The 72,089-nt window shown below is 39.7% G+C and overlaps 1 protein-coding gene across 2 annotated transcripts; it reads left to right on the top strand.

Annotated features, from left to right (window-relative positions):
* Positions 1-45,361: 45,361 nt before the first annotated feature.
* C2H21orf91 (chromosome 2 C21orf91 homolog) lies at positions 45,362-65,119 on the top strand. 2 transcript variants are annotated; one of them, XM_030477260.1, is made up of 5 exons: positions 45,362-45,635; positions 45,984-46,113; positions 59,528-60,061; positions 63,407-63,469; positions 64,089-65,119. In XM_030477260.1, the coding sequence occupies exons 2-5, from the start codon at positions 45,990-45,992 to the stop codon at positions 64,247-64,249; spliced, it is 882 nt and encodes a 293-aa protein (XP_030333120.1). In that variant the 5' UTR covers positions 45,362-45,635; positions 45,984-45,989; the 3' UTR covers positions 64,250-65,119. The 2 variants fall into 2 exon arrangements, with proteins under 2 accessions (XP_030333120.1, XP_030333121.1); XM_030477261.1 differs by having other exon boundaries at positions 45,504-45,626.
* Positions 65,120-72,089: the final 6,970 nt, after the last annotated feature.

The following is a 72,089-nucleotide window of genomic DNA, read 5'->3' as shown; positions in this document are numbered from 1 at the left end:
CCTAATGGCTGTGGGGCACCCATACCTTTTGTTATAGCTCTGATCAAATTTTAATGCTTGTCATCTCCACTTTCAAAAATTTGTTATACTACATTTTTTTCTCATGAAAAGTTTCCTTTCAATGCATGTAGACAGAACTAAAGAAATGTACTAGGACTGATCAAAAATCCTTTTGAATGGGGAATCCTTTCCCAAGTGCATTATGTGAAACTATGAATAGTAAAGCAATCCTTCTATTGGTTCCGTTTCTGATGTGGAGTTATAAAGCTAGGCAGCAAATTCGGTCACTCCTTACAAATGTTTCTGGAACTTGAAACTTCTACTTTGTATGTTATAAGGAATTATTATAAAGGAAGAATAGTATACCTGGAAATTATCTTTTGCTTAGAAATGACTGCAAAAAGTAAGAGTATGAGAAAAAAAATAATCTTTACAAAGAGTTGGAAGTTAAAAATTGTAATTACTTGAGAACATGGTCATCATATCAAAGCACAGTTTTCCATATATGATATTCTTCTTATGTTCAGAATATTTTACTGAAATAACTAATACATTTTCATACCACACGAAAATCAACTTTGCATTGTCAATAAAACATCTCCAGAAAAATAAATAGGGCAACTTCTCAGATTGTATCGATGCAGTACAGCTAAGAAAAAAGAATGGGGGTGAGGGGAGTGTCAATATTGTAAGAAACATTTTGTTTTCAGCCAAATGGAAATTCTACCTCGGTCAAAATTTTCAAGTGATTCTTAGAGTTATTTGAAGACCATTTCCAATACTTCAAGTTGTCAATCAGCAGGGTATAGCAAAGAGCTCATACTAAACTGGACTTCACCAACAGCAAAGGAACATCCAAAGCAAATATCCTTGGAAAGCAAACCTTGGCAATGAGGTCTAATTAAAAAAATGTATATTTGCAACCAATTTCAGGCTCTTTTCCTCTTTTTTTTATGAAGTTTCAACTATGATTCAGCAGTTACCGAATATGGCATTTTGACTTCATGAATCATGTGCCTCTTCTAAATGATATCTATTTAAATAGTTGCTTACGTCACACCAAAAGGTGTTTTCTTTACATTTTTTAACCTAAAAGGCAAAGATTTGAGGCTACAGTTATACAATTAAATATTAAAACCACACCAATTTAAATGTATAAATCTTCACCTTCTTAATTCCAAAATATTGCACTGCTGTTTCAAGCTGTAGTTGCCTGTGTAGTAGTCATATGTGTATCTAGTTTCACTATGCTACTTCTTAAACGTAACCTTCTCAATAGGTTTTCATCCATTTTGTGCTGTAGTCAGGGGTCCTGCCATTCCTCTCAGGTGAAATGGCATTATCTAATGGCCATCAGAAAGAAATGTTTCAAGAAATCAAGAATGATGAGAGGAAATGTCTGCCCTCTGTCCACTGACAGCTGAGGTCATCTATCATTGCCAGTAAAGCATTTTTGTTTTTATTTCCTGGCCCAAATCCAGACTGTGCCACGTCTAGGAGTTTAGTTTTGATTAGATGATGTTACAGTTGGCCTTCTGTTATCTTCTCTTCTTGCTCTTCTTGCTCCGTTATCTTGATCCTTAGCAATCAAAAATCAAAAATCAGGTCACAAAAACATAAGATTGTTTTTTTAAAAAGCCTTATTTTTGAAAAGGTTTACTGTGGAATGTCTTTATTTGGCTACTGCTACTTACATTTTTGAGGTTCACTTCAGTCAAGCTGTTCTCAAGAATCCTTAAGCTTACATTCAAAAAAAGACAAAAATAAATTGGAAAACTCATCTAGTCACATGCAGAATCTCTTCTGTAAGAAGAAAATTAACTGTAATTAGACATCCTTCAACATTGGTCTTACAGTATGCATCTTACACTGCTCTAGCCTCTGAAATACTGCTTAAAGAATCGCTTGCAAATAGAAGCCTTGATATACTTGAAGAAAGGTAGTTGTAGCATCTCTGGTTTGCTTGTAGAGAATTAAAAAAAAAGTAACAAAAATGATTTTATTGCTATCAGATATCCAAATAAAATAAACTGGAGAAATCCACAAAATAATGGGTGTCTTGTTCCTCTCATGGAAGTACATCCTTCTATAAATGTAGTTTGACATTAATCAACTTTGTTTTTTCTACCTTTTGCACAATCTTTATGACTCAAATCTTCAGATTAGACAGAAAATAAAATACAAAAAACTTTAAAGGGTACCATAGATGGTGAATGTTTGAATAAACAGATAAGTCTTCTGGAACTAAATCTCTCCAGTGAAATACAAGCATGTTTCTTTTAGATATGAAAGCTTGGTTTTTTTCACATAAACAGTGGATGTGTCTGCCTGGGTGCTTTTTCCTTCTGGGTGGATCAACAAAGGTGAGAGAATTAATATACATAAATAGCCTGTGAGCAATAATAGACATCAATAGGCACCGTTTCACCTCACTTAATGTACAATTAACAAACAACAGCTAAAATAGCAATGATTTTCAAGACATTTTCAATGTTAGCATTTTTCTGTCATTTTTAGAAAGGCTGAGGTGTTTAAGAGAAAATCCACTGTAGATGGAACCACAGTGTGCAGTTGCAGTGTCTACACGCCTGACTAAGGCCATGTGTACATCCAGAATGCACACGATAGGAAGGGATGGGAAACTGTAGGCTGCGGTTCCCCCAAAGCATTTGGATAACAGGATTTTCTGCCGCCACCTACTGTGATTAGTAGAATACAGCTTGGTGGTGCGGCGAGGTGAAATGGAAACAGCTATGGCTGTGAAGCTGCATCCTGTAGCAGTCAGTTGGTCAGACCATAGATGTTTCATGGTGTCGGCGAGGTGAAATGGAAACAGCTATGGCTGTGAAGCTGCATCCTGTAGCAGTCAGTTGGTCAGACCATAGATGTTTCATGGTGTCACTTTTATTTCAAATAAGAGCACTGAAAATCTCTTCAAGCAACTTTCAATTGACAAAAACTGGTATGAAGAGATTGTAAATAGATCATAATGGTAAGAAATCTCTGCGGGGAAATGCACAGTGGGAACACATTGTTGTGAAGGACACTTCTCCCCATGATCTTTGGTTTAAACACATACACAGAATGAGAGGATTTCACACTTAAAAAGCAAGCATTCAGACAGCATATATTTATGCTTCTCTCTTCTTTGCTCCAGCTGCAGCAGTCAGGATTGCATTGCAGTCAGGTCGCTGAAGACCACACAGAGGACAAGGTTCGAGGAGGGGGTGCAAATGGCACATGAGTTCCCCTCTCCAGGTGTTAGCAAATGGTCTGAGTGTAGCTTGGTCTGTCAACGTGCAGATGAATGGCTTTGCCTCACACTCATGCTCTGTTGTCCTTCCTTAAATATTGGAGTAATTTGTTCTTTCCGATTTAGCAATTCCAGATACATTTGAGCTTCAGATGAATGATTAAATTATTAAGGTCATAAAATACTGCAATTTCAAAGAGGCTTGCTCAGATTGTTTGCTGGCAACACAAGGCAGGCTGTAAACTGGTGTTGGCTGCTCAAGAGAAGATTCACTCACCAGAAGAATAGGTCCCTTTGTTGCAACCAGTGTAGAGGTGAAGGAACCTGACGATGTAAGAACTGATGTCATGAAATCCAGAGGCTGGATGATTGCATCATACAGTGAAGAAAAAGGAGAAGATATGTGTCAGCAGACATTCGAGCTGGTACAATAGCATTGTTACAGATACTAACAGCCCACTTTTTAAGTTTTATGAAAAAAAATTCAAGACTAAAGGAAAATACTCAGAGAAAATACGCTGGGTCAAACAGCTGGGGGAGGGTGGGGTGTTCCCCTCAAAAGACACATTTTCCAAATGATGATTAGCTAACCTTGATAAAACACCATTTTCCAAAATGAAAACATTATTTCAAAAAATGTCAACTGGCTGTTTCACCCAAATGTCACAAGCAACTAATGTCTTTCACAGAAATTCAGTCACAATCCTCTCTGTAAGCTGGTGAAGAAACAGAGGTTTTGATTCTGTTCCAGTGACAAAACCATCACCTTCTGTATCATTCTGCTGGACTACGTGTTTGACAGCAGAATGCTGTACAAGTCTAACCTCTCCCAAATCATGCTTGACACCACAGAAGAATGCAGCAGATCTTTCCAACTTCATAGGTATAGTAAATATTGGTTTGTTGCATAAATAATATTGGTTCAAAATGATATGAGCTTCCATGTAGTCTGGGCTCGAGAATTCTCTGGAAAGGTAGAGGGATTTTTTATTATTATTTATTTATTTATTTATTGAAAGGAAATGCACCAAAACTTGCAGCATGCTAAAATAATTGTAAAGGTTTGGAACAGAAAACAGATATCTGGAAGTCAAGGGAGACTACATATGTGTACTGGTCATTCATTTTCACTATTTCTCTTACCTTGTCTTTATCATGCCTCTCTTTACAGCCATTGTGGTCAACCTGCAAACCATCCTCAAGAGAGAGTCAGTACCTGAGAAGAAAACAGTGAGTCAAGCATGTGGTTTCAGCCTTAATTCCACATTTCCTGCCTCTGGTGAACTGTAGCCAATCATATCCTTTACCTAATTTCAACACATTTTGTGCACAGGAATATAGCTTTACATTCTGCTTGGCAGTTCAGCATGGAATAGTAGAATAAAAGTACTTTAAAGGATTGTGAGTGGTGAATAAATGGGGCTGGAAAACACAGAGATTTTTCTTCTCATTTCAATGATCACAAAGATTTCACAACATTAACCCCACTGTGCATTACGAACATTGCTTAGATGAATCATTTTGATTCTGAGGCTGTGTTTATTTCTGGCTCGTCAGCGTTTGATCCCAGAAAACCTGAGACTGGAGGTGCTTAACAGCTTCCTGCAGACCTCAGTGTCCTTGCAAAAGACAAACCTTGGTGAACTTCACATTTTCTTATTACCTCCGGGTTTCACAAAGAGGTAGTCTGTGTAATTTCGTATCATCACTGTGCTTTTCTTAAGTCAATTTGGCAGAGATTCATCTCACTAACTTTAGATATGTAAAGGTGCACTGAAAATGAGAGAACACTAGTTGTCTAAGTTCCCTTGAGAGCCTGTGGAAAGTCAGGAACCTCTGAGCAGCACTTCATCACATCTGTATCACATACTTACTCTGGCAAGGGATGCATCACCTGCTGGAGGTGCATGTACCTCTTGACAATGATTCATTTTAGCTCTGAATAGGCTGAAAAACTATCTTAAACCAGATGTTTAACTCTTGGACAAGCTAGAGTGAGTTTGATGGTTCCCATCTGAAAGCCTTAAGTAGTCTTTACTGATTATTTTCCTGTTATTTCAAGTCAGAGGGGAAAGAGAATTTATTCAGTAAGACCTAGTTTGGCCATTGTCCCTGGTGACTTCATTTGATGTTTGTGTTATATTCTTACCCACTGATATGAATGGTACCGGTATAAGGAAGATGATTCAGTGGCCCAGAGGACATACATATTGTACCTTTATACTGAAAGCAATCTGAGACACAGCTTCTTAATTTCCTGTGATGGTAGTCCCATTCAGCTAGATGTTGTATGCCATATCATCACATAAATGTAGCTGAAATATAGTATGATAGTCAAATTAGCTTAGAACTGGTTGGTTTTCTTTCTCTGTATTTCATGGCTTTGATGTCAGTTCTACCACCTTATAACACCAGACAAAAGAATTTTATTACACATAAAAATAGAATTTTTGGTAGCTAAGATGTGCATACTAACAGCAGATATCAGCAAAAAAGTGCATATAATTCAATTATACCCAAAAGACAAGGAACAAACTTTACAGATAACAATACAATAATTCCCCTTTTTTCTTGGTCTTAAATTAATATGGATGGAGGTAAAGTAAAACTCAGAGCAAATGAACACTTGAAGGACATACAAAACCAAGGGCCATTTGTTGAAAGGATCATAGAATCATAGAATGGTCTGTGCTGGAAGGGACCTTAAAGATCATTTGGTTCCAACTCCCTTGCCACTCAACAAGGTTGCTCTAAGCCGCATCCAACCTGGCCTTGACCACTTCCTGGGATGGGGCAGCCACAGCTTCTCTGGGAAACTTGTTCCAGTGCCTCACCACCCTCATAGTGAAGAAATTTTTCCTAATGTCTAATCTTGATGCTATCTTGCAGGCAGTAAGTGTCTTCAGTGTGAAAAAGTTCTGCACCTATATGGTCTGGTACTGACAGCAAATTAATACACTTTCAGCACAGAGCCATTGAAAGCCTAGCTTAGCCTTCAGAATAGAAGCTCTTAAAGGCTTTGCAGATAAGCTTTTCAGTGCTTTGCAGATAACCAAAAGGTGAGGATAAAAATAAAATAAAAGGAATTAAGAATGGCATGTATTTTAAAGTCTTAGGTCCTCATCTCTATAACCATAATGAGTTAACAGGTTAATTACTTTAAAGGGAGTGAAAATTAGTTTGTGATGACAATTTCATACATTCAGCACTAATGTGGACCATTTCTTACATTTTATGAACGCCCTTTTTAGGCTTCTTTTCCCTTCCTTTCTGCAATGAGAATTACTGCAGACATTTCTGTTTGCTCTTAATAGTATTCAGAAAAATTGGTTCTTGCAACTTGCACACTATTTATTGTCACTTCTATTCCCATAAAATTGAAGTGAGATGGCTGAGACAGAACAAGGTAGTTTCATGTAATCATCAGCGTGAAAATCATTCAGAACATTCTCTCAGAATACCCAGAACTATTTTGTTTCAAACACACCTCTCATAATGCTTTCTCAGATTACTCCCTCACCCTATCTCCCAAGAAAAGAAGTAGCATCAGAGTTCTCAGGTTGCTAACAAATTGTCACAGGTCAGACTGAATATAGAAGTGATGGTTCCTGCCATGCACACATGCATGTGCCCAATAGCCACATGGCAAGAAAAGAAAGTCAGGATGGGGGTTCAAGGACCTGCTTGGGATCAGACAATGTGAGGATTTAGAGACTCAAGGCTAGTAGAGCCATTTGCATTAGCAAATCCCCCCTCAGTCACAATACAACAGATATTCAGTCCACAAGAGCAACTACTGCATGCATATCTCAAATCATATTTTGCAGCATCCTTGAGGATGTAAACTAAAACATAATAGAACAAAACAGCAAAATCTATGAACAACTGAATACACAGGAGGAGATCTGAAGTCACCTGAGATATCATTTACATTTCTTCAATAGCACGGCATTTCTTAAAGTCATCTGGTCTCCTTCACCTAGCAAATGAAACACACCAGAGAGACTTATTTTGAGCTAATCAGGCCCTTAGGCTATGTCTGTACTAGTAAATAAAGGCACAGGCTCAGGTTGAAGCTCTGGCCTGTGATTACCCAGACTGCTTACTGTTTGTGTGCTCTCAGCAGAGCTTTTGCCTTCATCAGCTAAATCAGTCCCAGACAGTGGGGAGGTATGCTTGAGGAAATATGCCAAAGGCTATTTCCAATACAAAGTATAAAGAGGGCTTAACTGATTTGGTCCCTCCATCCACTACAATTCTCCAACATAATGCCATTAAGCTTTGCACCTTTTACTTGCCCTTATTTTCTTAACATCTTGTGACAAGACAGCCCTCACGTCATTCCAGATACTTTAGGCTGAAAAACAGCATTATTCTTTTATTTTAGGACCATAGCAGACCATGGAGCTAAAGTGTGGTTGCAGCCAGGCCATGCCACTGGCCTAAGAGCCAAATGGTCTCTGGCCTGTTTTGTTTAAAAATATGTATAGGTTAATGCAGTTTACTGTGTATTTTGGACAATTACAAGTAGTGCTGGCTTCTTGCTCAGCTGTTTCATGAGCATACCTTCTTCAGAACAAAGATTTTTCCCTGTGTTGTTTGAGAGTCGCAGGCCCTGATGTTGTAGCTGAGGAAAGGATGAAGTGGCTGCATAGCAAAATCTTCAGTTGTCACACAGCATATTGCTGCACCACCTACCTCTGATCATCTGCTTTGCAAGTTCAGAGCACATTCCTGTGAGCAAGACGTAAATACATACTGCGGAAGTATTAATATCAGTGGTTTCTAGGCTAGTAATTTGAATGTAGTCAAGGGGTCTGCCTTAGCATAAGTTACCTTCTCAAGCCTATTCATTAAGAAGTTATACAGTGACTTCACTGTAACATCTCTGAGCTGAAACCCTTAGTTTCATCTTAAAATTATGTAAATACCAAGCTGACATTCCCATCTTTAATATTTATACTATTTCCTCTCTCATTGTTAACCTAATTGAAGAGTGGGAGATCCAAAAAAAGAAGACTCTAGTACACACTTAAATACTTACATTAGCAATGTAAAAGTCTTCTTACAGGAAAGGATCTAGCAGCCACCAACATATTTAATGTCATGTGTTTGGAAGTGAAGATTATGGCTTCCTGCAACCTCTGAAACGGGGTTCTAGCAAGGATCCCGCTGCAGCTCAGCAGTGGCCAGTGGTACAGCCCACCATGCCACTCTTATTACATGGAAATATTGTTAAGATATCTTTTTAGGGACCCTTTCTTTTGCTGGTCAGGTAAAGCTATAAAGGCAACTAAATGGCTTTATTCAGCACATGCTTCAGCTGAAAACCAGAAGATATTGCATTACCTGTTACTGTGCTTACATGAAACTATTAATGGAAAACCTGGAAACCAAGGACATTGCTGCTCATTTTATGACATATAAATGTCATACTTTTAATAGGTTCCTAAGCATTATCTCAGATCTTATTTTTTATTGTAGGGAACTGGTAAGCTATGATGATAATTTCAAGTCCAGGCTCAATAAAATATTGTATTGTAATAGTCAGCATAACCAGAGTGGCAGGAAGGAAGTAAAGAATAAAAGTAATATCAGTAAGTTTCTTAAATTAAATCACATCTTATGCTTTCCAGATGGGAACAGGACAGTAACTCCCACCTCACCATCATTCCCACCTGGTTATGAGTTTTACCTATTCAATATAATTGAAAAAAGTATGAAAATACGGTGTATCTCTCCAGGCACATATGCTGAAATGAAACTGTTAGATAATTCTTAATTCTCAGCAAGAAAATGCCTCCTTTCCTGATAGCCATTCATATTGAAATATTTTTAGAACTATATATGTGTCTCATTGTTGAGCTAAGAATTAGAGTGGGCTGAAAAATTGCCATTTACATTGTAATTGTAAATAGAAGATCAGCATTGTTCTTGTAGAATATTTGGAGCATTGTGGATTGTACTTCTCAAGAGTCAGAGAAGTTATAACTTGTAAATATCTCTCCTGAAAACCTGCTGTGGTCAAGTTACCGGCCATTATTAGTAGCGATCTCTAGTCTTTGTGGAATTTCAGAGAATTTCTAAGCAGGTGTCAAGGTGTCAAGCCAAATCACAAGCTTATTTTTCATTTTTTGTGTGCCATGCTGGTGATACACAGACGTTTTCAGCTTTTCTAACTGGTCAGCTGAGATTCTTCCCAATGTGTGAGTCATGATCCACACTTGAACTGAACTCTTACCCACCCTTTGGAGGTAATAAGGCCATCAAATCCTGTGGCATTTATGTGATCTCCAAAGGTGCACTGGAGTCTGAGCCAGGCCACTAGACATCAGGGGACTAGGGAAGTGGAAGGATGTTGAAAATTGAATCAAGCCCATCTCAGTGCTGTGCACAGGAGGATACCATATAAAAGAGGAAGACAGCTACCAAGATGTGCTTAAAAGAAAGGACCTCTTTGCTGTATTATGAGGGAATGAAAAAAGCAGCCTGCCTAAGCCAAGGGTTTAGGATTGTGGATTGCAACTGGAGACATGCCTCCTTGTTCATTCCAAGTTAGATGGCTAGGAGAAGAGGAAGGCTCACTTACTTGGGCATCCCCATCCAAGGCAGGTTACTCTTCCCAGGCCTTTTAAAGATCAGTCAAATATTGTCTCAGAGCCATGTATTTTTTAAGACATCAGAACAAGTTACACATTGTAACAGTGAGCATCACAACCCTGAAGTCTTTTTGTAGTACCTACTGTCTTTGATTACATTAACAGTAAGTAAAATTGATAACCAAATGTTGTAAAAAAAGCATACTAGAGAGGAGGATGGGGAAATTAATAAACGAAAGAGACAGAGGTAGTATATATCAAAGTGAGTGACTTAAAGTAAATAATAAAGGCAACAAAATCACCAGTTCAATTTTTCCATTAAAGTTCTAATTAAAATACAGGGGTGGTTCGTGATACTTAATCTTAAATATAATTAACATTAGTTGGCAAGGGTTGTCTGAATGATCAATGTTTCTCTACTATAAAAATGAAAGTGATTGAAAAATGAATCTTTGTGGACCTGGTAGTCTGTCTTTGAGAATTATTGTAGCTCCACTTGTGTGAATTGCATTCACATTATGCTAGGTTCTGTGTGGCTTGGGAGCAGCCTTGCTGAAAGGGACCTGAGGGTCCTGTGGACAACAAGCTGAAGATAAGTCAGCAGTGTGCCATTGCAAGAATCAAGGCAAATCAGATTCTGGGCTGGATCTGCAGGGGCATTACTGGCAGAGATAGAGACATGATCATCCCCCTCCCCATGCTTTTCAGGTCAACACCTGGAGCACTGTGTCCAGTTCTGATCCCCACAATTCAAAAAAGACAAGGACAGACTATAGAGGGTCCAAAGGAGGGCCATGAAGATGATCAAAGGGCTGCCCCATGAGGAAAGACTGAAGGCATTAGGTCTTTTCACCCCAGAGAAGAGAAGGCTCTGGGGGACCTCATCACAGAATTCCATTAATTAAAAGGTGGCTACTAAGAGGATGGCCTCCTCATCACAAGAAGGCACATGCAGAGGACAAAGGGCAACAGGTAGAAGTTGTACCAGGGGAGATTTCATATTGATATAACGAAGAAATTTTTTTTACAGAAAGAACAGTCAGTCACTGGAACAACCTCCAACTGAATCTTGTAAATTATCTGTGCATTGTTCTGAAAGATGTGTGTTTTCTATAATCTAGCAGGAGAAACATGAACATATTTAAAGGTATCACAGAGTGTTCACTTGATGAGTACTGAATATTAAAAGTATTTTTATTTACAAAATATACTACTATTCTTTTTACAATTCTGAGTAGTCTGAGGTTTTTTATTTATCTTTATTTAATAGAAAAAGATTATCCTTTCCTAGTTTCTTCTAACTAAAAGTAGAAAGAAACCAAAGAAAACTGTGCTTTAGGTTAAAGTGACCCTTTTTTGAACAAATCTTCCTTCCTTTCTTAAAGAATTTCGCTAATGCCAAGTCTGATGTGATGGTGTTTAGAGCACAAAGCTATTTTTAAAGCTGGAGGGAATTTGGAGAAGCGATTTCATGCTATTGCTAAGAAAAGATTTGTCTTTTCTTATTCGTATGACAAATGCGTAGCAGATGTGACAGGATTTTTCTCTTAGATTATAAATGATGATGCTCCCTCATAACCCGTAAAATAATAAGATGGCTGAATGAAATCCAAAATACATCTGTATAGTACATCTCCCCCTTTCTAGTGCCTACATGTCAGGTAGGTGACTCACAGTCAATTAGCACCTCAGCACAGCACCCAGCCCCTGGCAGGTGGATGGGTAAGGAGGTGCTGCTTGCTTCATTTGCAGTTCCTTTTGTCTTGCTGCTGAGTTACACCACAGAACTTCACAAGCACAGGCCTAGAAAAATATTTTTTGGCCTTTCCTTCCTCTGAATCTTTTACATGGTTAATCAGCAGACAGGGATTTTCAAGGACCCACCTTTATTAATTTTAGGAGTGCTATTATTTTATACAAAACACAAACAGGTTTATATAGCTCTATATGTGCTTTCTTAAACTTTCATTAGCTCAGACATGAATTGGCTTTTAAGATATTACTTTTCTGATCAAAAAGGAATAAGAATTTGGCAACAAGTAGAGAAAATTAGGCTTTGGTATTGGAAAACAAAACAGAAAAAGGGTGAGAAAACCTGAAGACTATGTGGCAGTTCAAGAACATTTGTTTTCCGTGGTTGTATCTCTCAATTTTATGTTATTTCACCTAACAAGATGCCTAATCACAGTTCATTTTAATGTCAGCTTTGCCCCAATGCCATCTATGAAGTGTCTTTTCCTTATATATGTTTCTTTCCATTTTCATTCTTACTCATGTTGTCTTCTCAAGAAAGCACAAAAAAATAAGGATGAACTATTAACATGCATAAGCACAAATCAATCTGGTTTGGGGAGCTGAATATCAGGGGGCCTGTCCACTTAATAGTCAGATACACAATGCCTATGTAGCAACATAGTAAAACATAAGTTCTGGGTACAAGAACAAAACTTTAGCCATTCCTACTTAATTTAGAAACACAGTTCTCAAGGGTGTCTGCTACAATGTGCTACCAGTTCTCTAACCAAGGCTTTTGTAGATTCTTTGGTCATGAAAAGCTTCCCTACATGGGTATGCAGTCAATAAAGCAGCAGCCAGGAGAAAGGCTATTTTCAGGCTGTAGCCCAACAACATAATATCTCCCACTTAAAAAATTCTTTATTATGGATTAAAAACACCTTAATAACATGATATGAAACTCTGATCCATCATAAACTCACTCTTACAACTCAAGTTTATTTAAAGTATTTGTGTAAGTTTAGTATACCATGAGGCCTCATTGTGAGGTCAGGTATTGCCTACCTGTTACACTATAAATTTAGACCAAACCAGATATCACTTGTTCTCCCGTATCCGTTGTAGACAACCTGTTACCTCCTCCTGCCTGGTGCACCCCTTATGCCCTTTAGAATTTCTCTGTTGCAGCTTGTGACCATTGCCTCTTCTTTCAATGTGCACTTCTGAGACAACGCTGGCTCTGTCTTTCCTGTAACTCACCCTTTACACACTGAAGGAAGATGTCTGACAAAAGTAAGGAGCACAAAGCCTGCAGGAGGGCAGGGACATGGGATGAGGAAGCAGGTCTTCTCCCTATCTGCTGTGTCTCTCTCAGCTAACTGATTCCGTTTGATGATTTCCAATTATCTACCTAGAAAGGCTGTTCTATAATGAAAGAAGAACAACTCTGTAATGGCTGAAGTCTGTATCATAAGCAGAGTAGAACTGTAAATCATCAAGGCTAAAGCAGGATCCTTAAAGCTGGAATCAAGGATCCATCTATATAATGCAATGGAGACCAGAGATGAGATCTGCAAGATGACATCTACTTGCAACAGTACTTCCACAGGATGTGCCCCGCACAAAGCCAACCAAGTGAATAAGGTTGGCTTGAAAGCTGTTTAATTGCATCCATTAGAGTAAGTAATATGTCTAATGAGCTAGTTAGTTTCCTGTTTCAAGATTATCTTAATCATTACCAGTTTGCTAATCTGTGCAGGGCTCTTAAATTCTGTGCAGATACACCTTACAAGCTGGATCCTCAAAGACATTTTAGGTACTTAATTCCTATTTGGCAATCTTGTGCAAGTTAAGCATCTCAATTTTGTTTAGCTGGATGTGTTAATACTACTGAAGAAGTTCACTTGAAGGGCTACAGTCAGATCAGTAGATGATTTCCAGCATCAGAGTCTGAGGCGGGGAGCAGCCAGGAACACTATTTGATAAACGAAAGCATGTGAAATGTACTTGCTGGAAAAGCTCAGGATTTTTTTCCTGGTAAACATAAAACATGTTAAATGTGGCAATAACATGAAATAGTGTCCAGTGTACATGCACTTAAGGGGAAAAAAAAAAAAAAAAAAAAGAAAGAGGAGAGGGGAACTGTGGGTCATTTTTCAAATACAATTTTTGTCCCAAAGCCCAGCATTTTACTGCTGGAAGCGAATAAAGCTCTAGCAAGGATGACCTGGTAGTTCAAAGGGGAGAGAGTGAATGCGAACAGAGGAAAGAAACCCACTCCTGTCCAGGCAGGAACAATCTCAGCACTCTGGAATATGACCAAGCTCTAGGGAAGTCCTGCCTTTAACTGGCACAGGTATAATACTGCCTAGAAACCCCAGGCTGTCTCACACTGAATCCTGTGGACTGATTTACTTCTTCTGTAAGCTACAGCAACATCGTAAATCAGTTTATAAAGTGGGCCTGGGACCAGGAGTGCTGAGTTTGCCCCAGTGGATCAGATCTCACATCTGTCTGATCCAGAATTCAATACCTGACTGTCATCAGTGTCAGGCATTTTGGAGAAAACCAAGAATCACAATGTAGGTCAGTACTTGTGACTTTATATACATCTGTGTCTATCATCACAGTTCCTGCTCATTCAATATTAGTTTAATTGCTGAAGCACGAGGCTTAACATGCTTTCAATTTGCTCTTCTTTTTCATTGTAACCATATTAGCGACACATGAGGATAGTTGTCCCCAAAGGTGCCCTTTTAAAATCAGCTAGACAGCAGATTTTGCAGAAAGGTGTCATATTTGTGTGTGAGAAACCCCAAACCCCATATCCAAACAATTTATGAATGCAAATCAACATAAACAGACTTCTTCCTTTGAGCCCCTCGCTAGCCAGGACTGCCGTACCCACACACCGCACTGCCGCTCTGCACGCAGAAGTTACGCGCACCCAGCAGACTTTATAAACCGGCGCCTGGCTCAGATCTTCCCATATACCGGGAGCCTAAAGGAGCCTTTTTCCGCCTCGGGCGGCGGCTGCCGGTGCTGCAGCTATCCGCGCAGCCCTGCTGCCCCCCCGCGGGCCAGCGCCCGCCTCGCCGGCAACGGCTGCCGCGTCTCCCGGGACGGACCGGCGGGACCGAGCGGGCGAACCCGGGCGGGGCAGAGCGAACCCGGGCGGGACAGCGCGAATTCCGGGAGGACGGAGCAAACACGGCTGGGACGCCAAACCCGGAGCGAACGCGGGCCCTCGGCTTTGGCGTGAGGCCTCTGAAAAACGGTAGATGGAGGCAGATTTGCGTGTGATAGTTTTCCACACAGATCAAATCTAACTTTGGGAAGTGCTCGCTGCTCTGCTGCGGCTGTCTTGTGAACACCAACAACCTATTCACACGGTAAGCAAAAAAACAACCAACCAAACAATTCTCAGCCCCCCTCCAAAAAAAAAAAAAAAAAACCCAAAACCCCACAAACCACAAAAACAAAACAAAACAACAACAAAACAAAAAGAAAAAAAAAAAAGAAAAAAAAAGAAAAAAAAAAAAACTCCAAACAACCAAAACCAAACAAAACCAAAAAAACAAACAAACAAGCAAAAACCAAACCCACAAACCAAACTGTGTTTTAACAGTTTTCCTATATCAGAAACATTCAAGGTCTCTTGATCTCATTGATAACAAATCCAGACCAATGTGTTTCGCTTTCATATCTCTGATTACCTGAACAGCATATTTTAAGGATAGAATCATGGAATCCTAGAATCATTTAAGTTGGAAAAAATGTCTAAGATCATCAAGTCCAACCATTAACATGGCAGGGCCAAGCCCACCACTAATCCATGTCCCTAAGTGCCACCTCTACACATCTTTTCAATACCTCCAGGGATGGTGACTCCACCAATTCCCTGGGCTTGAAAACCCTTTCCATGAAGAAATTTTTTCTAATATCCAATCTAACCCTCCCCTTGGTGCAACTTGAGGCGATTTCCTCTCATCCTATTTGCTTGTTACTTGGGAGAAGAGACTGACAGCCACCTCACTACAACCTCCTTTCAGGTAGCTGTAGAGAGCGATAAGGTCTCCCCTCATTCTCCTTTTCTCCAGACTAAACAATCCCAGTTCCCTTAGCCGCTCTGCATAAGACTTGTTCTCCAGACCTTTCACCAGTTTTGTTGCCCTTCTCTTGACCCATCTCCAGCACCTCAGTATCTCTCTTGCAGTGAACTGAACACAGGATTCAAGGTGCGGCCTCACCAGTGCCCAGTGCAGGAAGATGATCACTGCCCTGGCCCTGCTGCCACACTAGTGCTGATACAGGCCAGGATGCTGTTGGCCTTCTTGGCTGCCTGGGCACAAGCTGCTCATGTTCAGCAGCCATTAATCAGCACCCCCAGATCCTTTTCCACTGAGAAGCTTTCCAGTCGCTTTTCCCCAAGCCTGTAGCATTGCATGGTGTGGTTGTGGCTCACGTGCAGGGTCCTGGCACTTATTCTTGTTGAAACTCATACAACTGGACTCAGCCCATCAATTCAGTCTGATGTTGCCTCTTTCTGCAAGTTTTGTTCAAAAGAACAAAAATGACCAGGTTTTCCATGGGTACCTGATCTATAAAGATGCCAGAAACTGATTGTAGCGCAGACATCTCATCCCAAAATACTTAATCTGATTTTAACTCTGGTAACCTCTACACCTTTATACCTCTAAAATTTGAACTACTTCAGCTTAGGTAACAATCATGTCACAAGCTTTCTAGAATCTCAAAAAAGTTTACTTTTTATTTCTTTTGGTCTTCTTCTATGTTTGTATTTCCTGTTTCTGGAGAAATATGAGATCTGAAATAGTATGGGAAGCTCTTCCTGGCCTGGCTGACATAGAGCTTCACTGGTAACACAGCAAGAAAATCTTGCTCTTGAGCTGTTTCTATGCATAAGGTGTCTGGACAAGCAACCAGTTTGTTCCAAGCTTATTTATTGGTCATTAATATATAATTTTAAGGTATTTCTCAAATTATTCTGTTGACTGAGTAAACTGAATCAATTAAATTAACTTAAATTAGCAGAAGTGAGTTGCTATAGTGCCAAAGAACTACTTAAATAAAATGTGTTCTCTTACTGCAGTGAAGTAAGTAACTTGAAGTAAGTAACTAGTCTTCTTATACATACAATCGGCAAAGGTCAGAGCATGTCTTGCAAAGCGCAGAAGGAGACTAATAGAGTCAACCAAATTGCTTGAATATTGCAGGATTCAGGAGTCATTATTGTGGTTTTTAAGTTCTATTTTATTATTTTGCCTTTCAACATTGTTATTTTGTTAGTAAAGCCACAATCTTATTATGATCCAGTACTGAATGAACACAACCTGTGGGGGCTTAAAAAGTTCAAAATTAATCAAATGAAGAATGAAATTCTTGCTATTGGTAGCACCAGTGATTTGGTTGAAGAAGTATTGATCAGATTAGATGCTAAACAATGAATTAATTAAGCTCAATTGACTGCATTTAATTACCACACCAGAGCTGGTGGATGCTGTGACACTGTAGGAAGCCCACACTGGAGCAGGCTCCTGGCAGGACCTGTGGTCCCATTGGGAAAAGAGCCCATGGTGGAGCAGGTTTGCTGCCAGAACTTGTGAACTAGTGGGGTCACACGTAGAACTGAGGTTGTCTTAGGAAAGGCGGATGAAGTGATTAACAGAAAAAAAAAGAGAAAGCAGGTGTTTTTTTTTCACAGATAGGTTAGCTGCCTGTGGTAAATATCTTCTGGTTTGGCTTTGCCTCTTTCTTTTCCTCTGTTGTTAATTTCAAGCATAACTTCTTGCGCCATTTCTCTTCATCTTCTCATGGCAAAGCAATTTGACAGGAGCTCTAAATCCAGGAATTCCCCAGATCTAAGGTTCAAGATGGCTTTCTAATCGACCCATTCATCCTCCACTATGGTGACAGGCTGGAAAGGAGAAATGAAAATTATTCAGCATCCTGTATGGTAGCCCAACTCTGTACGGTAGCAGTTTTGAAGGGCTGTTCAGATTAAGTTTTCTGTTATCCTGGAACTTGTTGGTTGGTCACAAGCTTGGTCTAGCACTGCTGTGCTCTATAAAAATATTTTGCACATCTGTCTGGCTTTCTTCTAAGGATTTTAATAAACTTTATTAATTTTCCTTTCACAGCCAACTGTTGTCTACATTACACAGGAAGTGTGGCAGAGATTAAATCTGATTTGCCTTATTTCAACAGGTTTCTTAAGGAGTAGAATATGCTTTCGTGTCCCAAGGCAAACAATCTTATTAATTTATCTGGAATTTACCTTCTACTAAGGCAGTTATTTCTCCGGTTTGGTTTTCTTTCTTTGCGGGTTTTTTCCACGTTGTTACTGAAGTAATTGTCCATTTCATCCACAGGAGGGCAGCAAAAAGTTTAAAATCCTATCTGATACATATATAGATTTACAGAATCATAGAATCAACTAGCTTGAAAAAGGCCTTTAAGATCATCAAGTCCAACCTTTATTCCAGGACTGACAAGTCCACCACTAAACCACGTCACTGAGGGCCTTGTCTACACAGTTTTTGAACACTTCCAGAGATGGTGATTCCACCACTTCCCTGGGCAGCCTGTTCCAATACCTGATCACCCTCTCTGTGAAGAAATTTTTCCTAATATCCGGTCTAAACATCCCCTGGTGCAGCTTGAGGCCATTTCCTCTTGTTCTATCACTTGTTACTTGGAAGAAGAGACTGATCCCCACCTCATTACAACCTCCTTTCAGGTAGTTGTAGAGTGATAAGGTCCCACCTGAGCCTTCTCTTCTCCAGACTAAACACCCCAGTTCCCTCAGCCATTCCTCATAAGACGTATTCTCCAGCTTTGTTGCCCTTCTCTGGACGTGCTCCAGCACATCAATGCCTTTCTTGCAGTGAGAGGCCCAGAACTGAACACAGTATTCTAGGTGCGGCCTCACCAGTGCCGAGTACAGGGGGAAAACTCTGATATTGCAGTCAGCTGTTCAAATTTCCAATCTACATTGAGAGGCAAATACCATTCAAAAATATTGTTTTTCCGATTTTCAAATCAGCATGAGGAGTCAAAGCATCAGTCTGTTTCCTGAAAATAACTTTTTGAGAAAACTGAATTTTAAAATGTTGAAATGTTTTATTCCATCTTGGTCTGGCAGTTTCTCCTCTTGAGCACATCACAGTTTGAGTGCATGGAGTCATAGTTTTCCATATGGAATAGATATTCTGAATTTTTCTTCCATACTGTTTCAACAAGAAAAGCGATGCAACCAACATAGTTAAGACTACACCACACCTGAATCGTAAAAGCCAACAGAAGCACCAGAACCCAGGCCTGTCTTTCATGAGGCATTTCATCAGGTCACACAAAATAGATCATTGAAAACTGTCTACCAGTCCAAAAGGCATTAGCTCAGTCTGTTCCAATCCAGCATTAAGTATTTTCTGGAGAGACAATTTAAAAATGGAAGAAAAATGAAATGTTCTCTAAAGAAAGCCTCAACCAGTGAAAAGTGCCCTCTCCACTGAAAAATACAATTACTATGAAATTCCTAAAGATTTTCATTATAGATGATGATTTTTAGCAATATCCAGTTAACAGTACTTCGCAAAGGCTGTGAGATCCTGTGACCACCAATGTTTAGGTTTATTTTAATAAATGTGCATTAATAATTCCTATTCATACAATTGTTCTAACATAAAAGCAAGATTTGAGACATTATGGTATGCTGAGACAAAAGGTTTAATCCACTCTGGATTATAAAATATCCTCAGTTATACATACATGCTTTTTAAGGAAAATTAGACTGGAAGGGGATTGTTCAAACAGCTTAGACTACAATTTTTATTTGCATCTAATTACTTCAGGTTTATGTGGTATTTTTAATGAAAGAATATTTGCTTTACTGATTCTGTTCAGTCAGAAATTATACCTCATGCCATAGCTCAGTCAAGCCACAGCTCAGTCTAGCTCAATTTCTTACCATTGGTGCCTCTCATTTTTGTCAGTAAATTGAGGCAAAGCAACTTATACTTACAGGAATACTGAGGGCTCTTTAGAACCAAATCCACATTATAAATATTTCAGCATGCTATCAAATCATCTATCCAATCAAGTTAGAAAGGGCTATGGCTTATATATCCTTCCATGTTATCCAAACAAATATTATGTGAATTGCAATGGAAGACCACTTCACAAAGGAGAGCTATACCGCTGTAAAAATCTGAGCTTCCGTTTGGTTGCTGAGCTTCAGAAAAGTCACAAGCCATAATGATTCATCTGCTTAAACAAGAGGGACTTACTTGTTTCTTACAAGTCTTTCTGTCATATACCATGTTTTAAAGCCCTCTCCAGCTCTGTTCTGAAGTGTGGTCAGCACAGCAGAGACCTCAGCATGTATTCCAAAATACTGCATGTCCAAGTATGTTCATATGAGTCTAGTCCCTTAATATTTCAGCTACAGTTGGAACTGCCTCCTCATCACCTGCACTCCAATACATGGAAAACATTTCCATCTATGCAGGAGCTTCTCCGTTCACAGCAGAAAACTGTGATTTGGCCTTCAGCTTGGGCTGACAGCGCAAGCCTGGTAGAAGGGTTCTGAAACAAAATGACATTTTTAGTAGTTAGTTTCTCACTGCAAATTGCTTAACATGTGGTGCCTGAAGCCATCCTACAGGACAATATGGTGGTTGTATGCTTTGTTTTCATTGAAATAATATGCCAATCCCTCACTCTGCCTCATTGCACATATTCCTTTAATGGCAAAACTCTTTCTTGTCCTTCTAGCATTTGGAATCAATTTTGTAAAATAACCCAATGATAGGATTTGACTTTGAGAAGCTGTCAGAAAAAAAGCTGTGATATGCAGTGTCACCGTCTCAGTTTCCCTTGCTATTTATACTAAACTGACATAGAGGCACTGAAGTGACACAATTTTTTTCTTAGGAACATGAACATTGCTCACAATTAATTTTGTAGATGTTAACACAGAAATTTCACTCTAGCAATCATTGTTGGACATTTTACATCTAAAGATCTACCTTATTCACCCCTGGGTTCAGTCACCTTGTAGTAATAGATTTGTCTTTTCTAATATCCTCTACCTAAGCAAATAGGTAACATGATCTTTAAGAAGTTTGCCTGTGCACTAGAAGCAAAGCAGCAATAGACATATTAAACTGTTTTTTTTTTCCCACTGGTAATGATTTATGGATCCCAAAATCACTGCCAAGCAAGAAGAGAGTACATATTTGCTATGCTTGAACTGGTATTTCTTATCTTAGACAGCAGCATTTGAAGCTGCATTGTCAGTAGAAAATACAAAAGGCTTAACTGAAAAAGTACTGAGCCCTTTTAACGAGCTCCCAAGGATGTCAAACACTGTCCAGTCTCGAGTGCATGCTTTGACATATCTAAAAGCTGGTACTTTTGCCAAAACAGACAACTAAAATCCCCACGGGCCTTTCATATCACCATGTCAGTGCTTAGCTTCAAGTATGCAGGAGCTGCTGTAACACATCAAACATGGGGTCCATCTGGTCCAACACCCTGTCCCTGGCATTACTTGGCATCATGGACCTCAGAGGAGTTTCTGTAGTGGACAGTTATCAGTAACCTCTCTAGCAAGGGCTTCTTCTGGCCATCAGGCATTTAGTGACTACTTGTGCATGACTATTTGTGTACGAGTCTGTATGTTCCACACAGAAGGACTTTGAGGTTGGTTTGCTCTTTTCATCTCTAATGTAACTTGTGGATCTCTTCACTGCTTTTACAATACAAATCTTTTGGTCTGTTATTTTGTTTTTAAATTAGTTGTGTAAGTGCCTGAACATTATTGTATCTTTTGGCAAAGAGTTCCACATAACAAGTGTGTGCATGTGTCTGTGTGTGTGTAATCAGCTTGCTAATATTAAACTATCATGTTTTATCTTAGGGGAGGGGAAATATCTGTATCCTTTGTATATTCTATATGACATCCTTTATTACACAGTATGCCTTTGTTCAGCCTTCTCACATTTGCTGTATAGTGTAAAGCATTCTGACCTACTCATTCTGTCCCTGTAAAACTTAAGCCATGAAGTAATAAAGTGTCTTGATCAAGTTTGCTGCATTTCTCAATAGTTTTATTTTGAATATTTTATTTGCTATTTTTGTTTGAATTTTGACATCATGACTAGAAGTCAGAAGAATATATGGTATGGTTTAAGCAGAAATTATGAAGCCCATGTCTATACATGGAGCTAACTTACAGAGGGATACATTTCATAATTTAGCTGATCTGAAAGAAGAACAGGAAGGGCCTTGTCTGTCTTCACTGATGCTCTTTTCCCACGAATTGGTGGTCATTCTGCCTTACTCTCTAGTCCTTATTCTTTCTGCTTTAGAAGTAAATTCTTAGCCCCATTAATACCAAGGGAATTTTGCAATTCAGAGAGCCAGGATTTGACATTTCAGTTGAAGATGCTGAAGAAACTGGAACATCAACTGTGGTTCAAGAGATGATGCAAGTAGGTTTGTTGGCACCTAAGTGAAATATAACATATAAAAAAGGTTACATTCTGTGCTCAATAGCCTTTTGGAGCACCGGGATACCTAGTTCCAAAGGCACTTAAATCATACCTGTGCCTGCAGCTGCCTAAGGTTTGACAGCACTGTGCAAATAAGTATCTCAGGCTAAATGTGAGTCAGTGACCCGCCTTTTCACTCCTTCCCTCCACTGCACAGCCAAATGTAAAGCGATGATCTCACAGTATGCCTACCTCATTAGTTTCAGGCACAGTTTCATTGAATCTTACAATCATAGAATACCAGCTTGGAAGGGACCTCTGGGTTCATCTGCTCCAATCTTTCTTGGCAAAGCATGAACTAGACTAGGTGTCCTAGCACCCTGTCCAGCTGAATCTTGAAAGTGTTCAATGCTGGGGAGTCCACCAATGGCTGATTGTTCTCACTGGGAAAAATTTTCCGCTTGTGTCCAGTCGGAATCTCCCCAGGAGTAACTTGTGTCCTTTACCCCTCTTCTTTTCCATGTGATTCCTTGAAAATGGAGTCTCCTTCTTTATAGCCACTCTTTAAATACTGGAATATGGTGATGAGGGCTCCCCTAAGCCTTCTTTTCTCAAGGCTGAACAAACCTAGGTTTCCCAGCCTTTCCTCGTATGGCAGGTTTCCCAGTCCTTTAATTGTCTTTGTGGCCCTTCTCTGGATGCCCTCCAGTCTGTTCACATCTTTTTTGTACAGCAGGGACCAAAACCGAACACACTATTCCAGGTGTGCCCTGACAAGCACCAAGTAGAGTGGGAATTTCAATTGCAGTTTATATAGTTTCTATTAAACAGGTATCACATAGGATATTGACAGAAATCCAGCTCTTTTTTTCCATGCAGGGAAATGTTCTGATACCAAACTGTCCCCTTCTATTGTGACAAATACATCTGTTACAATTTTCTACAAATTAAAGTCTTTTCAAGGAGAGGCAATAAGGATCATCCCTTCTGAATTGGTCTGATGGTTTAAGACTGTTTGCAAGAGGTGAGAGACACAGATTTACAATCTCTTAGGCAGAGGAAGAAAATTATTCTAGTTTTTTGTTATCTTGGTGACAATTTTAAATATTGAGCTACTAGATAAAAGGAAGTTACTGTATGTCTCCTTACATGGACTTTATATAATAGTCTCTTCTTCACAGAGTAGAGACTTGAAGAGAGCTTAAAGAATCAGACCTGCAAAACACAGAATAAACTGTTTAAGGCCAAGACAAGAGCAGACCCACTTGTTTTTCAGTGCTTCCTGTGGCTGTTTCCTGCTCTGGATGCATCGGTATAATTCTGGGTATGTAATTCTTCTCATGCATCACAGAGGAATCCTAGGCACCCAGCTCAGGACTGTAATTTCTCTGGGAGAGACCAGGTGCCCTCAAGGTTACATGTTGCACTGCTATGTCTTGTACAGTGAGATGCAAACTTGCCTGAGTTTAACTTGCCTGAATTAGTTGTAGTAGTAATAATAATAGCAAAATAACAACAATAATAATAATACAAAGAATCAAAAATATTTATCATTCTTTTTTTAAGTAAATCAAGCACAGACAGATGCTCCCTTAACACCTAGTTTTGCCACAGCTTTTGGCCATTCCTGGATGCTATTAACATAACCCCTCTTATGAGATCTGATATTGGAGAAAAAGCACTTGGCTTTTGCTGTTAGGTGTACAATAGTTAATCCTTTTTATAGAGGTCTTGCGTTTATCTCCAGACTAATTACCATTAGCTGCAGTATAGTAGAAGATAACTCACAGTGCAGAAATAATGTACCTGGATGGCTGAAATGCAATTTAGTTATGTCAACAGCAAGGGAGCAATGTTCAACCCTAAGAGCAGTAATGCTATAAATGTACTATACAGCACAAAATAATTCTATAGATAGTTTGGATCAAGCTCTGCTTTCATTTGCATCATTTTTGTGGTGGTGACATCCTTGCATCAGAACAAGTGAAAACAGATTCACTCATCTTCTGGTAGATGATTTGTAATAAACAATCTAATAAAGTCTAATAAAAACACATCATTGTGTTTTCATTCATTGAATGCTTATGCCAAGATCTTTGCTTGAATGAAAAATTATCCCCACTGGAATCTAATAAGGCTATTTGACATAAGTACACACATCAATCTAGTATTTCTCTCTGCCAAGGGATCCTGGGCCTAGGCCTGCTACTGTTGAACTCATTGGACAGGTAGGATTCATTATCCTGTCCTTGTAGCAGTTTATGGACTACTTCTATGGTCCTGCAGAAGGCTTCTCATCGGCTCTAAGACGTAAATGATCCAATAAGTGACTTTCATTTCTGCTCAGGTATAATATTACAAACAATTCTAACGCTATTTCCAATGGCAGAGCAAAATCCTGCCCTAAGACTTTTGGGCTATGGGATCATGCTGCAGCTGTGTGAAGAGAGTTTATCCTTGATATGATTTTTTTCTCTTCCCACTGTTACAGTGAGAGGAAATTGCAATTAATCTACTTCAATTTCAAAAGAGAAGAAAGTAATTACAAAAATTAAAGTAATTGGGACATTCAGCTGCACTTCAAAGGATATTCTCTTCTTTAGCATCCTTGCTGAAATGTAGTTTCAGATTTACTAATGAAATGGCCCTTTCCCCCCCCCCACTAGTCTTTGTAAAAAATAAATCTAAAAAAAAAAAAAAAAAAAAGATTATGCCATGGGTATGAAGCCACTGAAATCAAAGAATGCAAATCAATGAATCTGTTATATTCATGGTCCTCAATCTCAAAAAAACCCAAACAGCAGGGGTTACATAAAATTAAATCCATATAGTTGATTTTGTAAAAGAAAACATCTTTGAGCTTCCTGCATACCCGAGGCCTGAACTGAAACTTCATTGAAATTACAGGAAATTTTTCCTTAAGTTAAATGACTTAATGTAACAAAACATACTGTCCAAAGTGTCAGAATAGTGCTTCTGTAAGCAATGTTATTAAACTTAAGAAAATGAAATATTAAATAAAATATTAATATTAAAATTAAATATTAATACTATTAAGGCAGGTTTCCTACAGAAATATGTTCTTTCCTTTAAAAAATCTCATCTCAGTAGTACAATCCCAGTGCCTCCTCCATTTCTTTCCAGTTCCCTGTGCCAGTCCACTGGGCAGGGGATAACATGTGCTGCAGCAGTGCACTGACTCCTCCCAAAGAAAACAGATAGAAACACTGTTCTTTTGCATTTTCCTTGGTGGTAGAATTAAGGCCTCTCTTCTGTTTGAGCACTGGTTTTTGCCAAGCTACTAGGGGCATGGTAAATTTGAGACTTCGAGACTTTTCTTCATTTTGGTCTCAGCAGCTTCAGAAGTTGATGATGATGATGATGATGACAACAATGATAATGTAATACAATTAAAAATGCAAGAGTCACACTTTGTCCTGAGGTCTTGTAAAATCAGTACAAATCCTGTGGCCAGTTACTAGCAACAGTGATTTACCAAGCTACTGGACTGCAGATCAAATCACTGAAACCTTTTTCTCTTTAGAAAACCAAGGTAACATGGAGAAAGGGAAGTAGTTAATTTCCTTTGTGAATTGCCTGTTTTCTTTACCATAGTCCTGAATATCTTTCATTGTAAGTAACTTTCAGTGGGAAAAGAGCATTTAAAAGGCTGGCGCAGGTAGGAAGCTAGCCTGAGTGAAAACAGCAGTGTCTAACAGAGATCTCAGAGGCATGGTAATGAGATGTGGAACAGCAAGAAAAGTCACTGCAGCCCTTCTCCTCACTTTTCTCTACATTTAGGGTTTGTAGATTCCCAGTGAGGGAACCTCTGGTGTCACCTGCAGGTGTGCTCCCTGGTTTCACAGAAGTGCCACTCAACATCAAAGACTTGCCTGGGAACTGCAGGTCTTACTGGACCACCCTCACTCATCCCACTCAGGATAACTTCCTACATCTGATTTCTTCACGTGTTCATGTATAGCCCAGACCACATGGGTTACATCCAAGCCTGGTGAAGCGTCTACCACACATTGGGATGCAGGATGCTCAGAGAAGAGACAACAGGAAAAGCTGAGAGCTGTCTCTGGCTTGCTTTAGGACTGTGGCAGGCTGCTGCAGCCCAGAAAAGGCTATGGGGGCTCAGGTGTGCCTAGAGGTGTTTTGAAACACAGGGAAATACTCTAGTACATAAAAGCTTGTGTATCAGATGATTACACTGTAAGCATGTCTTGGGTACAGGGAGCCTTTCTGCTGCTGACCCACTGCACTCACTGGCTGATTGCTGCTTCACATCGGGCAACAGGATCTTCCTTTGACATGGGTCGTGGTACAGCACCTCTGTTACTGCCAGGTAGGCATTAAAAAAGGAGGCACGACCAAGCGTCAGCCTCCTTAGGATGAGACACAGGCAAAAAGGTCCCCAGAGGCTTAGACCTTGGAGACACCTTTGAATCAGGAAGGCATTGCAACTGCAAACTATTTATTTCCTACTGATCCCATTTCCACAATTGGAAGACAGTTCTGTAGCCCTTTATATGGATTTTTATGCTAATCCTCATAAAGTGTACAGCAGCTGTGTAAACACTTTAGGTAGATGAGGGCAAAGAAAGGGTCTGGTAGAGATCCCTGGCAGAAAGAAGTGGCGTATTTCTTTGGCATTTATTTCATTTCCTACCTGGAATGTACTTAAGGACTAATAGGAAATAAACATAATTATGGCAAGAAACAGTTGACTGTGAAACCATTTAAAATTAAGACACAGCATTTCATGCCTTCTCTGAGATGTGAGCAACATTGTGAAGGCTTCCCATATCCTCAGAAGGTCCATTTAGACTGAGAGCTGACTCCCTGTGGTTTTATAGGCTCTAAAACCTCATCTCCAAAACTAGTGAATTACCAAGTAAAAGCAGTAATGGCAATTGCAGCAAAGAAGCCATGACTGGTAGTAATAAGATCTTTGTTGTTTAAAGAAGAAAATGAAGAGTGTGTTTGCTTTCCAGAAATGGTGATCCTTATAAGACGTTAAGAGTAGCTTACCTCAAGCTCCATGTGGAGCAGATGGAAAGAAAAATAATACTTAAGCTTTGGGAATGAGTCCCCTGTGGGGCTGGTCTGCTGGCAAAATCTAGTTCATTATCCGTGGAAATTTAAATGTTATGTCACCACTACAGGGAAAAAATGGAGTGAGCCTCTGTTTTAACAGACAGAGCCTTGCATTTTCTCTAATTTAGCTGCAGTAAAATTAGCTGCAGTCTTTATCCCCTTTTATAAAGCTGTGCTCCAAAATCTAAGCTTTTATCTAAAACAACAGATTATGTTTCTGCACCTCTGCTGTGAAGAAAGTCTTCAAAATGTCACCTTAGTCCAAACCAATAAAATATCATTCTCATTAAGCAGCAAATATTATTTGAAAAAATAGACCAAATTTTCTGTTTCAGTAATTTTTTTTCACACTGCTGCAGTGTTGTAAAGGTTCCTCAGAGAACAAGGACATGGTCCATGCACAGATTTCCTGTTTTGAGCTCAGCTGTTTTCTGCTGGCTTTCCCTCAGTTGCTTATGTCTGATGAAGAACTAAAGCAGGATGCATGGCAAGGAGGTCCACAAGCCTTTCTTCTGCAAATGGGTAACACAAGACATATCCTTGTTAAGGCTTCTTGTACACAAAACATGAATTCACATACAATTTGGGGTTTCTTGTCTCCTGATCCAGTTCTTTGCCTCTACAACATTTACCACAGTCTGTGCTTCGTCAGCTTCAGAAAACAATAAACGATAACATTGGTCCATCTGCTCTTGTAACTTACCCTACCAGTGGCTGACAGTTAACTATAAGTTAATGACTGATTTTGAAATGCAATAATCACTTCTCCTGTGCTCTTATTTTTATTCAGAAAATCTGTCTTACTGAATTTCTACATAATTTTCACAGGCAATTTGATGTAAATTTATGACTTTGAAGTAAAAAGTAATAAATGAAATGTATTGCTATATTAAAAGTCAGCTCAGAATTTCCTGATGTTGTAAGCATTCAAGTTCCTTCGTCATAAGTTTTTTTGATTAATTACATATGATGTTGTTTGGGCAATTAATTTTTATTTCTCCAAGAAGGCCATGTTCATAAAAGGATGTTTATTATGTTCCCCAGCCTGGTGCCATGCGGAATTGGAGGAAGACAGTATGAATGATACTTGCAGCATTACACTTGCAGGAAAACACTATAAATAGCACAGCTAAACTCAGGAACACACCTGCCACTGCTTTCAGAATTTAATCCTCACACAAGGTGCTGAATACCAGGAAGAAGGAAGCTCATAGAAGTCACCAGACATTAAGATGATCTATGCCGATATTGCAGGGTGAGGCACAGGTGAGAGTAATGCCAGCGTTGCTGCAAAACCCCTGAAATGTATTGTTTTGAAGCATGCTGAAACACTGTGTGCTGAACTTCATGGCACAGCTCACAGTGCTTCCTCCTCCATGCTGAAAATAGAAGACCAGAAAATGGCTAGTCAACCATGCCACCATTTCCAGTGCAATGTAAGAGGTGAATTTCTCCATAGTGCTTGCAAAGGTACCAGTTCCTCATATAAGTAACTGCCAGAGCAGAATTCCCTCAAAACCAATACTTAAACCCACTATGTAGATCTTCATAGAAAAACCCCTGTCTAGGTACCTTCAAAGTTCAGAATTTTCTTGCCTGATGGTTTTTCAACTGGTACAGTGCACTCATACTCTTCATTAGGATTTGTGAGCCTGTCCTTTAGCTTAAAGAAACAATAATATCATACATATCCCAGGAACTGGGGATTAAATAAAAATGTTGGGTGGTGTGAGGAAAGGGAGGCTGAAATATGAAAAATTGGTGAAAGCGAAACATACATTACCTGCACCTTAGCTTCATCTCCTTTTGTGTGTGTGCATGTGTATGACATGACGATGTTAAGGACAAAGGACCTCAGAAATAAGACAAGAATGGAAAACTTCAGTCACTGAATCCAACACCCTGATCTCTCAGATATTTTTAACATGTCATCCATAAGCTTGTGAAACTCCCATCTAGGTTCCTCGTCACACTGCTTTAAGTAACGTTTTTTCTGACTACTGGAAACATTCTACCTGGTCTCAAGCCAAAATGTACTGAGCCAGTTTATATACATTTATTTTTCTATAACCACTGTTCTTTAGTGTTTGAGCCTTTTCCATCTCATTCATCTGTTCACTGTACTTAAAAAGGAGCAATCATATCCCTTCATGCCTTCCTATTGCAAGCTGAACAGAACAAAAGCTTACCTTCATACTTTTAAAGAAAGGATAGTATAACTAATAGGAAAAGAGACACACGGCAAAATCCTAGTTCTGCCTGGAATAATGGCAAAACTATTGTTTATTTTACTAAGATCAGAATATTATCCATCACAACCAGATAGGCGGTCCATAAAACACTCGTAGGTCCAATAATCAGAGGGACAAACTACAGACTGTTAAATGCAGAGTAATATATTTGTCTTATTAGGAGGTTGTGTTTAGTAATTTCTAGGTGTATGAAAGGGGAAGTGTAACCAGGACTTCTATGCTAAGTCAGAGGCTAAATTTGTATGAACCATATGAGGCAAGGAAGCTGTGAATGCTTTCTGCTGTGAGTGCTTTCTGCTTCCAAGGATGGAAGCAGAATTGGAGCCTTTCATTCTCAAAAGAAGATGAGGGATGGGTAAGGGTGGCACTGAAGGGACACTATGGACTGCCACGCATGTGTGGGGCACACAATCACCACATTCAGTCTTAGGTTCTGCTCACACTTGAGCTATAGGCAATGTAAATGCATCAAGTTCATCACTGTACAAGTATTTCACTCATTTACAATGATCTGTTTTATTTCCTGTTAGTAGACTTGGGTTATTTTTAGAAAAAAAAAAGAATAATTTTCAATACGTTAAACTTTTTATTTTGTAAAAAAGAGCAGCTGGAAAGCAAGTCTTGCTTCTCGCATAAGGAGAGGGTGGCATGTTCCAAATAGTTGATAAATTACACCATGCAAATCTTCCATAAATAAGAATGGTGGGTCTCCAAATCTAGTTTTCTTTTCTCATAGTTACTCTGGCCTTCATTGCAGTAATGGAGATTGTCACTAGGAATGGTAAATTCACTCAGGAGCTAAAAAGTGTCTGAGAGTTTTACATTATTGATTGGAAGGATGTTTTTTGTGGCATTCATTGCACAGCATATCAAGCCCAACAGCTATTACGCCTTCCATTGTTTGATAGGGTCCCATGAAACCTACCTGGAAGTTTACAGAGTTCTCATTTCCTTAGATGGAAGAAAGTGTATTTAGAAGAAACTCACAAGGGACTTTTAGAAACTCTAGGAAATAGCACAAGTCAGGCAGTTAAAAAATAAAGCAAAAAAAGGTGGACATAAATAAAAAGCTGCTGGCAGAGCTGGGTGCTATAGTGCTCCAGTGTCCATTTCCCAGGGAGAAATAATTCTGTGTGGCAGGTCAGAGTTGAAGGAGGAAGAGAAGGCAGGTTGCCCTGACTGTCATCCCATGAGTATGCACGTGTCATCTCGATTTAAAATTAACATCATTTGGGGATATTAACTTGTAAGTTACACAGTGCTTTATACTAATAAAATATGTGGAGAAAATTAACACAAAGTCTTTAGTTCTCCTCAAGGGAGACACTTTCTAGTGTTGTTTCCAGTTGATTTAGCTTTTAAATGAGTAAGGTTATAATTGGTAATTAAGCTGGCTGCATTTTGGGCATACAAATGAAGATGAAAAGTGGAGTTCCAGCTTCTGAGGGGAAATTGAGAGTAAGCATATGGGAAGCAAATGAGGCTAATACGACACAATTCACAGCTTCATTAACATCAGCATGCAAGTCAGGCAGGCTCCCCTTGATGTTAACACTACACTTGCTGAGCTTCATCCTCAGATGACAAGTTCTGTAACAAGCCTAAAGAAAACAAAGAGGTAAAGCATAGTTACTAATTGAGAAAATGCCTAACGGTATAATACTCACAAGCCTCACTCATACTCTGAAACATAAAGATGAGCCAGAGTCACACTACTGAGATACGGAAGACACGTATATGAATCCAGGGTTGTGTCTGCTACAGTTATAAAGCAGCCTTGGATATCACTATTCCTTCCAGTTTGTACAATAAAACATTTTCATTTTCTGGCTTTGGCCAAACTTTCTATATTAAAACACTGATTGAGAACCCAGGTGGTTTGGAGCAAGGAAGAGCAAGTTTCCATACATCCAAGTGAGACAGCATGTAAAAAACTGAGGATAACAACTGAATAAACTGCTGCCCTTTGGGCCAAAACCCACTGAAATGAATAGGAGTCTTTCCACTGAATTCATGCGGGTTTATGTTTAGTGGGCTGTACGGGTATCTGGCAGCACCAAAATTTCACATATTCATGATAGAAGTCTCTTCCCAATAGCAGACTGTGATCTTCACTTTCTTCTAGCTATATCTTACTAATCCTTCCAATTATGTTCTAATAATTTTGGTTCCTCCTACCTCTATTCAGTCAGGCGGTTCACTCCAGATTTTGGCATTAATGTCTCTTGGGTGTTTTTCTCAGCGTGAGTGCTCAGGAACAGCTGCATTCTGGATCCCACGATGAGCAAAACTTGCAGCAATTTAGAAGAAAAACACAGTATCTCGGCCTCTTCTATACCCAGTAATTATTTGATTCTACTTATGAAATACATTGCTAAATGCTAAAGATCCAGAAAATCTGCAGGTCAACAAACTTTTCCTGCTGGGTTTTTTATAGCTTGCACAAAAATATGCCCTAGATAAATGTATCAGGAAGGACAGTGAATGAGTGAACTAGATTTTTTAAAAAGCTCTAACCAGAAATATTAAAACCTGTCAAAGCATCTGGCAGACTTGTGAAATGTTAGGTCTGAATCCTGTATGTCTTGTGAATATAAACAGCATCTAAGTAAATCTGCATTTAAAAATAAGAGAAGTTTCATTCAGATTTTGCTCACAGTCCTCAAGATTTCATTAAGCCAGTTATTACATTTCCCTTCAGAAAACAAAAAAGCAGCAGTGCAAGAAAGTGGGCAGGTAGAGTAAGGCAGTCAGAGAAAGAAATGATGAAAATGTCTTCTCTCCGGACACGTTTGTGTTTGCTTTTTGCAGCCAGTGTCCTTGGCTGGCACAAAATTGACTTTCAGTTAGTAGACATTTCAACACTGTGATGTAGGAGGTGGCCTTGAGGGTTGCAAATAAAGTTAACAAGTTAATAACTGTGTTGCCAAAAGATACATCTGGTCATTTTATGTTTCAAATTAGATGTTGATTTGGGAGGTCACATACTGTTTTACTGAAAAAGAGCCAGGGCTGCATGATAGTTACTGTACAGCTTGCTCAAGTAGGTCAGCACTACTGTGCTGTTGCAGTGGCATGTCTACCTTTTTGGTTGCTGAAGTCCATAGAGTATAGCTTTTTTTTTACTGAAACATACCTTTATATGTGACTTTGTTTAATAACAAATGTACCTATTCTCCAAAATAAGTTTTTCCATTTGATACATCTATGGTGATACAGTTCTGTTTTAGAAAACTGATCTTTGATGACTGCCTATACATAACAATTTTACATATATATTAATATTACTTGCTTTAACATTACAAAATAAACTACATTAAATAATTCTCTTTCCATAAATATATTTCTATTTCCCCCACATCAATATATAGCTATCAGACTAATATCAAGCTAATACCAATAATCAATAGAATTGGATCATGTAAACATAATTCTTCATTATCCTGGACTCTGTGCAAGTATTGATATCAAGGGATGTAAACACTGCCAAATTAAAATGGTATATTAGGCACTCACTCACTGTGCTGACAGGGCCTTTGGCACAGGGTAATGAAAAACACCTCTCCAGCATTGTTAATATTCATTTTTGTAGATTGCCTACTATTTGGTGTTTTCTGTTAATGTTTATAAGACAGTAAGTATGTTATGATGACTAGACAAGCAACATTTGAACACTCTTAAAGTCACGGGGATTAAGTCCTTTGCTTGAGTTCCATGCGCAAGTGAGTGAAATTATAATCATTTTTGATACACTGAATCCATCCAACAATATCCAGAAGCTAAAAATAGGCATTTTAGGTCAGAAATACATTGCATGTTGTTAACAGTGATGATCACTGACCATTGGCCTGTTTACTAAGTGATACTTCTCTATAATAATGGGGAAATGGCCATCTTAGTAAAAATTTAAGGTTCTTCTAAAGCCCACAGCTGCAGCAACAAAACAATCCATATGCTTGAGAAAAGAACTTCTAGATTTCATTTCCCAGCCTGGGTTATGCATGTCAGGCTGGACTACTGCAAACATCTTTCTTGGCACTGAAGATGCTACAGAGAACTGAACTGTCACAAACAATGGAAATGACCTATAGCTGACATTTTGCCAACAACATTAAGTATTGTTCTCCATATTCTAAACAGTCTGTGCATTATCTTCGAAAATCACTTGGTATACAAGCATATTAAGCTTGTTAAGTGGTTAAGCAGACATATGATATTAGCTTTGTTTTTCAAATTTTCTCTTCTAAACAAAGTGAGACTTATGTCATCTGGCAATCTACCAGTCCTAGTGGTTTCAGTAGCCCTAAGTATAGTATTTAATATAACATTGGAAATATGATATGGTAACCACCAGTGATAGCATACAAATAGTGCTATAGCTGAGTAATAGTTAAGATAAGCTAAAGTTACAATATCAGAGAAAAATCCAAGGTGCAAGACAGATGTGATCTTATTCTTCCCACAGGCACAAAATAGAAGCAACAGTCTGAAGACCAAGTAGCAAATAAACTTGCAGCCAGTACAGAATGGCTGAATTTACCTTATTTATAACAAGATTGTATAATCATATCCGATTACTTTACATAAATTAAGGTATTTTTATATTATTAAGACAATATAAAGACAAGTCAAGTACCCCAAGTTTTCCTCTGTCCTTAAACCTATGCATGAACCATGCAGAGGTTCCCAGCTGCAGATGCCCAATGTGTGGTCACTGAACTTAGATAAATTAGCTCAGATTTCTGATTCAGTGGGTAATTTTTTCATCAGTGTTTTACTGGAATTAAAAAATATATATATATTGCTTTACTAAACAACTTTTACTTTACTCTAGATCTACTTTTCCTCTTTCACTTTTTGTTTTTACTTTCATTCTAATTTCACAGTCATCTTTTGTTTACATTCCATAATCAGAAAAGCACGAATTTGCCATGTTGTGTCTGTAATATACAACGGTTGTATTTTCATTATATTGCACAACTGTTATGTGAAAAAAAAAGTAAATAATCATCCATTACCACAAGAGCCAGAGTTCTTCAGGGAAAGAACGGCACACATGATTTCCTCGTTACCTTCTGGGGACCACCAAATCAGAGTGCCTCACCGCATGATTGTGAATAGCTATGGTGGTCTGTTCAAAGAATGCATCTGTCTAGTCATCCTCCTTAACCTCTGTTAATAGCTTTTATCTCTTCCTTCAATTTCAGCTATATTTGGCAGAGACACAGAAGTCTCAACAGTTTTTTGCAAATTTCATGAAAGTGGGCATATAGGCCAGAGAGATTTTAACAGCGTCCCTACACAGGAAAAGAGTGCAGTGTGAGAGTATAAAACATTTATTGAGTGCTAGAGATGTGTGAGGAGAGATGTTTTGAATGTCTCAGCTCTAAAACACTCTTCCACATGACTTTATTCCTTCCTACATGCCAGAGTTTATTCACAAGGTACAAATCTATAGGAAATGTCATTAATACCAATGCTCAGAGAACTCTGTGCTAATTCCTTTTTCTGGATATTTCCATATGAATGACGTTTGGCATGCAGTTTGGCAGTAAAGATGGTAGTTAGCAATCTGTCTTTGGTCCAGTTATAGAAGCAAGTACCTTAGCTGAAGAGATCAAAAGCAAAAAGAAAAAGAAAAAGAAAAAAAAAATCAGAATGCTGTTTTAAATATTAAGATAATTTAGGGTTAAAAAAGAAACAGACATAATGCCCATTAAATAGAACCAGCAGGCATCTGATTTGAAATGGGATTAGTTCCCTAATCCTGCTGTGCTGTTTTCATGTGCATGGAAGGATTAACAAAACAGGTTGGGTTTGATATTTTTTTTCCTTCATTTCAGTTCAGAACTATCAGTCACTACTTCTTCCCGACTTTGCAGACTAAAACTTTTAATGAATTCCATCAATGGAAACTAGGCCACTGTCAATAGTGAACCTAATACTGACACTCTCTGGAGATTAAGGCTCAGCCTGTACATGGAGTGATGTGTCATTTTAATTTTAATTAAGTAAAAAGTCGCAACTAAACACAGCCTTTGCTTCTCATTAAGTTTAATAGAGACAACACATACATTGGGCAGCTGCACGGGGCACCGCTTGCATTTTCCACAGCCTGATAAGTTGAATCAATAAGATAGACAGTCATAAATCTAGCATGTTCAGGGATGGGGTTAGGAAACCCAACAATCTGGTGAGGGATGTGAAGGGCACCAAGAAGAGCTTCTACAGATACAACAGCAGCAAAAAGACCAGGGAAAATGTGGGCCCACTGACAGGGATTTTGGCGAAAAAGGACATGGAAAAGGCCACGGTATGCAATGCCTTTGACTATCAGCAAAGACCAGTCTGCAGGAATCCCAGGTCCATTCTGCCAATCCCAGGTGGAAAAGTCTGGAGCAAGGAAAACTTAACCCTCAGTGGAAGAGAATCAGGTTAGGGAGCATATAAACAACCTGGATATACCCAAGGCCCTGTAACCTTATGGGATCCACCCAAGACTGCTAAGGGAGCTGGCCAATGTCACTGTGAGGGCACTCTCAATAATCTTTGAAAGGCTGTGGCAATCTGAAGAGGTTTCTGAGGACTGGAAGAAAGCAAACATTACCCCTACCCTCAAGAAGGGCCAGAAGGAGCATGAAGACAACTACGGGCTGGTCATGTCTTACCAACATGAGAGCCTTCTTCAATAAAATAACCAGTTCAGTGGATGAGGGAAAAGCCATGCTGTTCTTTATCCTGAGTTTAACAAGGCTTTCAATATTGCCTCTGATAGTATCCTTGTAGAGAAAGTGATGAAATATGGACTATACCTGGATGATGGGACAGAGTGCATCTTCAGCCAATTTGCAGTTGGCACAAAACCAGGAGGTGTGGCTGAGACACAAGAAGGCTGTGCTGCCCTTCTGGTGGTCCTCAACAGACTGGAGAAATGGGTGACAGAACTTCATGAAATTCAACAGAGAGAAGTACAGAGTCCTGCACCTCAGGAGGAATAACCCCATGCACCAGTGGAAGCTGGCAGTCCACTGGCTGGAAAGCAGCTTTGTAGAAAAGGAGCTGAGGTTTCTGGTGGGCAAGAAGTGGAACATAATCCAGCAATGTGCCCTTGAGGACAAGAAGGCCAACAGCCTCCTCAGATGGATTAGACAGTGCTGCTAGCAGCAAGTCAAGGGAGGCGATCCTTCCCCTCTGTTCAGCCCTGGTGAGACACAGCTGGAGTGTTGGAAGTCCAGAGCTGGGCTTCCCAGCACAAGAGAGATACAGAGTCACTGGAGACAGTACAGTGGAGTGCCACAATGATTGAAGGCACCCATCCTACAGAGAGACTGTGAGAGACCTGGCATTGTTCAGACTGGAGCAGAGAAGGCTCAGAGGAATCTTATCCATGTGTATATATACCTGATGGGAGGAGTAAAGAAGAGGAAGCCACGCTTTTCACAGTGGTATCAAGTGACAAGTCAAGAGGCAATGGGTACTAAGTGAAACACAGGAAATTCCACTGAAATATAATGAAAACCTGTTCACTGTGAGGGTGGTTGAACACTGGCACAGGATGTCCAGAGATGCTGTGGAGCGTCTAACCCTGGAGATATTCAGAACCCAGCTGGACACAGCCTTGAGCAACCTGCTGATCCTGCTCTGGGCAGGGGTTGGACCAGGCCATCTCCTGAGGTGCTAAACTGCCTCAGCTGGTCCCTGAGTGTGTGTGATTAGAAATGTTGCAGAGTATGTCATGCCCACATGATTCTAAAATTGACAACTTACATCTATTGCACAAATTCTTGATGGGATTTTCCTCCCTCACTTTCCATCTTCTCTTACGTTTAGGCATCTAGGCTGAAGTCTTTTCTAACACTGTGGTATGGCACTGACTCTTCCTCCTGCTCATGTAAGTAGCTACCGAGTGTACAGTTAGTGCAAATGCACCAAAATGTACCCGTCAGAGATGGAAGGCAGTGCTAAGCCAACAACCTGGACAGAGGGATCCTAACAGCCATGCTACAGTGAAAGTCTCTATATGCATACATAGAAAAAAAGCCTTTATAACAGAGAACCTCAGTGAAGCAAGTATTATGGTAGGTTCACCATCTGCTCTAGTGCAAATTCATATTGCTGCAAAGTGCTGCTTGCTTCTGCAAGAACATTGGCATTGAAGCAGTAACTTTCAAATATGTGTGTGCATAAACACATAAATGATGACAGCAACAATAGGCAGGAGTTGCAGCAAACAGTGTCACTGGATAAACAAGTTTCCAAAAAGGACGATTCTGCTGCAGCAGTAATTGGAATTAGTGTCACAGTGAACAATTTAGGCACTTCAATCAGGTATGTGTTTCTTGAGGCAAGCACTACTGTCACAGAGGCATCCTATCACCTGGAGAATTATTAACACCAAAACAAAGATATAATTCAAATTATTGGCATTCAAAAGAGAAAGTGTTTCTCATTTTTGCCAAGTTTCACTTAATGTTTTAAATTTGTTGTACAATTTTACACAGGCAGTTGATTTGTCTGGGGTTTTTGGGGGGTTTTTTTCCTCTTTTTTTTTCTTTTCTGATTTACTGAAGTTTAGGAAATAAGCAGTGGAATGGATCAGCTGCTTCTGACACGCTGTTAAAGAGCACTTTCATGATTACAAAGAAAAATGGGAGGACAGTAGCATGAAGATGCTGTTCTTGTGTTCACTGCTACAGAATACTGTAGTATGAGGAGAGCATACTCTATATTCTGATAGCACAACTAATGCTATCAGTTCTCTAGGTAAGTATAGAGCATTTGCTAAAATACTGAAACATACATATTTCAGAAGCCACACCTTAATCTGTGTCGTAGATAGCAATATACATCTTTCTGCTTTCTCAGATAGCTATCTTTCTCAGCTATCTTGGTTTATACTTTTCAGCTTGATATTTCAACATGTGAAAAGCCATTAAAGACCACAGAAGTTTCATAATGCTGTAGGTATATATGTAGGTTTCATAACACTCTGTTGATGTTGTTCTATTATTACAAAAATTCTCCTTATCAAAAATCAGGGCTTTCTGTGCTACTCAGTGGTCTTCACATTTGGGGAGCCAGTGGCACTCTGGCACTTCCCAAAATTTCTCACATAATATTATACACCGATTAGCCAAAACGTTAATGAAACTTATTCAAGCAACATGAGACTGCAGACTACTTAAGATGGTTTTCAAAAGACCACAGTTTGGGAGTTATAAGGCTTTGATAACAATTGCGTAAGGCTTTGTAATAAAAGGAAGACTAGAGTTTATAGGTTGCAAAAATATAAGGAGTAGAACAACTGGATAAATAGCACTGGTGAAGAGAATGAAGGGTACAGAGCACAATGACTGCATTTCACATGCTCAGCCCTGTGCAACAGCTCTAGCAACAATGCAGAAAGAAGTCCTGGGTGAGATAACTGCATGAACTAATTCCTTTAAAATTTGAGAGGAACTTCTAGCAAAGGAGGAGGTGTTTTGTAAAAAGGCCAAAGGTGATAGCGTGAGAAATACACTAATGACACAGTGAAGACTAGTATTACTGACAGGCTGATGCTCAAAGCGACAATAAAGCTGATTCAGTACAGAGTCAATTGATCAGAAACTTTGAAGTGAACAATGAGTTTGCCTTTCATGCTGATAAAACGGAAAGCCAGAAGAGAGACATAGACATTATGTCAGCAAGGAAGATAATCCTCACAGCGCAATTCTGAATGAGCTTTTGGAGAACACAGTGGAAGTTGCAGGAGTGAGAGAGAGAAGGTGGTAATAGCTGAGGTGTGAAGTGACAAGAGACGCTGAGACAGTCAACAAAGCTAAATCTTCTAATTGACATGTAGAAAATAACAAGATGCTATAGGCGCAGTCTTCACATATGGATCCAGAGAGCTGGAAGTGATATTCAAATTAAAGACATAAATGACTGGAAGGGCAGTGTGGCATTCACTGTAGAAAGAGGGAGAAAGAGAGGTTTGTGAGAGAAAAAACACAGCCTGAATGTACTGTGCCAAGTGTAAGCTGCGGTACCTGCCCTCAAGGAGGTGGCAAAAAGGTACTGATTTTAACTGGGTGTGGAAAGACAGGCCAGCAATAGAGATGGTGAGCCATGAATCACCAGATGAGTGATCACACAAGAGCCAATGCCAAGTTCATGGATAAGAGAACTAGAGACAGGGCGCACAGCGGTGAGGACTTCGGGGGGGATGTATTACAGATCCTGATTAAAAGCTGATTAACAAGAATCAGACACTTTAAGAGAAATAGCCAAGAATTCAAAGGCCCATCGGACAAAACCAAAAGCCAGTACGAAGTCTTGATTTTAGAAACAATGGAATGACTTGCATTGTCAGATGATACTGAGAGGTCAAGGGAAATTAAGGTGGACCAGAAGGGCTGAGATTTGGGCAGGAGGAAGGCATGCTCAGCTTCGGTCAGCACTTTCAGTGAATTGTAGACATCCACAACTTTCTAGATTGTTGTGATGATCAAGGAGGAAAATGAGGCTGTGCCAGAAACAAGGCTGTGGCAGCAGACAACCCATCAGTTAACCTTGAAAGAAGTGTAAAGAGCTTTAAATAGCTTATTAAAGGAGCAAGAGGATATTTAAATCTATGGATGAAAAAGGAATGCATAAACATCATTTAGAAATTAAGTGCTATTTCATCATTATAACTAATCATCACTTCCCGTCCCTGGCACTGTTCAAGGCTAGGCTGGATAGGGCTTTGAGCAACCTGGTCTAGTGGAAGGTGGCCCTGCCCACGGCAGGGGGGTTGGAACTAGATGAGCTTTAAGGTCCCTTCCAACTCAAACCACTCTGTGACTCTATGATGAGATCTTGTTAAGATTAAGAACTTTTGTGTGTTCTGAATAGAAAATCAGAATAAATTAGCTACTAGAAGTCTTTTACCAGAATGTGAAGGCAGAGAACTCACCCCACTGCTCTGTCTCCCACTCATGATTTGTTTTAATACCCACGTACTGATTTATCATGCCTCTGATCCACCGCAGCCAGCAACCTGCTATAAGCTTTTATTTACAAGACACAAATTGTTGCTCCACCCTCGCATGCTGTGACTCAGGCATAATTTTAGGTTGGCTCAGCTTCCTCCATTTTTGTGGCCTCATAGATATACATGGTCACAGATTTGTTTTTCTAACCACAGAAAATATAGGACACGACTTTCCAAGGAATAATTTGTCACACTAGCTGGATATTTAATTTCAAGAGCCAATGGTGAAGCAAAAGAATTTAACAAATGAGCAACCTCTCCTCTTCTAGCTGGTTTACTGAGATGACATCTGTGAATTAGACCACTGGTATCATGGTTAGCTTTTACAAGTTTCTTTAGCAGCATCTCTTCAAGTTCAGTGCTGAAGTTACTGAACAGCCCTACATCTCCTGCTGTCACTGACTAAAGAACAAAACTAAATTTCCACAGTTTAATGAAGGCATACAACTCGGTGAGTGCAAGAAGAAGGCATAAGAGAAAGAAGAAGAAAACCAAATAGACTCTACTACTGCTCTCTACTCCTCCTGCCATCTTGACGTAACCTCTGCTGTACCACAATGAATGTCTGGGCAATTCTGCAGTGAACTGGGCAGGAATCTGACCAATATTGGTTACTTTTCAGCAGAGAACTCAACAAAACCTAAAATAACAGGGGGGGTGGGTGGGTGAGTGGAATTAATAGAAGCAGGGAATACTTCAGTTGCCAAAAAAAAGGATCATGGATCATCACCTGGAGGGAAAATATAGCAAAGGGACTGGATAAATTAGCAGAAGAACTAGGAGCAAGAGATAAAACTGGTAATGTTACATCAAGTTTGATGCAATTTCAGCCTGCTGGAAGGTCAGTCGCATTCCCACCCTAAAACCCCTTACACAAAATGTAGCAATAATATAGCTGAACATACAGTCACTTCAATGAGCTGATCATGAAAAGTTTTGAGAGGTTTTTTTAGGTTTGGGGTTTTTTTTTTTTTTTTGTATTTTTTGGATCACCTCAGTGACTCATTTTACCTTGCAGCAGCCATAAAATCACCAGATCCAACACAAAGGAAATGGCAGAGAGAAGGAAAGTGGGACTAAGTCTAGTCAATAAAGGCTTAAAATACTACATTATAGTAAAGGTTATACACTGAGTCAAGAGGACTGGGAGAATAAGAAAAGATAACAGGTCACACAATAGAGGAGTACTGCAAAGTATTCCTATCTATATTTGTTGAGTGTTACAGGGGTGAAAGATAAAATACACTAGGAAAAGCTAGAGAGCACAGAAACAAAAGATCTGTAAACAAAGACAGCAACAAATAAAGGAAACTAGGAAAAAAACCCAGCAGAATAAAAAAACAAAGGAGTTGGAGAAAATGTATGTGTTTATTAGCTGCAGACACAGAACTGCTTGAAGAACATGATGATCTGCCAGAGTGCCTGGAAAAGCCTCAGTTGCCTGACCTAGAGAAGGGAAAGCCCAGGGGACAGCAGAATGAAGAGAGCAGAGAGGGGAAAGAAGGAAGTCAGGCTGATTTTGAAATGCTACTTTTCAGATGTTTGGCGGGGGAGGGGGGCAGACCTACCTCAGCTAGACTGTGAGTTTCAAGTTCAAATTCTTTATAAACTTTTCTCCTTTCCTGAGTCTCTTTTAATATACACACGGAAACCTACAGAGATACTTTCATTTGGGTGGTGCCAACACTATTCCTTATCTCCACTGGGGATTTGCTGCAGTATATTTGATAATGCCCAAGCAACTCTGCCTCTCCCCGGACTCTTGTTTAACACTGTTTTCCAGTAAAAATGTCTTTTAGATTTAGAACTTGTAAATCTTCACTGAGGAAACTAGAACAAAGTATGTCTGTAAAACACTGACATAAGCTTTCATTTCTAATTTTTAGCTGTTTGGAGTGAAAATCCTAATGAAGCTCAAGCCACGATTTCATGATAGAGAGGCCAGTGTACTCATTTTCATCTATGCATTACCCCTTCAGCTGCCTTCCCACCAGCGCTTCTAGGGCTGCACTGTGAAGCAGAAGAGTGAATCAATCTGAGGTAAAATTAATTTTCTTTCTTTTAATTCCAGTCCCTTGTGTCACAAACACTGAAACGCAGCGAGAAAATAGTGTGGGAACACAACCAAGCAGCTGGAGGAAGGTGAAGCAGTGGGAATTGTTAAAATGTGATCACTGCCAAAGTCTCCCTAGAACAAAAATGCAAACTCAGTAAGTAAAAAGAAACATAAAAAGACGGAACAGATTTGTTTGCTACTAAAATAATTTTCCAATGTAAGTAAACTCTTTGCTAGAATAAGGTGCACTGATGAACCAAAGGTCTTGCGAGGAAAGGTGTATGTGTATGTATACAAACAAAACAAAACAAAAGCGTATAGAGGGACAGAGGCCAGGGTGGCTGGGTATGTATATGTATATAAACCACATCATGGACAAAGTCGAAATTGCACAGTCAATCTTCATCTTGGCATTTGCTAGTTTTTTTCATAACTTCACTGCTGACACATTCGTTCTCTTTTACTATTTTTATTGCAATGACCTCTATATTTTAGAGCAATTTTTTTACAAGAAAAGCAGCTTGGTCACTGAGAGCCATACTGTCTCCCACATGTCATTTACTAACAAGATTTATGACCTTTTTGCCATTGGATTTCACAGCTGCTGCTGCACTGTGGTGATGGGCTGTTGAGACTCAATAGCATTTGCGTCTACATCAGATTCTAGAGGGGAAAACACTCCACTGTGTATCACTTTCATAATTCTCTACCATCATCTGTCCAGTCTTTCCTTTCTGTTTCTACATCTTTTACCCCAGGCTGACGTCCTTTTTTCTGCCTTAATACTGCTTTTGCAATGAAGTCAGAGGGCTGCTTCTTTGGCACTCTTCATGTATGTTAAAAAAACCAGACGACGAGGGAACAAGGAAATGCAACCCCTCTCCCAAATCCGGTCTCAGCCCATGGGAGAAACAATCTGAGGAACATTTCAGGAAGCTGTGAGATGCAATATGCTCCGTCATCCTCTAACAGAAGCAAATCTAAAGGTGGCTCACTACTTAAGAGCTGTGAAGGCTGGGGCTCTTGCACAGTGTGGGATTTCTTTTTTCTTTCTTTTTGATAACATTGAAGAAAATGCCCCAAGAAAATACAGTGAAAGAAACAATAAAAACAAGAGAAATACGTCTTTTAATGAAGAATATTCTGGAAGCTCTTCATAAATAATCCTACTTTGACACGCAGGAACGTGTTGTGCACAATTTCCGTCAGCTGTGGAAACTCTCAGGACCATTTGACCTACCAGCTGCAGCTTCATTACGAAGTGCAAGCACAGACCTGGCTTGCTTCTGCTTTCCATTCAGATCGCACTTAAAGACTGTACTTGATATTTTCCATCACGCCAAATACGTATACCTGGGACTTCAATTTTTAACCCTCTTTGACAGCAACTTTTTCCTTTCCTTCCTCCGTATGAGACTACAGCGGAAGTGAAGTGAAAAATAACCACCCCCGAGGAGCAATTTTTATTTCCTAGAAAGCTCAGGTTAGCGTAACCCCAGCCTGAGACATGAAAGGACGAAGTTACCACCCAGCACAGGTTCTGCACACACCCGAGGCAAGTTCTGACTTTATTTCCTCCCTGTCCCTCAGCAAACTCACCCCAGCCTCCATTCCTATACACACTTCCTTTGTTTCACTGCTAACAAAGCCCAACCAACACGTGTCCCCAGCCTGCTCTGTATGATACATCACCAGCTAATGATCATAGAATCATAAAATCAACTAGGTTGGAAAAGACCTTTAAGATCATACAGTCCAACCAGGACTGCCAAGTCCACCACTAAACCATGTTACTAAGGGCCTCATCTACACATTTTTTGAACACTTCCAGGGGTGATGATTCCACCACTTCCCTGGGCAGCCTGTTCCAATACCTGACCACCTTTTCAGTGAAGAAAGTTTTTAGTATATCCAATGTAAACCTCCCCTGGTGCAGCTTGAGGCTGCTACCTCTTGTTCTATCACTGGTCACTTGAGAGAAGAGACCCCACTACAACCTCCTTTCAAGTAGGGATAGAGAATGACACGGTCTCTCCTCAGCCTCCTTTTCTCCAGGCTAAACAACCCCAGTTCCTTCAGCCGTTCCTCATCAGACTTGTTCTCCAGACCCTTCACCAGCTTCACTGCCCTTTTCTGGACCCACTCCAGCACCTCAATGTCTCTCTTGTAGTGAGGGGCCCAGAACTGAACAGGATTTGAGGTGCAGTCTCACCAGTGCCAAGTACAGGGGGATGGTCACTGTCCTGGCCCTGCTGCCACACTAGTGCTGATACAGGCCAGGATGCTGTTGGCCGCCTTGGCTGCCTGGGCACAAACTGCTCATGTTCAGCAGCCATCAATCAGCACCCCCAGATCCTTTTCTGCCGAGCAGCCTTCCAGCCATTCTTCCTCAAGCCTGGGGGAAGAACGCCATTGCATGGGATGACTGTGGCCCAACGCAGGACCCGGCACTTTGCCTTGTTGAACCTCGTACCATAGGCTTGGCCCACCCAGCCAGCCTGTCCAGATCCCTCTGCAAACCCTTCCTACCCTCCAGCAGATCAACACTCCCACCTAACTTGATGTGTAAGTGTGCGCTGGGTTTACTGCACAAACAGGCCCCAACCACACACGAGCAGCTCCACGCAGCCCGCCCCAGCCCGCCCGCTCCCACTGGCCGGGGCGACAGGGTGCGAAGTGCGCACACGCTCGCCCCAGGGGCTACCGCCGCGCTGGGCGGACTTCCCCTCACCGCTCCCGCTCCTCTCTCCCTGGGAGAACCCAAGTGCTGCTGGGGAGCAGGGGAGTTCCTGGTCCCTGCGGCAGCGCGGAGGCGGCAGCCGCTCGTTCCCCCCGCCTCGCCGCTCTTCACTGCGCTGCTCTGAGGCGACGCCAGCCGCCGATGTGCGGCGGAGTGCAGCTCCAGGAGCCACTACATTCCCCCACACCCCGTCTCGCAGGAGCCGTGGTCTCGGCCGGAAGCGGCGGGCGGTGCCTGGCGCCGAGCTCTGGCGGCGGAGGAGCTGGCGTCTGAACAATAGTGGTGCGCGGTGCTGGGGCCGGTGGCAGCAGGGAGCCGGAGCAGGCCAGACCGGATCGGACCGCACCGCGCGGTGGTGAGCGCGGTGAGGAGCCTGAGGAGGCGGCCGGGAGAGAGCGGGACGGGACGGGGCAGGGCAGCCCAGCCCAGCCCAGCCTCCGGGGAGGGGAAAGGAAGGGGTGCGCGGGCGGGGAAGCGGCGGGAGGGCTCGGTCCCCGCCGACTCGGTCCCCGTCGTCTCCGCCCCCGCCGTCCCGCTGTGCGGCCTGGCCGCCCCCCGCTCTCTGAGGACGAAACTTTCCCGGGACGCTGCCTCCCTCGTTCCGCCCGCGTCGGGGCGGAGCGGGCCGGGCGGCGTGTGGCGCCCGGGTGGCGGGTGCAGTAACGGTCCTGTCCCTTGTCGTGTCGTGTCCCCCCCCCCCCTTCCACCACAGGGCACTATGAACGAAGAGCAGTTTGTGAGCATCGACTTGGACGATGACAACGTCTGCAGCGTTTGCAAGCTGGGGACCGAGAAGGAAACGCTCTCCTTTTGCCACGTTTGTTTCGAGCTGAACATCGAAGGTAACGCTTTACGGGAGTTGTCCTGTGCGAGCTTCGTTCTTAGACTGCTTGGCTTGGAGCTGGACGCAAACTGAGCTTCTCTGAAGACTATCATAAAGGCTTAGATTTGGAAACGTGTATTTATAAAGTTTTCTTGCCGGCCAGACTAGTCTCTTAGGTTCCTAAATAGCTCATTTCCAGTAAAGGTGGGTGCCCTAGCTGCTCTAGTCCCTGTTCCTCTAGATGTAAAGATATACCCCTCTTTAAAGAGCTTCTGAAATGCCCTGGCATTAATTTCGTCTTGTGGTATTAGACCTCTGATGTTAACTCAGATTGGGAGGAGTTAATGTTCTGCCTTTATTCAGGGGTTTTGCTCAATAGAGGGGTCTTTGTGTAAAACTTACTTCAATTTCAAATTTTAGAGCATAATAGGATGGTTTTGGTTTTGTTTCTTAAGATTAATGTTTTACTTTCACTAGAAATAATCAGAGGATTTTTTCTTTTTGCTTTCATAACATGATAATGCATCTTGTATGATAAAGCTGGGTTCATTGTCAAAGCTTCTAAAAGTTTGCTAATTATAAAGAAGGAATTTTGTTCATCTTTTAAAAGACTAATCTTGTACTACCATTTTGGTCTCCAGTATGGTGTTTTTAGAATTTCAAACCTTCTTTTGCTGAAGAGCTTGCCCATCTTGTTGCTCTTCTTCATGTATGAGTCAAGTGTTGGCATGAATGAACAGCAGATTAGTTATTTCTCTTTTAAAAATTGAATAACAGATTTTTCAAAAGTATGAATATTGTTGCTTGATTTTGGGGCAACGAAGTAGTTTGTTCCAGTTATATAAAGTGGTATTTGCCAATTGTACGTGCATGTGACTGCCTGGAGTAACCGGTATTGGTACAGGGCAATTGAATATGAAGATCTTAACACAGTTCTGTGAATAATCCCATTTTTTCATGACAGATAATAAGATTTATTCTGCCTCTGATATATATGAGGGTACACAAAAGGTCTTAAGTCTGCCTGAGTGGAAAGTACCGTGAGATATAAGCACTGTACCCAGTCAGCTAGTTGCTTATTTCGAACCCTAGGAACATAAAACTGACTGGAATGTAGGGGGCTGTGAGGATATGTGTTCCATGCAGTTTCTATTATGCATCTTTAAGGTCTATGTTGGTACTAGAGGCAATATGTTTTAATCTGAACAGTACTTGCATACTTCAGTAGCAAGTTGCATGCTGTATGCTTTTGTTTAGAAGAGACATACTTGTATATTTACACTTTCTGATAAAACTCGGAGCAACTATCTAACCTCTTGAGTTTCCTTACTGCTTTAAAATAGGTTTACTGTTCTCAGTGTGAAGATGTTTCTAGACTTTAAAATTAGGAAAACCTCCCCTATTGCCATAATGACAATTAAGTACTTTGGTTACATTCAGAATCTAGTTTTGTTTTGAAAGTGTTGAAACATTATTATAAAATTGCTGGATGTTTCCTACCCTCTGTTTTTTGAGATAAGCTGTGGATTTGTCAAAGTTACTTGTTACAGATACTGTTTTACAAAATAAGCATTTTTTTTAGCTGGAATGGGTTTTTTTGGTTTTTTGGGGTTTCTTGGTTTTTTTTCTGGAATTCTGAAGTAGCCTTGATAATAGTAAAGACTTAAATCTCTGCAGCAGACTCTATGCATAATCTTCTAAATTTTTGGTTAATTTTGAAAGATGGCTGCTTATACAGAATAGTGATGAAAGCTCACCTGAAATTACATGAATCGTTACAGTAAAAACTTATTTTTTATTTTGCATAGTAAAAGCATTAATATCTTTGCTCATTATAGCATCAAAATACCTCAGTTTCTGATACTGTGTACCACTTTTACTGATTACAGGGAGAGGCAACTTAAAGGTGGTAGAGGCTGTGTAAGTGACTTTATAAAGAATCATTTTAAGACTTTTCAGCTGAACCACTGCATGAGCCAGCCCTTTCCTATATCCACGGTCATGCTTTTCCTACTTTTGACATATCTACTGCATTCCTGTATTTTCCTGTGACAAAAGCTGTGATTTGTATATATCTAAGATAACAATCTTTTGGCAGCCCTTGGTAGGGAATGAAATGGATAATTCACTGACTCAGAATGTTAGACTGGATGTTTTCGTATTGACCTCTTGCTTATATTTTAATGAAGTTTAGATGTGTTATAGCTACACGTTGAGTTGAACAGAATCAGAGTTGAACAGAATCAACTCTTAAGATGCATCAACTCTATAGATGTGCGATCCCATAATTACAAAGAAGTGTTATTCTTGCCAATAGTTCTCCTTTTTATCTAATATCGTATTTAAAAATCCAAGCAATTTAAATACATACATAAATTTTTAAGTAATTCAGGAAGCAGAATACACTATTCTCCAAAGATAATCATGCAACAGCTAGTGCTTAAGGCTTGCTCATTCTTAGTGTTAGTTGATGTGCATGTGTAACTTCTCAGTGAAGAAGGAAATAGCAGGCAGGCTATTAGTCACACCTCAGCATCTTGCAGGATGCTTAAGTACTCCCACTGTTTGCAGCACCCTGTTAACTTCCATGTGTTAAGTGCTGTCTGACTTAAGGGGAATGTGTAGCATTGCTTCCATCTTTCCAGACCATCCAGTCCACACTAGGAGGTGGGTCAGGATTGAAGGGAGTGTTGCAGGTACATGTGCAGGTGGTGGTGGCAGTGTTAGATTTGCAGTTGGACTCGATGATCTTGGAATCATTTAGGTTGGAAAGGACCTTTATGATTCCATGAGTGGATGTACAAAATTCTAGAAGTAGGTGTCCCAGTTTCTTTTTTCAAAAGGGTGTCATATTCTAATGCGTTAACAAATCTCATGAGACCAAGTCAGTTTCTCTTCATGCCAGAATCTTATTGCTTAAAGCTGTCTATGGTAAATCCACACACTTGAAGCTGATTTAGCCCAAGGCTTAACCACCTGAACCCCCTCTTAAACAGACTTTCTCAAATATGTAGAAACACTATAGAAATAAAATTTACTTAGCTGTACTTAATAACATTACAGCTTAGTGATGGTGAATCTTTGTGTCCTCTGATGCCTCTCAAGTTCAACAGCTGTACAAGTTTGCTTGTGTGTAGATGGTAATGTTGTTGATCATCTTGGTTGGCCAAGATGAGTAACTGGAAATGAGCAAATCAGAGACCATCCCCATCTCTAACGACTCAACAGACTTCTTCCTGGATCAGTGTTGTGATATGTCTGTCTTTACTTTCCTGACCTTGGGGTGTTTGTAACATTTATTATGTTTGAACAATAGCTTAATAATGATAAATAATTGGGGGGGGGGGAGGGAAATCAACTTATTCTTAATCCTTTATAAAGAAGACTGCTATACAGAAAGCTTAATCTGTGGTCTGCCTTAATAACTGCTGAGTTTCTGAATGAGGAAGTTAGTTATTGCATCATAAATCCATTTGTGTTTTGGGGATTTTTAACCAGAAATTAGGTCTCCAGCATATTTTTTAATTGTAGATTTTCAGTCTGTTAATGAAATAAAATGATAGCTTAGCCTGAAATTATGCTTCTTCCCAAGTTCAGTCAATTCACAGAAACCACTGGTTTGAGTGGTGAATTTATTCAGGAGTGATGTATATAGATTATAGGGTCTTTTTCTCTGAAGCTGACTGAAAGAGTAGTAATGAAGGAGAAAAGGGAAAATGGGCATACAGAATAAACAGAAGGGAAAGATGCAAGTTTAAACTTTCTCCTATTACATGTCATCAACCTTTCTTGAACAGGGAAAAGTAATGTTTTTAGGAGAGTTTAGTAGTGCTAGTCTTCAGTCTAAACAGGGCAAGAGAGGAGGTGGTGTTTTTTCTTGACAGTATTTTAGTTTGAGGATTCATGCTCCAGGAAGCTGAGTGAATTAAGCTCCATATAAATACTTTTATTGTGAAACTAGCTTTTGTGTCTGAGGGATCATTACCAGGTGATTTAGCAAAACAGAATCTTAATGTTACTCTTAAAGTTTAAAATATGCGAAATATTTACATATGATAAATACTAAACTAACGTTTTGAGAAATTAAGCTGATTCTGTACAGTGATTTCAAAGTTCTAGGTGGAGTTTAGAATACCCTGGTGGTGTGGGTCTTCTGGAGTTTGTTGTTGGCTTTTATTTTCCTTGTGCAGGCAAGGTGAACATAAGAGATTATTGTGTACTGTTTTGTTTTTCTGAGTAGGTGTCACAGTAGTAATCTGGATTGAAACAGGAAACGTTTTAAATTCATATGTAACTAGATTGCATAAGACAGGAAATCATGTGTGGTATGTTAGTTTGAGACAAATTTCTTCTCCTTTTTAATTTCATTATATATGGGAAAATTACTAACTGAACTCTGGTAGCAAATACATAATACTAACAACAGATCTGCAGTTACAGCTGGAGGATAGGGGAAAAATACATGAGCGTACAAATGTGTGTATGTATAAAAGCTGTCTGGATGTCTATATATCAATAAAACAAAACCCACCACTTGAATGTGGTGTCCCTACAAGCTGCTTTGAAACTGCCGTTGTACGGTTTCCACATAAGAATGTGGTGCTGTACAGGGATACCCAGACTGTGCTCTAATTCTGGTAGTAGGAGGATGTAACCATCTAGACCCTGCTTCAGTTGTGCTTCCTGCGGTGCTGCTTAGAGTTGTTTAGATCTCTTGACATAGGAATGCATTGTGCAGTGCAGATGTCCTTTGTTAATGCACGCTTTGTGATCCTCTGGGCAATGCCTGTGGAAAACCCAGCTTGAGGAACTTAAATGTATTTGTTCATACATGGGACTTATCTCTGAAGATTTCAAAGATGAAAGCATGTAATAATTGCAGTTTAGCTTTATGTTATGTCATTGACAATGTGTCTGTCTTAACCTGGTTTTATGCTGGTATGTCTTGATGCAGAATTATTTAGAAATCTGAGTTTCCTGAGATTCAAAGGTTTGTAATGGAGAAAAAAAAAAAAAAAAAAACAGAAGGGGAAAAATCTAATTGAATTTTATTCATTCTTTTGCTGATCTGGTGCTGCTAACTACAATAACATGTTGGAGAATGCGAGCTGATAAGCAAACTGGCTTGCTTCCATTTATGTTTAGAGTCGAACTACAGGTCTTGTAATATAAAAGAAGAAATGGTATAAGTACTGGGCATCTATTCCCCTGATTTGTGTGAAGATAGTTATATTTTCATGGTCCTTTAAAGTGCTGATAGACTCATAGCACTTGAATCAATTTCAGCATCAGGTTGCTGTATCCCAGTCTCCAGGTTGAGACAAAGATCCTATGAACAAATCTGCCTTATTGCATAGGTTTTTTTCCTGTTAAGGTCTATAAAATCTCATTTAATATCCTCATTCTCTGTTCTTTATGTTCATCTTAACAACTAATCACCACCAGCCCCCCTCCCCCTTTTTTTTCTTAGGCTGTGAACACTCAAATTTCACTTTTTTCCTCCTTACACTCTACAGAAGAATATCTCACTGAAATAAAATGGATTGTAAGATGTAGCTGAAAGGATTGGAAACTGCTGCTTAAATTTCATTCTGTTCCAAAATATACACATCCTTTTTCTTCTTCTTCAGTGTTAATGAAATAATAACCAGTAAAATACATTATTCTGGCAATGAAAGCTAAAAAAATTCATCATTGCCCTTTAGACTAGACAGATGAGAACTTTTTTCAAGGTAGTATTTGCAGTCCAGAGGTGTGACTCATTTCTGCAGACTTGAATGGACTTGTGGAACTAGATGCAGTTTCCAGTAAACCTCTTAACTACAAATTCAAGTCCAAACACAGTTGGATATGCTATTCTTAATCTTCTAAGTGCCACTGAGCAATAGTAGAGCTGTGTGGCTAGTTTTAAAAGTACTTTTTTTGATTCTGTATGTGTAGATTTGGGAGGTTTGTACATGCGAAAAAGTAAATTGAGCAGTTATGTTGCTTATCTGGCATAATCCAGAATACAGAAATCCTGTCCCATGGCTTCTGCTCTCTTCTAGATCAGGTTAATTGATTTTTCTTAAGAAGTGTGAGACATCTTTAAGATAGCTCCCGTAGTAATGTTTTCGTCAGCATGTATTGCTTTGTCTAATACAGTAGTAAACCCTCTTGTTAGTAGTTTATAGGGAACATGAATTTTGAAAATATGTTTAAAGGGTCAATTGTATCTCTGTTCTGTCTTATATAGTGTGGGTTTGATATGTGCTAAAATACAAATGAGCTAATAGAAATGCAGTGGGAGATGATTTGTGTGCATACTTAGTGCGTGGAATGCACTGGCCTTATCTTATGAAGGTGAGGCGAGAACTCTAATTTATGAACAAGATAATATCTGTTCTTTACCAGGTGTCTGGTTTTGGAAGTTAATGAATGGCACTGGCGTTTTCCTTCTAGCCAATCTAATAAATCATAAGATTTAACTCTGAAATGAAATCGCATGCATACACTTAAAAATATTAGGTGGTTTTATGTCTTGTCAGGCAGTTGTACTGGAGATGTATGTCTTGAATGAACCCATTTTTCAGTGCTGGCAGAATTGTAGAACAGAAGAATATCTGCTTTCCCTACCCCTTGTCATTTAGATGTGTGGATGACTTGCTGTCTTAGGTCATCGTGGGCCGTTTTTATTTAACGTGTTTTGAACAGGTCTTGGGATCTGCTTTTCTGTTAGAAGAACCCCTCTCTTTCAGCACTCTTAAAAAGCAGACTAATACACAGCACTGGTTTAAAATAGATAGACATGAATACTTAATCTCTTGTGGAGCATTCCATTGTCTGCTGCAGCTCTTAGCCCTGTACACCAGGTAAGCCAAACGTGAGCTCATCTGATCTTCCTAGTTCCTTGTGGGCACTAGCAGATGTTCAGGAGCTGTTTAAGGAGCTGGCTAAACATCTCTGTTTATACAGAGCCATGCTGTATGTGTGCAGGTTGGACAGCTGAGGGAGGCAGCTGGAACATTTCAGAACATGTAGTGAAAGCCAGGGCTCTTAAAGTAGGCAGCCATAGACTAGCCTCCTTCACAAGGGTTCATGCTTACTTACAGGATTAAAGGAAAAAGCATAGGTACCTATCACAAATCTTTGTAGAGTTATCTATTTAAGATGAGGTAAACTGCATCCAAGAAGTGTTTCCTTACTGGCTATGAAGGCAGTCTCCACAACTAGCTAGAACTAGAGATGTACCTTTTGTAAGTGTTCTGACTTAAACCGATGATTTCGCCCATGTTGCCAGTACTATGCAAATTTGTGTTATGAAGTGCATTCACTCTTCTTTGACTGTCCTTAATAACCGGATGTATTTTACATATTTATGGAAACTCTATGTATGGTGGATGCCAGCATTATACTGAGAAGACAGCTTTTCCTTTCTCTATGGTCAGGCGTATATATATATATATCTCTTGCCCGTAAGTGCTTGTAAATTTTGTAAAGGGGCTTTAGTTAACTGATGTAGTACAAACTTATAATTGACTATTCATGTGTTTAGAAGTATTCTTGTTAATTTTAGTTCACTCTGCCTTGAATTCTGGAGGTTTTTTTCCTCTTCAGCTGCTTAAGCTAAGGTTATTCACCATTGCAAAAACAATTCATTTCCAGCATTGCATTATAAATTGCTAAGAAGGGAACACAGGCTTTAATGTTATTTCCAACTGATGGAGCTGAAAGATCAAATCAGAAGGTTTTAAAAAAAGTACAACAAACAAATGGGGGAAAAAATCCACTGTGGAAGATAAACAAGCAGGCTAATAATCACTTTTTTTAATGAAAACTCTTATGAAGGGATATGAAGTAGTCTTGGTATTCAAGAGCATCCTTTTGAATTAAATTTGTTTATTATAATCTTCAAATGAGAACTGTTCTAGCAAGCTTTATATACAATGTGAGCAAACATTTCAGTTTAGTTCTGTATCTTTATCATGAAGAAGAGTTATAGATGTTGGTGAATCAGTGGCAAAGGCAGAAATAAAGCCTTTGTAAACTTCTTCCCTTCAAATTAGACCCCAAAACTTTAATATGATCAAAACTCATTTACTTTCAAGTATAAACACTTTAAAATCGGGTCTATTTTTTGGGGATGTGATTACATGCCTGTTTGTATGGTAAATATTCTGCTCTCTGCTACTTTGCACTTAAGAATAACTAGAAGTTACAAAAATGTGTACTACTTTATAAAGTGCCTGATTGCTGGTCATTCATTTACAGTATCATTTTGTAGGAGTGGATTAGGACTCATGGTGAGAACTGTACCAGTATAGAAGAAGAGTTTCTGTCTTGCATAGCTTACAAATTGAAATATTCAATTTTTATTTTCTTTTTGCCGAAATACTGAACTCTTAAATAAGCAGCCCTGTTCTTACAACAGCTCAACATATAAAGATACTGCTGAGTAAAGTGATACCATTCGTATTTAATCTACAACACATGGGTTACCAGAATCAGAAGCAAAATTAATGGATGGTAAACACATACATTGTTCTGTGATTTGTCTTAAGGTTTGGCATCATCCTGTGAATCTTGTTCACTTGAGGCATGATCTCTGGCTTAAGCTTCTTTCCTAAGAGCATCTGCTCTCTTAAGTTAGTTAGGTATGGTCTTCTAAATGTTACTGAACTTTGGTGGATTTTTATTTTTTTTTTCCCCTGCAGATAAAACATTCCTGCTCTGAATGGTTGTGGGCTTTTTGCTTTTGAGATTTTTTTCCTTCCTCTGAAAAAAAAAAAAGTATGAAGGATAGAATGTGCTTGGACATAGTCTGCAATCCTGTTCTTGGGAAGTAAGACAAAGGACAACTGTACATGTACCTACAAACGCAGAAGAAAAATGTTGATGGCTGTGTTTTACTGACTTGAAGAATCAGCCAAAAAAAAAAAAAGGAGGTTGAGGTAGATATTAGCAAACAGGAATGTTGAGACAGAACTGAAATCCTGTGAAAATCCCCAGAACTGACCATAGCTGTTTACCAGAATTACAATTCTTGTAATGTAGAGAAGCCTTACCTTGTTTTATTTCTTTCTTTTTGTATAGTGTTGAATAAAGTGTTTTCTAAAACTGAGTCATCATGATATATCATTTGTTTGATCCATGCCAGTTTACCAGCTGGTAGATTTTTTTTCTCTAAGTGTGATGAAATCTGAGTGGAGTATGAAGTTTTACAAAAAAGAAATAGTCATCTTTTCTGTCCCATAAAGCTAATGGTATTGCCCATAACAGAAGGATTTGTGTTAAAAGAAACGTACTCTTGCTGTAATACTGCTACGTCATTACTGGTCTGTGCTTGCACAGCAGCTGTTGTGAATGCTCAGCTCTTCCAGAAGGTTAGTGACTAATGTTATTCATGTTCTCTGTATAGGAAAGGACTAATTGTCACCTTAGTACAAAAGATTGATTGAGTGTTGTTTGGGGGGTTTTGGGAAGTTAGGGGTTTTTTTTTTTTTTGCATGTGTTTGTTGCAGTAAAAATCCAGACCAGTTATGTGAAAGCTGAAGTCTGGTAGCAATTGTGTATGAAACTGGTTTTTGGTTTTGTACATTTTCTGTTCCTTAACTGTATTGAAGATTATTTAGAAAGACCCTCTTTGGGTTGATTGTGAGGGTTGTGGGGGTGGTATTCTTGTGTGCTGGAACTGTTTTGTAATAACTTGCTCTATGTTCAGAAATAGTGACATTATGGCTAATATATGGCATATAAATAACAAAATTTAGACTTTTGAAGTAACATTTTTTTCCTTCTGTAACAGTTGCTAGTTTCAGGCATACCCAACATTACTGAATTCTGATAAAAGATTCCATTGGGCAGCATGCCTCTGGAGTGGGGAAGTTAACAATGTTCAGAACTCTTTTGAAAGATAAAGACTTTTCAGAAGGAAAGACTAGAGTAACCTTGCGCTTGTGGCTTAGACGTAAAAATCAGACGGGGCTTTATAAAGTTATGCTGCACTTGTTCTTTTTTTTGTGTAACTGAAATTGTGTGTTTATTTTGTGTGGTCTCACACTCTTGTCATATTGGACAAGCACATTTATTCTCATGGAAATAATGAAGCAGCCTCAAAGGAATTTTTTTTTTTTTTTTTTAAGTGGTACTGCAGTATTCTATCATTTGCTGTGCAGGTGTTTCTTTTGTGATTGCCCCAGAAGTTAGAGTGTGTATACATAAGGAAATGTTGTCTGACCGGCTTCTTCCGATATGCTAGGCAGAGGACTTAACTGCAAGAGGCCGTTTCTCTAGATCCAGCTCTGGGAATATTTCATTAAAACCACAAGATTTGGGGTTTTTCCTGTTTTTAATGGAAACAGTGCAGTAGTCCTTTCCCGAGTTTTGGGAAAGGAAAGGATAAAGAGGAGAATAAGGAAATGAAATCTTGGTAGGTACGTTTGATGTTTGAGTTGGGAGAAGGGTGGTACCCTGAGAGCAGAACAGACATTGGTACCTATTAGCAGCTGTGAACTAGAAACAGTCTGTGCAAAACTGCGTTTGTCCTAGATTTACTAACTGTGCTTTCTGCAGTTTTCTTCCTTCTTCTTCACCAAATCTTCAGTTTGCTTTAAATAGGCTTACTCTGTCATGTGATCAGAAGACATTGGCTTTATTCATTCATCTTATGGTCAAATTGTTAGGTGGGTTCCAGAGCATTATTGTGTATATATTGTATTGTCTAAGACTGTGTAAAACTTGGTTTTCAGCCAATCTGTTGATGTTTTCTGTAAGTAAAAGACAGCACTGTAAGCATCAGCAGTGTAGCATGTTGAAGAATCACTTGGGTAAAGCAATAACATTGAACAAATCATTCTGGCTTCAAAGGGTTTGCAGTGTTGTGAATATATGCCTTGACTTCAGTTGACAGTGTTTGCTCTTCCTTGATGGCTTCAAGATTTAAGGGTTTCCATTATTCTACTTGAGTTTAGCAGACTTGTTATATTTAAATTGCGCTAATAAGTCATGAAAACAAATGACTTGTCTTTCCTTGTTTTCACTAGAAATGTTTGGGGTTTTCTTTAAATCTCTGTGAAGATAGAGAAGGGAAAATAGCCTTGCAAGTAGGCAGTAGCTCATATAGAGCTTTAGAAAAGCTAATGAATGTCTTTTTGCTGAAAGAGGTTGAAAGATACTTTGAGGTGTAGACTGAGAATGTTGACTCTATACCCATGAAGACAACATCTGTCTTTGCTCCAGAACTTCTTCAAAGGTGGATCTGCTTAGGATATCGTTTTTGTTTGTTCTGATACTTGGTTCATGGACAGAAGGAGCGTCATGACCTTACCTTTCTCCCTGCTGCTAAGAACAAAATAAATTCCACTGCTGTCCTCTTTCATTTTTCCACTCTTTTTGTCATTTTGCCCTGTGAATTGTGTACACTGTTACGAACCCAACTGGAATAGTAATGCTCGCGAGTTTCAGCACTGCCCAAAGAGTGGAAAATTAAAAATTTATAATCTCAGTGTTTGAACTCCCACCCCAAAAAAAAGCTTATTTTGGGTGGGGTGCTTAAGGTTTACTTCAAGAATTTAAGAGGGTAAGTCAGATATAAGTGAGAATTGTTGTAACATGTATTTTTCTGCTCATTAAATTCTCAATTATCAGATTTTGTTACCTGCTGCATTTCTTCTTTGTTTGTAGGGGTTTTTTAGTATTTTAATCTCTTTATATACTTCTTTTTGTGCTAAAAGGTACAGTGGCTGCAGCTCAGTTCATGTTGCCTAGTTTCAGAGATCTAATTATGTTGTTACATGTTGATTTAAATGTTCTGGTTGTAGTAAGCATTGAGCACTTTCAACCAGTGGTTCACAAGTATGCTATTTGTTATTTGCAGTGAAGAACTTGTTTGGCAGAATTGTTTTTCATTATATTGGGAACTTCCCAAGTAGTATACTGGGCATTGAGATAAGTGTTGAACCATTCAATAATCTGGGCTTGGGTACTGAATCTACTGCATAGGTGAATCTGAATTAAAATAAGTAGCCATGAAAGTTGCAGAAAGTAATTTTGTACTGCAGTACTACTAACTTTTTGAAATAGTTATTTCTCATACCATCTGTGTTCACTCACCAACTGTAGATGTTCACAGATTGTGTTCCTTTTTAATATGTCAATCACTATCAATTACTTTAAGGTTTGAGTAAGTTACCTGCTGTAGCTGTTTGAATAGTCTTTGAAGGAGGACAAGCAAAGAGGAGAATAAACATTCATCTTGTATGATGTCATGATTTAACCACAGCCAACAACTAAGCCCCATGCAGCTGCTCACTTGCTCCCCCCATATTGTGGTGGGGGAGAGAATCAGAAGAGTAAAAATGAGAAAACTCATGTGTTGAGATAAAGACAATTTAATAGGTAAAGCAGAAGCTACGCAAGCAAAGCAAAACAAAGAATTCATTCACCACTTCCCAAGGGCAGGCAAGTGTTCAGCCATCTCCAGGGCAGCAGGGCTCCATCAAGTGTAATGGTGACTCGTGAAGACAAATGCATTAGTCTGAACATCCCCCCTTTCTTCTTCTTCTCCCTGCTTTCATATGCTGAGCATGACACCACATGGTCTGGGATATCCCTTTGATCAGTTGGGGTCAGCTGTCCAGGCTGTGTCCCCTCCCAACTCCTTGTGCACCCCCAGCCTGCTCGCTGGTGGGGTGGAGTGAGAAGCAGAAAAGGCCTTGGCTCTGTGTAAGCACTGCTCAGCGATAGCTAAAACACCCCTGTGTTATCAGCAATGCTTTCAGCATGAATCCAGACCAGCCCTATGATAGCCACTATGGAGAAAATCAAATGTATACCAATCAAAACCAGCACAGGTTAAATTAATTTCAGGACAGTTTAATGTTGGCAAGTGTTAACAGCAATAGAACTTGCTTCTCCAGGTGGGCTGCAAGCTTGTACCAATGCAAAACAATAAACTAAGTCTGAATTATGTTGACCACTTGCATGACACAGGCGTGCCCACTGCAGTGTTTGTTGACAGATGGCTAGTAACATTATCTATAGAAGATGGGAGCATGAATGACTGCTCTCAAAATGCTCTTCAGAATTGTTCTATGGAACGTTCTGGTATATAGCTGGGATTACTTATACAGCTTATGCACTTGTGTATAGGGGTAGTGCAATATGTATAGAGTTAGCAGTTTGCTTTATCTGTGTTATTATCCAGGAGGCACATGCAGGTAATCTGCAAGTCCTGAGCTAAAGATTATTGTGTGCAAAACACTTCTTATGCTAAGAACGCGAAACTTAGTGGGATTTCTCAAATTATAGAGTATCACATAACCTCGTTTGCTTCAGTAATTAGGTTGTTAATAGGAAAGCATCACTTAAGTTCTTGTTTTCTTGGCTGCTTGTGAGTAAAGATTTTGAAAAATTGAGTATACAGTAAGTAAACTTTTTTTATTGTGTCTTTACAGGAGTACCAAAGTCAGATCTTCTGCATACAAGATCTTTAAGGGGGCACAGAGACTGCTTTGAAAAATTCCACTTAATAGCAAATCAGGACTGTCCGCGATCAAAGCTCACTAAAAGTCCATATGCAGAAGTAAAAAATATCTTGAGCAAAAAAATTAACTGGATTATACAGTATGCACAAAACAAGGATTTAGACTCTGATTCTGAAAGCTCAAAAACACGCCAACACCAGCTTTTTAACTTCAGACATCAGACTGATAGAAAATTGCTCCCACAGTTTGACTCCCCAGTACCTAGATACTCTGCGAAATGGATAGATGGGAATTCTGGAGGCATCTCAAGCTGCTCACAAACTCTTTTGGAACAAAGAGAATCCACTGATTTCGGACTTGGTGTGTTACAAGAAAGAGGTGCTACCTTCTGTTGCAGCAGTGTTTTGTGGTCTAATCGCAGCCAAGTCCAGAAAGCTGAAAAAGCTGAAGGTGATTCTCTTACCAGTGTTCGTAGAAGGCATCGTCAATACAGCAGAGAAGAACGTAAGTATATATTTACATACAACCTAGCTAGCAAGGGCATTCTTCGAAAATCTCTTGACTATTTAATGTCCCCATAGAGCATTCACATCCTGAAATACAACTTTTAACAGTTTGGAGTGACTATAAAATCTGTGGGGAAGAAAAAGGCTATGCGGCTAAGCAGATAGCACAGGGGGTTTGGTTGGTGTGAGGTTTTTGGTTGTTGGGGTGTTTTCTGTTAGAGGGGAGCGATGGGGTTTTGATTGGCTTGGGGTTTTTTTGTTTCATTTGTTTTTTTTAATTGTTTGGGTGGGTAATTTTCGTGTTAGGTATACCCTAATATGGTACAAGACACACCTAATTTACGCAAAAAAGTTATCCTTGATTGCAGTCACTCCAGTGTGTCAGTCTTGGCAGTTACACAGCCCCAACTGTGACTACTAAGCTCCCGAAAATAACTGTCTTACTGAACTTGTGGAGTGCCTTGAATTATATTTTACAGAGAGCTGCCCTAAGTGATAGGGGATAGTAGAGGTAAAGTAGCAGGGCAAACATGTGAAACAACATAAAAAATTAAATATTCTTAATAGAAGCAGACTGATCTTGTGCATCTTACTACATTTTTTTTCCTCTTCTGTTTACTGAGCATAAGAAAATGGGAATGCCTTTATGCCACCATATCCTCTTAAAGGCTGTAGCAGTAGACCTGAGACATCTTCTGGTGACTGTGGTGATATTGAAAGCAGTGGAGGAGTAAGTTTTCCCATTATTTAAGAAGAGGATTGCTAGAATAAGTCTTTAGAAATACCTAGGGTATTGTAGTGTCTCTGGAGCCAGCCTATGTGAAATGTGTTTGGACTAAGTTCCTAGAGGTCTCTGCAGTTACCATCCTGCTATTAGAACAGCCTGGTCCCAAACTGGAATACATCCACTCTTACTTTTATAGATGAGGAAGGTAATTGGAGAAGGTTTCTGAATTTCGAAAGACGCGAGAAAGAAGACAAAAAAGCTGGTAAAATACTCAGTGGAAAATTAGGTGGTGTAAAACAGTTATAATGGATTTCAGAATGTTGTAAGATGGAGTGAGAAAGAGGTACTGTAAAAAGTTGGAATCGGTTTCTTTAGGCTCCCATTTTTTAAGAAACCTGTCCCTGCAAAGTTCTGTCATATCTCATTCTTTATAAAGGGATTTTATTTAACTGCTGTGTGATGTTTCATATTGCATTTGTAGTGAATTAGAAGTCTTAAAGCCGTAAATCAAGACAGATAACGCTGTGCTGTTTGACCACCTGTCCTCTGGTGTCATAAATTGGGATTGCATAAATCAGGGTGGCAGTTAACAGGAATTATGAAAGCTTGACCTCGTTTATGGGGTTATCTAACTGAAGTTAGTGACTTGGAATTTATCTCTTCGATCTCTGAGTTTTGGACAGGAGAACATAAAGCCATTTTAAGTAGGATAACAGATTTTTTTTTCCTTCCGCTAGGACTGCATAATGCACTTTTGAGGCATTTTTGCTTCATATTATAAGTATTTAATCGTTTTGCAGTATTTAGCTTTAAAAGACATTTATATGGAGACTCTGTGATTATATAAGGTTTGTATTTTAGAGAAAAAACTTTTGTCAGACTTGCTGCCAGAATTAGGTACCTTCTTATTTCAGTTACCTCCACTGTAACAACATAACCGTTCACTAAGAAAAACTCTTCTTAGTGTATCTGTAAATAGCTTGGTCAACATTCCTTTATCATTTACCTCAGCTATGGATAGAATAATACTTTATCATTTAAATTAAGCGTTCTGTTCCTTCTCCCTTTCCCTTTTGTGTCAGAATTATGTGACATGAAACAGTCATGTCCTGATACACACACATACACAAAGTGTGTGGATCTGCCTATCTGTTACAGTTGATGAAATGATGATGAAAATAATGAAAAGATGGAAAGTAACATCCTACCACTGGGTATAAAAAAAGTGGGAGGGAATCTTGACCTTTTTATACAGCTGTGAATTACTATATTAAATCCAGTCAGGGCTTTTATGGACCTTAAAGGGTAGAAAGATGTGAGAAAGGAATCTTCAGTTTGCTAACCAAGGGTAGGAAGGACCACTGCTGTACCTGGCTGTTGGAGGGGAAAGGTGAATCTGTTTCACTATTAAGTGACCTTATGTCTTGAGTAACAAGTAGGCTATCTCAGCTGTTGCTAACTTGTTTGGTTTGACAGTGCTGGCAGAAAGTTAGTATCCCACAGCTGCAGGAGCTGAGAAAGTTTGAAAAGGAAGGCTTAGGATAATCATAGACTCTCATGTGTAGGTAAAAACCATCCTTTTCAGAACTTATGCTTTAAATGTACAATATTGAAACCTCTTGCACTGAGAAATCTCTGAACAAAAGCTGCATCATCGCAGCGTAGGTTTTTCTCAAGTATCCAGTGAGAGCTTTGCTTTTGTTCCAGTGCCCTGTATCCCCCAGTGGTGATCAGGATTGTCACTTTTCACCATGCTGCCAAGGGCATTTCAGCAGCAGGCATGGCACCAACCTCTATCCACTGCTGGGTTGAGGGATTTCTGGGAAGAAAGCCAGTGCTTCCCCACTTGCTGCTGTTGATTGAGGGCAGCATAGAACACTTTCACAATTTTCTCCTACAAGGTTTAATACGTGTTTTCTATAAGGAGGATCAATGTACACAACCTGAGATACAGAAGGGCGTTCGAATGATGCAGAGGATCTTCTAGTTCTCACTAGGAGCATAGCATAAGAAAGTGAGAAGTAAACCTGTTTTTATATGCTGGTCTTTGTCTCAAACTAAGATTTTTCTTCATGATTTGTTAGTGGGGTACTCAGTGGAAACTGTATGTGTTATTTTTATATGCATAAAGCACAAAACTTGATAACCAAAACAGTTAGCTTGTGTGCTGAAAATTCTGTCTGGAAGCTGTTTCCTATAGGCTTGCAGATGTAGCAGGAATTACTTCAGAATTGTCCACTTGCCCCCAGTTAAACAGAGGTACTTGGCAGGGGTTACACTGTGGAAACCGCGTTTTTTAGTCAGAGGAAGGTAAAGTATTTAAAAATGTTGAGCAATTTACAAGCAATTGATTCTGGAGTTCTGAGGGCTTGAGTTTCCAGCTTTCTGACATTGAAGAGGGAGCTTTCCTATGGAGTAAATTCTTGTCTGTGACAACATAAGAAATAGAATTGGCAAATTATCCACAAATGACTGATAAATAATGTTGTCTCTGAGTTGCTGCCACACATCTGTTGATTATTAGGATGCAAATGATGAGAATTTGAGAAAATGGAAGTTTGCATAAGGATGCTTATGTGACTTTGGTACTAGTAATAACAAATTTTATTGTTACAGTGACTGTGATGACTCCTGGAGAGTTAAAGCAACTTAATGAAAAACTGCTCAAGCAAATACAGGGTGAGAATTTGTCAATGCTTTTTGGTTTGGGTTTGTGTTGCTTTGTAATATGGAAAATCTTGTTTTAAAAAATAACTGAAAGGAAAGCCGTCACAATTTAAGTTTTGAAGAGAAATCTTTATATATCACATTTCTATCAATCTAAACCTCCCCTGATGCAACTTGAGGCCATTTCCTCTTGTCCTATCGCTTGTTACTTGGGAGAAGAGACTGATGCCCCTCTCGCTACAACCTCCTTTCAGGTAGTTGTTGAGAGCAATAAGGTCTCCCCTCATTCTGTTTTTTTTCCCAGTTCCCTCAGCCGTTCCTCATAAGACTTGTGCTCACCCTTCACCAGCTTCGTTGCTCTTCTCTGGGCATGCTCCAGCACCTTGGTGTCTTTTTTCTATAGTGAGGGGCCCGAAACTGAGCCCAGTATTTGAGGTGTGGCCTCACCGGTGCCAAGTACGGGGGGATGATTAGTTCCCTTATCCTGCTGGCCACACTATTTCTGATACAATCGGAATCCACGTAATTATCAGTTAAATGTCTGTGCCTCTTTCATGGTAATGTTCAGCACTGCATCTTAAGTCTATGGAAGTACAGGGATCAAGTGTGTTAACCTAATGTGTTCTTGCAGATGTGTTCGAAGAGCTGACACAGCAAGTCCAAGAAAAGGACTCTCTGGCCTCAGAGCTCAACGTCCGTCACATTGCTATTGAGCAGCTGCTGAAGAACTACTCCAAGCTGCCATGTCTACAGATGGGACGAGCAGGGATGAAATCAAATGTCCCCATTTAAAGGGGGTACACTTGTATCTCCCTGTAGAGCTAACTTTCCCTGACAGCTTTGATAAGCATTAAGTACAGCTGCACAGATATTTAAAAGCTTTTCAGGAAACTTGGGCAGCTTTCTCTTTGCATTCATAATCCATGAGGAGTCTTATTCCACTTTGGTTTTAACAAGGCAAATATTTTAGGTATTAAAATCTATTGTAATAAGGTTTATTCACATTTTGGGATTTTTTTTTCTTGCCCATAACTATGCATGAGCCTTGAAATGAATTCTGTGTTTTGTTGACAATAAAATTGTACCTAACAAAGAATGACCTGAAGCCTGTAAAGCTGCCTCCTTCATACAGAGGAAAAACAAAAATTTGAGGTTTGATCAGGTCTGATCATGTTACATCCGAGAGAGCTTTAAGGGGAGAACAGTGTTAATGAAACTCATGTTTTCTTATTTATTATGAGCAATATTTTATTATCGAAATTTTATACTAAATAAATATCACTATTTTAGGTACTTTTCCAGATCTCTTTATAAAATGTCTGAATTACTCTGTGTAATGTTTATGCCTTGTGTATGATTGTTTATCCTTTTTCAGGTCTGTATCTTTCATGATACAATTTTAAAAAAATCTTGTTTCCCAAAGAGACTAATTTCACATGTTAAAGAAGTGGTGGTGTATCACTTATTTTTATTAGCTTTATAACTGGAGAATTTGGTTCATGAGAGACGTTTAAAAAGAAAAGCACAGCACTTCGTTTAAATTAAAAAAAGAAAAAAGTCCATACTTTGGTTTTAATGCATAGAAGTTGAAGTTGTTTTATATGTGTGAAATTTTCAATGCTGAAAAATTACTTTGATGAAACTAAATAAATTTGTAATACTACATTACCTTGTTTTGCTTTTTTTATAAAATTAGATCAGATTGTGATAAAGTGTTTTTAATTTTGAAATGCAAACAGTGACGATACATTATAAAACAGCCGCTACAGTCTGCCACGCTGAGAAATCTTGGTTAATGTTTGCCAGAAAGACAGAAGAGCTGCATTTGCGTAACTGAAGGTTCCTGAGTTGCACTGAAAGAGTCAGGGGTGGGAGGAGCAAGTTCCCCCCACCAAAAATTAATGTCTTTATGCTTTCTGTTTGTATCCCTTTAAGTGATAACAGGGGGTGGTTTATATAGCTGACCTGAAGGAATGACTAGCATGGAGAAAGGTTTAGATTTGATTTTAAAATCAAACTGAGACTTAAGCTGGAGTTCAGTCTATATTTATTGATTGCCCTCCCTGTAGCGATATCTGGACTACACAGGACAGGTTGATTAATGTTACTGTTTTTTCCATAATGCATTTCTGGAAGGGCCTTGAAAGAAGTTTGGAACAGCTTGAGAGTATGCAAGAGTTGGGGTTCAGACAAGTTCAGTCTGTGTCTGGGTATTATGTGATTCAGGAGGGGAAAAAATCAGTGTCATTACTTGCATATGCAAGCAGGTCTAGAAGTAAATGTGCATTAGCTCATCCCTAATTACAGTTGTCAGAAAATGGGTTAATCTTCATGTGCAAGTCTGTCAGTAAACCTTATTAGTACAGTACTAAGATAAGTGCAAGGTGACAGAAGTACCGTTGTTACTCCTATCTGTGAAAATGACCATCGTACAGTCTAAGCGAGGCTGGGTCTAGGGTTCCCCACGTGTCTGATCAGACTGATGAGGGCCTTAATGTCACTTCACTGCTCTGGGTAGTGAGGAGAACTAAGTTATGCTTAACAAACACTTGCTGCTTGCTTTTGAGAGAATTAAACTGAAAACTTAGGCAAAATTGTGACAGGCTTTTTTAAACACAGGAACATTTTACCCGTAAAAACATTCACCTAAACTGAATCCTGAGACCTTTTGTTGCATGGTGTTGCTGTGCTTGGAGACCCTAACAGTGAGGACACAGCTTCATCTCAGGCTGAATTAGATGATAGTAATTAAATGCACAAGGAGGAGTCTTGCTTGATCAAAATGAGATCCATATGGGTATTAAAGAGCATACAGCAAAGTTAGATCCATTTCAGAGCTTAATCTATTATTTTCATGCAGATTCTTCCTTTTTTAGCAGCAACTTGGTTACTGCATTATAAAAATGTTGCTCTCCCTTTTCCTTAACTTGGGATCTCATGTTGGGCAGGGGTTTTCTGTTAACACCCCTGGATGATAATGCAAGCGCTGGTTTCCAGGCCCACAGGTAGGGTGCTGGGGGCATGTTGCTGCTTTTTAATGAATCAAAACTCTAGGAACAGGATTGATTTTTGTAGTTTGGTTGCTTGGGGTTTTTTATTAGAAATATTTCAGTCACATAACACTTTCTAGATAATGCAACTGTTTATGTCAATATTGTAAATGCTAATTACATGTGGCAAATAGGTAATAGGTTGCATGGGCAGTTAAATTTGTTTTGCAATTAAAAGATTTAGATTGACTTACACATATTTAAATACTGAGATTTAATTTTGGTGGAAATGTAATAAAGCAGTCTGTTAGTATCTCTTTCAGATTAGCAGGTTGCTTACTTTAGTAGGTTTTTTCCCCAGGATTTTTGGTTTTAAGAATTAATAAAATCTTGTTTGTTTTTTCAGTGGATATAAAATTAGTGATGTATAACTGAAACAATATTAAGGAAACTGTCCGTAGGCATAGTGTTGAAGCTATTAAAGTCAGTTGGGTCATATTTTAAACTTTCACACAGTAGCAGGGGTTCTAAACCACCTTAAAGTCATGAAGCTTCTGGCTAAAGAAAGGGTTTAAATTCATAATGTCTGCAAGTAAACCTATTTGGAGTTTTTAAGTACATTTTTATGGTGTACTGTGAGACAGCCCTCTCTTCACTGTTGTTTTGCCATGATTAAACGTGTTGGCATCTCTTGACTTCGAGTTCTTAAAAAATGATTTCATAAGGATGTTCAGATAGTGTGTTGGAATGAAGGGAAGTAGGAATGCCTGTGGCTGTAGCTCTCAAGGTAGATTAAATTCTGCAGTAGGGTGGAAAAAACAAAGATGCTACTAAGTTACTATTGGGTTTTGGTAGTGTAATAATAACACAAGTCAGTGGGGAATCCCACAGTGAAATGAAAGGTAGAACTTCATTGGGTTTTTGCCTCCATTTAATTTGTATCCCATACAGTTCCCATTGCCATGAAGTCCTGAAACTTGCAGGAAATGTCTTGCAATCACTTTTTTACCTACCATCTGCTTGAATGTTTATTTAAAGGACTGTTTTCCTCAATTACTGAGAACAAATTAATTTGCCAGTTGAAGGTATAGTTACATAGTTAACTCTTTTCCATAGGCCCCTTCTAAGGCAGTCAGGTCCTTTCCTGCACTAGTATCCTCCTCTGCTCACTGCAGTGTGCACTCCTGAGTCGCCATGACAAGCCTGAGATGCCATTGTTCTTCTGTTAGCAAAAGCAGCAACAAAAAATAAATCAGTTAACTTCTCAGTACTTGTAATACCTGAAAATATCCTCTTTGCCCCCCCAGCACCCAGCTTGCACGCTTGGTAACCTGCTCGTGCCTTCACCACTTTGCAATCAGTCAGGTCATCAGTGTTGACAGCATCACTGGATTTGGTGTGCGAGTGCAGTTCAGCAGTCCTCAAGGTCTGTACATAGCACATACATGTAATGTATATATAAGTATGTGTTATGAAGCATGAATCATTGTATCCTGTAAGTGAAGAAACATGGCTGAAGATTGGGTTTATTAAGCAAGGATAGCCTAACTTCTTTTTTTATAGTAACAGCAGTTCAGTACAGGTTCCTGAGCAGAACAGTTCCAGTAATTCCTCTTTAAAATATTTTTTCTTCCTGATATAGCAGAAAAAATAAGTACTCTGTGAAGCCAAATGCCAGCTTTAAATGATGAGGCTTCCTTAATCCGCCTAAAGAAAGATGAATTTATCAAAAATAATTTCACGGTTTTCACCTTTTCAACGATTTTGCTAATCTGCTGAAGCTAAAAAATACTGCGGGAAGTCAGTATTAGGGGGTCTGGGAGAGGAGAGGTAGCAGTTTGTGGCTTTCAGTAGATATATTAATTAGAATTCAATATCCAAGGCAGCCAGAGTTCAAAACGAAACGATCATAGATTGCGCATTGTTGCATTTAGAGCTATGCATTGAAATAAACAATAAGGGACTTCTTTCCCAAGATCATTTTAAAATGTGATCCTGAATACATGTTTATGCAGGCCGCACTTCTTAAAAAATGACTGTGCTCCTGTCTAACTAGAGGTTTGTTTGAAGTGCTGTTGCTTTAAAGTCTTTGTGTGGTTAATCATGAACGAGGCTTTTGTACAGGTGACTTTATTTAAGGATATATGGTCTTTCACTGCAGAGATAGGCGAAGGAATAATATACAGTGTGAATGTGCCATTAATTTAGGAACACGCAATATTTCTCCTCAGCACACCATGGGCTTCTAAGACATTGATAAGCAACAGCATCCCCATAATGCTGATGCAGCTGCCATTCAGAACAAGCTGGACCATATTCTTTGTCCAAAAGCTCTATCACCCAAATAGAAGACAATTTGTAACAATATTTTGATAATTAACCACTGCCAGTGATGCGCAGCAAAAGGCAACATGCAGGGCTGTGCCCTCTGGCACCAGTTAGCGCCATGGGGTGGATGCTGGGGTAGCGGGAGGAGAGCGGAGGAGTGCAGGAAGCCAGGCTCCCATGAACTCGCTGAACAGCCTCTCTTGCTGCTGCTGGAGTCACACTACTGGGATAAATGGGCTGTTGCTGTGACACAGCAGGGCACTTCTTCTATATTCCTCTTTCCAAGCAGATTCGTTGGACCACACCAACAGTAATAGTCCTGTTTGCCGTGGCTGCTGACTTCTCTTTTGTCTCTTCCCCCTGCCCAAAAATCCTTCCCCCTTCAAAAACATGCTTAAAAAAAAAAATAAAAAAATCATCCTTTTGTAGAATCCTAGCTATTGTTTGGAGAAAAAAAAAAAAAGGAAATTAGAAAGTGCTGAATCCAGTCATGGGAAAGATGCACTCATCTACGTCACTAACCAGCAGGCAGGTCAAACTGGTCTCCATTAGCCTGAAATCATCAAGTATATTTTTTTCCCAGTAGCAAAGAGCACTTGATTTTATTACTGGATATACTTATGAAACACTCCCTCATTACATTTCCCTTCAAACTGCTCGGTTCTCAAAACTTGTATTTGCTCTGCATAATCAACTCTTGAGGAGGAGAGGAGATTAATTTGTGAAGGCACTGTGGTGCTATATATTGACAGGCAAAGGAGAAGGCAAGGCCTTTTATTTTGCTTTTGCTTAGCTTTTTAAAGAAAGATATTAATAAGATTTCTCACTACAGTAACTAGCAGGTGATCGTGACCTCAGAGGAGGCAGTCAGCATACATGCCCAAGAGGCATAGGCTGGCCTTCAGCAAGCTTGTCAGCTACCTTTGTAGATGGCTCCACTAACACTTTACCCTGAGGTCAGTGAGACAAGGGGAAGTGGGAGGGAGCCTGGTCTTTTCCAGCCCAGCCTCCTCCCAAATTAAGCTGTAACTCTGCCTCACTTGAGATAACTCCATCTGAACCCTAAAAGTTGGGTTTGTGAGCAGCAGGCATGGGACTGGCTCCTTCCAGCCTCCCCAGCCAGCAAAGAGAGGCTGACAGTGCATTGCCCTTAGGCTGTCTCATGGCGCCCACAGCCTGTCCTTGGGTTTGCCAAGGAGAGGTGACGAGAGAGACCTGCTAACGCTCAGAGCCAGCAGAGCTGGCTGAAGTGCTTCAACTCGGCCACAGAGACTAATCCACCCTGTTGCTCATGAACAATTGCACTTGTTTTCTTTCAGTGTGACAAATGGCCAAGGTTGTTGCCTTGCACTTACTTTTGTACTTGTTAAAGTAACACAGCACTTAAAAAAGAAGTTGAATTTTGGCATATAAGTCAAAGACATTGATCCAACGAGAAAAGCAGAGCAGCTATCACTGCCAGTAATGTGATGGGGTCCTTTAGTGCCAGAAAAAATTAAACTAGTAGCCAGATGCTTTCATCCATTTCCTTATTTCTGCTCTGTCCTAGTCAACCACAACAAATCTGTTAATTAACTGCATTGATCAAAGTTAAGTGCCTAATGTTTAGATTCGACATTTTAGTGTTCGGTGCTGCATCATGGTTAATGTAATCTCTTTGCTAGCTCTAGTATCGTACTCGTTTTCTTACTCTGCACATCATTTAGCAGACAAGGTTTTCCACATAGGAAAAATCAGGTGACGAAATATTCTTCTAAAAGCAGATAATTCATACTCAGTAATAGTTGGTGTTTGTGTGTAAATAAAACACCTATACATCTGCAAATCTCAATCACAAGTACGTTTATTGTTTTATCTGGCCAACGTGCTTTAAACCAGTTCCAGCAGTGACAGTAAGGTGACCAGTTCAGCATCATCTTCCACAAGACATGAGCAGGCCCTGCTGAGGAAATCACCATGGGGATGTGTTACCTCATGTTCAAGGTCAGCTCAAGGCTTTTCCAATTTAGCTTTGATATTCTTCATGTTGTTATCTGAGAGGCAGATCCTAGACGCTGCATAGCTAAATGTGAAATGCGGCTTTTCGCCCTGCTAAAAGCACAGAGCTTAATCATCATTTATATTATTTATGTTAACCTTCGACTTCAATGCATCAATTCTTCAGCACACACTGCCGTTTTCTATAGGGCTTTGTGAACATTTCAGCCTGTGTGCTGATCACGGATCTTTTTTAAGCTGTCACTGGGGCAAGACTAATAAAAACTTGTTTGTAGCTGTATATTATCTCTGGAAAAAACTTTAATTTTATGTAGCTAATATAAACAGATGTTGTGGTTTAAACCCAGCCAGGAACTCGCCCCCATCCATCCCCCCTCCCAGGGTGGGATGGCGACAACTGAAAGAATGCAAAACCCACAGGTTGAGATAAGAACAGTTTAATAACTGAAGTATAATATAATAATACTAGTGCTAATAACAATGATAAGGGAAATAACAAGGGGAGAGAATATAAAATTAAAAGGGGAAGGAAGACAACAAACACAAGTGATGCACAATACAATTGCTCAGCACCCACTGACCGATACCCAGCCCAACCCGAGCAGCGATCTGCCCTTCCGGGTAGCTCTCCCCAGTTTATATACTGGGCATGACGTGCTGTGATATGGAATACCCCTTTGGCTAGTTTGGGTCAGGTGTCCTGTCTCTGCTCCCTCCTGGCTTCTCGTGCCCCTCCTCACTGGCAGAGCATGAGACTGAAAAGTCCTTGATCAGGGTAAGCATTACTTAGCAACAACTAAGACATCAGTGTGTTATCAGCATTGTTCTCAGACTGAAGCCAAAATACAGCACTGCACCAGCTATTAGGAAGAAAATTAACTCTATCCCAGCTGAAACCAGGACAGCAGAAGAAATAGCATTGCCTGGCATTCCAGTTTTCAGACTCATTTGACTATAACATGCTGCCTTAGTTGCTGGTTTGGCTGCTAAACATCCCCTTGTTGGTGCATGCTCCTCAACACGAGGTGTCTGCTTCAAAGGCTGTCCTTTCTTACCACCAAATGCCGGTAGTCATAGGTCTGACAAGCTCCTGTGCATTTGTGCATTGGCATGAGGGCACAGAGCCACCCCTGGTGCCAAACCTTTGCTGAAGGACACCTTCTCCTGCCCCTGTGAGTTGGTGCCCAGAGCTGAGCAGCCTACACCACTCCGAAACCCCTTGTGCTGCAACCACCCTGCGTGCGGCTGGCAGGGCTGCCCACGCCAGGCCCAGAGCTGCCACAACCCAAGCCACGCGTGCTGTGGGGTTTCAGCAG

Source organism: Strigops habroptila, chromosome 2 (genome assembly GCF_004027225.2).
Source record: "Strigops habroptila isolate Jane chromosome 2, bStrHab1.2.pri, whole genome shotgun sequence".
In the NCBI taxonomy this organism is placed as follows: domain Eukaryota; kingdom Metazoa; phylum Chordata; class Aves; order Psittaciformes; family Psittacidae; genus Strigops; species Strigops habroptila.
This window is presented reverse-complemented; position numbering and strand designations above follow the sequence as displayed.

Coding starts and splice junctions, on each gene's coding strand:
- C2H21orf91 (XM_030477260.1), top strand. CDS start 45,990: ATGAACGAAGAGCAGTTTGTGAGCATCGACTTGGACGATGACAACGTC. Junction 60,062..63,406: donor TCAATACAGCAGAGAAGAAC/GTAAGTATATAT, acceptor TTATTGTTACAG/TGACTGTGATGACTCCTGGA. Junction 63,470..64,088: donor ACTGCTCAAGCAAATACAGG/GTGAGAATTTGT, acceptor GTGTTCTTGCAG/ATGTGTTCGAAGAGCTGACA.